The sequence below is a fragment of the Microcebus murinus genome, chromosome 2 (assembly GCF_040939455.1).
Source record: "Microcebus murinus isolate Inina chromosome 2, M.murinus_Inina_mat1.0, whole genome shotgun sequence".
Taxonomy (NCBI): domain Eukaryota; kingdom Metazoa; phylum Chordata; class Mammalia; order Primates; family Cheirogaleidae; genus Microcebus; species Microcebus murinus.
Window position 1 is genome coordinate 10,624,939 of NC_134105.1, and position 58,540 is coordinate 10,683,478.

Below are 58,540 nucleotides of genomic sequence, written 5' to 3' on the forward strand. Positions count from 1 at the left end.
CTCCAATTCCATGACATCCTCATCAACCCTTGTTCTTTTTCCTTTTTAATAGTAGCCACTCTGACAGGTGTTAGGTGATATCTCATTGTGGCCATGATTTGCATTTCTTTGGTGGTTAGTGATGTTGAGCATCTCTTCATGTGCTTGTTGGCTATTTGTATATCATCTTTGGAGAAATGTCTATTATCCTTGAGGGTTTTATTTCTGGGTTCTCTATTCTATCCCATGAGTCTGTCTTTATGCCAATACCACACCATTTTGATGACTGTATCTTGTAATACGTTTTGAAATTCAGAAGTGTTGGCCAGGCTTGGTGGCTTGCACCAGTAATCCCCTAGCACTTTGGGAGGCCAAGGTGGAAGGATGGCTTGAGGCCAAGAGCTCAAGATCAGCCTGAGAAAGAGTGAGACCCCGTCTCTACAAAAAATAGAAAAATTAGCTAGGTGTACTACATGCTTGTAGTCCCAGCTACTCTGAACACTGAGGCAGGAGAATTGCTTGAGCCCAGGAGTTCAAGGTTATAATGAGCTTATGAGGATGCCACTGCATTCCAGCCTGGGTTACAGGGAGAGACACTATCTCTAAAAAAATAAATAAATAAAAATAAAAATAAACGGATGAATAAACAAAATGTGGCATATACCTGCTGTGGAATATTATTTGGCTTTCAAAAGGGAGGAAATCCTGTTACCTGTCACAACACCAGTGAACCTTGTCCACATTACGCTAAGTGAAGTAAGCCAGTCACAAAAAGACAAATAGTGTATGGTTCCAATGACATGGGTTAGCAAAATAGAAAGTAGAATGGCCCTTACTCGGGGCTGGGCAGGGGGAGGAGGGGAGTCGATGAACGGGTACAGAATTTCAGATTTGCAAGATGAAAAAGTTCTGGAGATCTGTTTCACGACAATGTGAATATACTTAACACTACTGAACTGTGCCCTTAAAAATGGTTCAGTTGGTGCATTTTGTGTCATGTGCTTTTATCTTAATAATAAAAATAAATCCTGTGTTTTGGAAAAGCCCACTAAAGAGAAGGGGATTCATAAAACTTGGGTCAAAGCACGTTTCTCTGGAGAGCATCAGCCACCCTCCCCCCCCCCACCTGCACTTGCAGGTGAAGGATGTGAGTGTCCTTCCCAAAGCTGGTGTGAGGTCGCCCGACCTGACTGACAAGGCTGCCAGAGCGGAGAGCAGGGTCAGCAGACACAACTGCAGGTGTGCCGGATTCCCGGGGCTGCAGAGGGGTTCAGAGAGGAGCTGGTGCCCCAAAGGAAATGTGGTGAGCAGGAGCACCCCCAGCTGTTCAGGGGTGCATGGGTGTCTTGGGGGCGCCAGGGAAGCCCACAGCAGACACAGCACCGCCAGCCTGAGCACCATTGACAGGGAAAAAAAACCCAGCCCGGGACCCCATGGCTGAACTCACTGCTGATTGGATGTAAAGCTTGTTGCTGATTGGATAAGTAAAGCTTGTTGCTGATTGGATGCTTTTTGAATCCCACCGCTGATTGGATAACTCCTCATGCTCACAGTTGATTGGTTGTGTGTAACCCCAAGAAGTGTATAAAACTGGAGGAGAACAAGGGAGCAGTGCTGAGAACTTGGTGGCACGCCCCTCCGAGCCTACCCTCGGAATAAAGGCTGATTCTCCGACCCTCTGTGTGCCGCTGGGTTCTTTCCCCAGTCAGTCTCGGTTAGCACTTGCTGGAACACCATGAAGCAAAGCTTCCCCGCGCCCCCAGCCTGGCTCCCGCCTCCTCCTTCCCTAGCGACCACACGGCAGCTCCTGAGGCTGCTGTAACATGGCCACAACCCAGGTGGCATAAAAACGATACAAACTGATTCCCTCAAAGTTCTGGAAGCTGAAATCCAGGCATCTGCGGGCCTATGCTCCGTCAAAGGCTCTCAGGGAGGGTCCCTCCTTGCTGCTCCGGCTTCTGCCTGCACCCCCTCTGCTTGTGGCCGGCCATGTCACTCCAACCTCTGTGTCCCGGTGACACCTCCTTCTCCGCCTCTCCCTTACCAGGACGCTTGTGATGACATTTGGAACCCATCCAGATGGTCTAGGACAACATCCCCCTCTCAAGATGCTTAATTTAGTCACCTTTGCAAAGATTCTTTTCCCAGATGAGATAACACAGGGTGCATGGATTAGGGCCACTCTACTGCCTACTGTGGGTCGGAAATCACGCGCCAGCTTCAGCAGGCAGGACAGGGAAAGAAGGGGGCCGAGCAGCCCCTTTCCTCAGCTCTACACTTTGCTCCTGCATGAAGCCCTCACGGGCAAGGGGGAAGGTTTCACTTTATAAAACCGACTGGGCTTGCAAACTTGCGCATTAGCATTAGGGACTGTCTTCTGTCTGGTTCCTGGCACCAGACTCGAGGCAGAGACCCGCCTGCAGGAGGTTTTCGGGAGTCAGGGGTGGGGGTGGGGCTGGGGTGTTTTGGGGAAGTGCGCGCAAGGGGCGGGGCGTGCGGGGCACACGGGGAGCTGCTGATTGGGATGCAGCTGCCCCTGATGCCCGGGCGATCCAGTGGGGGGCTGGGGAAGGCATCAGAGTTGTCCTGAGTTCAGACGAGGCAACCTGACCTATGTCCCCCGACATGGGCTGTAGCTGCCCCTAGCAGGGACACGGCCGGGGGCCAGGCAGCTCCTTTCCAAAGACAATTCCAGAAGCAGGCCTGCCGTGCACTCCCGGCAGCTCGGGGAACGAGTGCTCCCTCAAAACGGGGCCTCAGTGGCATCACAGCGTCCACCACAATGACCTGAAGTGACCATAGGCCTTTTGACGACCTAAGAGTGCTGAGCAGACTTCACCTTGTTGCCAAGGAGAACTTCCTGCCCTGCCCAAGGACGGGAGGGGCTGCGGGAGTCAATAGAAAGCTGCTTTGTGACTGCAAACCGTTCAGCTCAGAGGGGACCCCCGTGGGAGCCCACTGGGCTATCTTCTGTGCGGAGGACAAGGGCAGGTCATTTATTCATTGGCTCCACAAGAACTTGTTGAGCACCTACTGTGTCCAGGGCTCTTCTGTGGTGCTGGGGATTCAGTGGTGAACAGGAAGCCCCTGGAAGGAAGAGGGCTGCTCTAAGGTCTCCATCCACCAGGCTGGGTGGGGAGCTTGGTCCTTCCATGCTCTGCTCAGACGGGGCCCTGGCACTAGGCAGGCTGCCCTCTGGACCCAGAGCCCAGCCTTCAGCGATTCCTCCCCCGGCAGACCGTCCCCTCCCCCCAGCCCACCTCTGGCTCCTTGCATGGGAGGACGGCTAAGTCCTCAGGCCAGTGCCTCCTGCCTGTTTAATTTTGTCACCTCCAATCCAATCAGAGGGGATTTTAGGGCCTTCCTGGCCAACCACCTGCCTCCAAGAGCAACTAAAACAGAGCCATCTGTGACAGGTACGCTGAGTGCTTAAAGCCTCCAAGGAGGGGATGTTTTAACTTCAATTCCTGGGAGAGCTCAGCGGACCAGTCTTCACTCAGTGCCCGGCCTATGTGCCCTGCGCTGGTTATGCACTGACGACAAATGCTCACGTGCATACAGTACAGCCCCGCACAAAGTACACAGCCATAAAAACGGACAGGGCTGCTTTTTGCATATTCATAGGGAGAATGAATGTCCCTCCGAGTTGCACTATGAAGAGGAAAAGGGCTATGAAATACTGTGTAGCTTATACCACCATGTATGTAAGAAAAGAACAAGGGGAGGACAGACAGACACACTTGCTTGGTCTTGCACAGCATTTATTGAGATAGAAACAAAAGAAACTGGTGACACTGGCTCTTTCCACCTGTGGGTGGGCAAGGGACAAGGCAGAAGGGAGAATTTTTGAACTTGGCACCATCCAAAAATAAGCATAACCCAAGCTTAAGACTCAGGATGAACGCTGTTGCAAAGGCAGCTGGGTAAGTTCCTTGTGCCGAGCAGAAGTTCCTGTTTCTGTGCTCTGCGGGTTCAGCCGAGAGGGACAGGGGCGGGCGCACCTGGCTCCGCAGGGGCCCTGGATTTGCTCATTCCACCAGCACTCGCTCTGCCCTGTGGAGCCACAGCTGTGAGCAACCAGCTCCCCTTGACCACCTGGGGATGGGAGGCAGGTTCCTGGACCACACCGCAGACCTTCTGGGCCCAGGAGCTGCAATGTTAACAAGCTTCCTTGATAAGTTTGGCAACCAGCAGAGCGTTGAGGATCATGAGTCCCGCACTTTGCTGGGCTCCCCTCGTCAATTTCCAGGACACACACACGCTAGAAGGGAGGTCCCAAAGCCTGGAGATGCTGCCCGTCACAATTGCCCCAACTGCCCCCAACTGTCCTCTGCAGATATTAGCCGTGACAGCTTCAGCCAAGTCGACCTCTCCCAGGCACCAGCTTCCCAAACCACTCTTCCTCCCAGCTGAAGGCCAGAGACCCCTAAGCAAGCAGCCTCCGACTCCTGGGTCTGCAGGCCTGCGGCCACGAGCTGCCGGTGCCTCTCCCTGCCCTCAGCCACCAGGAGGTCCCCGTGGAGAAAATCAGTGACACCTGGGCAGCTGCCGGCCTTAACAAGGGGGCGGGCTGGAGCGGCCCTGACCGCATAACAGGAGAGCGTGGGGAGCCCTGGGTCAGCGGAGGCCGCTGTGCTGAGGGTTGCAGGCAGGTCTGAGGGTGGCCAGCTCGGGGGCCGTGCCATGTCCTTCCAGAACATCATCCGCCTCTCCCTGGATGACCCTGCCCATGCCGTGTGTGTGCTGGGCTCGGAGATCTACGTGGATGTCAGTGGGTAAGGTGCTGGGGGGGCTGGTTCTGGACGGGGAGGCTGGCACCCAGTTCCCCTGCTCCTGGGAGTCGGGGTTACTGCTCTTCACTGCGTCCCACGGGCCTGCCCTGCCTCGGGAAGCCTGGGTTGGGTTTCTAGAGAATCTCCCTGTCCGGCACTGCAGGATTCTGACTTAACACCTGCTTCTGCCCCTTGTCGGCTGCGGGCAATTAGGCGAGCGGCTTGGCTTCCTTCCCCCTTACCTGGGAAAGGGGGGTGAGGCCCTCTAGGGGGCTGGGAGGAGCAGGCGAGGGGGGCTCCTGGGCGCGGGAGACTTGGCGTGGGGGTGACTGGCTCACAGCAGGCTGTGTCTTCTCCAGGGTCACAATGCGGACCTCCCAAGTCCCACGCCCTGTTTTGTTTTGGGTTTTTTTTTCTATAGGCTCCCTTGTGGCTCAAATGACTTTACCTCTTTGGGGGCTTACAAATAAGATGTCTCTTTGGTAACATCCAGAGCATCAGTGGGAGGGTGGGGTCTGGGCTGGAGCTTGGCACAGGGTGAACAGGGGGGTCCTTGGGCTCAGAGTGGTAGGAATCAGGCTGAGTGTGTAGGACCCCAAACCACCCTGCCCAGCAGGCCTCCGCCTGGGCCCGCTAAGGAGAGTGAGGATCTGGGGCCGTCCGCCACCGTACCAGCTACCTTCCAGGCCGAGGAGGTGAGCCTTTGGCCCTAAAGTCTGCCTCCTGGCCGGGCACACAGGTGCGCCCCGCAGATGTGCGAGTGCTTCACCATCCACGGCTCGGGGAGGGTCCTGATCGACATCGCGGACACGATGATCACCGACAAGGAGGACGCCACCATCTGGTGGCCCCTGACCGAGCCCACGTACGCCATCGTGAAGATGACATCACCGAGCTTCATGGTGGACGGGGACAAGGTCAGCCTGGGGCAGAGGGACGAGGGGTGTCTCGGGCTGGGACCTGGCACAGCCCCTGGGGTCCCCTCCTGACGGCTGACGTGCCCCTGGCCTGTGAGAAACGCGAGGCGGGCGTCCTGCGTGTCCCCTCACCCAGGGCTTACAGAGCCTGGGGGAGGCGCTCCACGGGCCCATGGCGCAGATGAACAGACTGAGGCACGGGCCCAAGCCGGTAGTCGGCAGAGCTGGGATTCGAGCTGAGAGTGTCTGTCTCTGGCACGTGCACGTCTGAGCGTGACGCCGGGCCGGCTTCCCGTCCAGCTGCTGTTAACGCCTGGCTTAAAAGTGACCAGCGTGACTCACATGGGCTTTTTGGCTGAGGCAGCTCTTCTGGTCGTGAAGACTTTAGTGACACTTAATTGCTAAGGTGTATTCAATGCAGGCTATACGCTAGATAGCTTGAATCAAGGGACTGGCCTCTGCCCTCATTTCACCTGAGGAAACTGAGGCCCAGATCAGCCTAAACAGCATAACCAGCGTGGGGTAGATCCAGGATCTGAGCCTGAGTCTGTGCTCTTGCTCCTGGGCGAGCTGATTCCTTGGTGGGACACCTGTGGGGGGGGGGGTGTTGCAGAACAGGCTGCCAGTCTTGGGGGGGGGGGCAGGGTAGTGGTTCTGCCATAGAAGCTTGATCAGAGCAGTGGTGCCCAACTCGGGCTGCAGATTGGCACCACCGGGGACTGGATAACACCCAGGCCCCACCCCCTACCAATTAAATCAGAACTCGAGTCCCCTGGCCGCTGCAGTTTGAAGCTCCCCAGGTGACTCCAATCCAGAGCTGGGGCGAGAACCGCCATGAAGCAGTTCCCACTGGAACGTGCAGGTGTTGCAGGCAGGGGCTGGAGCTCAGGTGGCTGACGTGTAGTACACACCCCCGCTTATGCTCCGTGCCCAGGTGGGCAATGCCCTGAGGGTGCACCTAGGTAGGAACTAGGACCATTCTCCGCCCAGGGCTCAGGCTCCACTACCGTCAAGAGAGGCCAGCAGAGTGAGATGCTTCACCTTGGACTACAGCTTCCACTTAGGGAACTGGTGGTAGATTACACGTGTAAATGTTTTGTAGCTAACGGTTGGGTCTGGTTCCTGACAAACCCCGTGATCAGGGCCCACGGCTGAAGGGCAGGTCTGTCTAAAGTACAGAGGCCCCTTTGGAAGCAGAGGCTGGTTTGCAAAACAGGAAGGACTAAGTTCCAGCTCAGCTCACCAGCCCAGGTGTCCCGCGTCTTCAGCAAGCAGCCAAAGCCATCAGAGGCCCCCTTTCCCACCGCCCACCTCCTAGAGCAGTGGGGGGCCCGGGGGGGCAGGTGTGGCAGGGGGGTGTATGATGAGGTTTATAGCTTAGGCTCTGAAACCCTGTTCTGTCCTCTTTTCCTGAATGGTATGGGGTGACCCCTCTGCCTTTGGGGGGGGTTGCTCCCACCTGGATGGGTTTAGCCTAGTGTAGAAGAGGTTGCAAGGGTGGTGGCAGCTTATAAATGCCCAGGACTGACTCTGTCTTAACTGGTGCCACACCCTGTACCAGCTCACAGCAAGACATGGGAAGCTCAGAAGCCATGACAGGAGACCAAGGTCACACGCCAAGATTCGGCAGGCTGTGTCCTGACCCTGCCCTCTAACATACCCGCGGGTCTGGACACTGTCTCCGCAGGTCTTGGTCACGTACTATGGCACCAACGAGGAGATGTCCCTGGGTACAGCCGTGCTGTACCTCACTGGCATCGGTGAGTGCTGTTCCCACCGGGGCCCAGCCCCCCCTGGTGGCATGGGGTGGGCATTACATGAACCAAGAAGGGTTTCTCTACAATGAGGGAGGTGCCTCCCATGGGCCCATGGAACTCTTGCACGAATTCCTGAGCAGGTTAATCCAAGATCCTCGCTCACGTGCTCCCTCTCTGGAGCTCAATCACCGCTCTCCCTCCACATGTACTGCCGACCCAACTTCCTCGGGACAGAAGCAGCCAGAAATTCCATGTGTTACTGTCACCTACCCACCTACTCATGTCACTTACCTTCTCCGTCACAACTGACTTGTCTGTGTTCGCCTTTCCTGTCTCGCTAGGTCCTCTCCCCCCCTTGTTCCAGTCATCCCTTTAGCGGTTCTTCTTACTGATGTAAGACGCCACCACCCCTCCCCCCTTCTGTGTCATTGCCACCCCCCAACACGAAGGAGCCACAGCATCTCCAACCTGATTCCATGTTGTCCTTAAGCTCCATCCTCCACCTCTCTGCTACATGGGGGCCACCTATATGTCCTCGATTTCTCCTCTCTCCCCCCAATCCACCCAGACACCGACCACCAACAGAGCTCTCACCAAAGACTCTAACTCTTCACCAGGTCTAGGTGTCCATTCCCTCTTGCCCTTAGCTGTCAGCAGCATCTAATACAACTGGTCACCCTGGCACCCTTCACTGGAACATTCCAGGGATGCTGCACTCACGTCTTCCCTGCCTGTTCCTTCTCGGAGCGCTTTGCTGGACTTTGTCTCCCAAGCTGGCCGGTGAAGTGTGTCAGGGCTCAGGAAGCTGGTCACGTGGCTCTAATGTCACCTATAGGCAGACTACTCCCAGAGCCATCTCCAGCTGGTCATCTCCCATGCACTTGCCTTGGGCATTGCCTACCCAACATACGCTCCTGGGTGACTAATCAACATCTCAAGCTCAATATGGTCCAACAAACTGACTCTTTCTACCCCCACAAAACCTCTTTCTAGTCGTGTCCCCATCGCGGTAGGGGGGTAGCTCCATCTTCCAGCTGGCACGTCTCTAAGACATCATGTAACATCTCGGTTCAAAGCCTTCCAGCTGCTTCCAAACTGCTCAGATCAGAGCCAGAGTCGCTGCTGCCCACAAAACCTACATCGGCAGCCCCTTGTGACCTACGACTCTTGCCCCCTTCCTTCTGCTCTGGGCACTACTGGCTACTGTGACCCTTGAACTTGCAACCTGTACTTCCCATTTCCTCTAGTAGCTTTTACTCCAGATACAAGCACAGACTATTTTCTTGCCTCCTTCAGGTCTTTTTAAATTTCAACTGAAACTTCTCTGATTTTTTTTTTTTTTTCTAAAGCTCAAACGCCCCCGCCCCATTCCCCGTCCCCATTTCCCATGTTCTCACTGCTGTGTCACCCCACCCCTGCCACACACTCACGTGCTAGCGTAAGTGCGAGAGGACAGGGCTCCTGTCTTGCCCGCTGCGTCTGAGAGACCTGGGACAGTCGGGCTCACGGCAGGCGTCTGTGTGCCAAGTACTGAGGACGTGGCAGCCAACCAGGTCTGTGCTCGTGGCTCTGACATTGCAGTTGGGAAACAGTGTGTCCACGGGAGCTGTGGACAAAGGCCCGTGACGAAGCCACACGGTCCACGTACATGATGGGTGGGGGTAGGGGGCATTAAGGGGCCTCCATGGGTGATATGTGGATGGAAGTCTAGATCCTTAGCTCTAAAGGGGCTTGGAATTTACATATAGAGCCCTCCTTCCTACATCTTAGAGTGCAAAGAGTTTTCCAGAAGGCTAGGGAGGTATGTTGTCCAAACTAGAACCACCTGGGTAGAAGGCGTTAAGGCCTGAGATGGCATCCCGATGACAATAGGCTGGCTCTGGGAGCTGGGAGGTTTGGGGTAGTCACGTGAGCACGCGGCCGCTCTGAGCACACCACCTGCTTCCAAACCCCCAGCGTGCGGAGGGGCTGGCGGCCGATACAGCCCCGGGCAGTCCCGGGGGGGGGCGGCAGGGGGGCACCTGCAGCTTCCAGGCTCTGTCTGGGTGGCTGAGACGCCCTTCGTTTGTTTCAGACGTCTCCCTGGAGGTGGACATCTACCGCACTGGGCAAGTCGGGTTGCCGAGTGACAAGAAGGCAAAGGTGAGGGTGGGGTGGGGCCGTGAGCCAGACCTGGCCCGGAGACAGGCCGAGTCTGGCCCTCTTGGTGTCTCTTCCATCAAATTGCTGCAACCTGAGTCAGAACTGACAGCGTCTAACTTATTCAGAAGGCTAGAATGTCTGACATTAAGGTCACGTCCTGGCGTGGTCATATAGTCACCTGGAACAGAGGGTTGGTTAGCTGCCACCTCCAGGTGGGACATCTCTTCCCATAAGCCTGTGTCCCTGCTTCCCCAGCACCGAAACGAAGTAGGTCACTAGTAACTCGGATCTACTGTGTTTCCCCGAAAATAAGACAGGGTCTTATATTTAGTCTTCCTCAAGAAGACACCCTAGGCTTATTTTCAGGGGATGTGTTATTTTTTTAAGTATGGTACAACAATCTACATTGATTCAGATATAGTTAAGTCGTCATCTTCCGGAGCATCATCATAACTCTCCAAGCCCCGAATTCCATCCTGAATTTCTTGCGACTCTATTTCCTTTAGAACCATCAGCCCCAATCTCATGTAGAGCAGTAGAGCTCTCATGGGGCAGATGAGAAGGGCTGCTCGTCATCTTTACCCCTCCGTGATGAAATGCATGGGTTGTGCAGATGCGCTGTGTAGCCACGTCCATCACTGGGTCTTATTTTCAGGGTGGGACTTCTATTGTGCAAATGCTTAGAGATCCTGCTAGGTCATATTTTATGGGTAGGTCTTATTTTCGGGGAAACACGGTAGCTTTTCCCCTTCCTCTTGGCCCACTTGCCCAGTGTTACCCTCCTGTTCCTACGGGGCCTCAAACCTTGTTCGCAAGGTCACCGTTGCCCTGGAGAAAGGCTTGGCTAGGCCCAATGACCTGAGGTGGCGTCTGAGAAGTGGGGGGGGGGTTACTTGGCTTTTTCCCAAGCCGACATTCCTGTCTCACTTGCAGAAAAAATGGACCTGGGGCCCCAACGGCTGGGGTGCCATCCTGCTCGTGAACTGCAGTCCTGACCCAGGCCAGCTCGAGGACCAGGTCAAGGAGACCAAGAAGGTGCTCCTCTCTGACGGTGAGACCCGGGACTGAGCCCACCTCTCGTTTGTGGGCGCTGCCTTCTCGGCCCTGCCCGTTGGCAGGCGATTCCATCCTGACCTCCCCTCCCGCCCCCTCGTGCCCAGGCTGGTCAAGCCACCTGTCCTGGCTCGGAGCTGTGTAACTAGGAAGGAAGACGCCACCTGGGCTGTTACAGACTGTTACTCCCTGGCTGTGAACTTGAGCACACCAGCTTCCCTGATCTTGTCCTCTATAAAATAGGGATGATACGGTTGGCCTCTCACGATGGTTGAAAAGACTAAATGAAGACAAGGGCATGTGAGCTGCTTGCTAAAAAGCCTCCCATGTCCCGGGCCAGGAACCCTGACTGTCTTAGGAAAAAGCAGTCTTGGAGCTGGTCCTGACTTGTGGCTGGGGGTCAGCGGGAGGAGGGGTTCCAAGGCTAGAGGTGTGAACCCTTGCTGAACTGACTGAGTCAGGCCCTGTTCTGTGTGTCCATGGGGACTGTGGGTTAATGCCACCCTCGCTCAAAAGTCAGCCTTCCAGTCTGGTCAATGTAATAAGACCCCCGTCTCCACACAAAAAAATACCTAGCAGGGTGTGGTGGTGCACACCTGTAGTCCCAGCTACTCAGGAGGCTGAGGCAGGAGGATCTCGGGAGCCCTGGAGTTGGAGGTTACAGTGAGCTGTGATCATGCCACTGCACTCCAGCCTGAGCAACAGAGTGAGACCCTGTCCCCAAACAAAACAAAGTGGGCCCTGAGATTGGTGACTTGCCTGTGGTCACTCGGAGAACAGGCAGCAGGGTGCAATGTGGCCTGGCCACGGCAGAGGGTCCTCGGGCAAGCCCCCTCCCTGCCCTCCCTTCCTGGGGTGCTGGCCTCCAGAAGCCCCTGAACCTTTGCCTGGTCTTTTGCCCAGAAATAAAGAACCTGTCCCAGATGATGTTGAACGTCCAAGGCCCCAGCTACACCTTAAAGAAATACCAGCTGGTCCTCCACACCTCCGAGGAAGAGTCGAAGAAGGCAAGAGTCTACTGGCCCCAAAGTGAGTACTCTGGTGCCAACCGCCGCTTCATCTGCCCTCAGGTGCTGGGGCATGCTGTGCTCATGCCTACGCTGCAGGGTCCCCTCTGAGACCTGTAGGTTGGGGCTGCTGTGGCCAGACCTGCGTCCCTGGGGTTCTCTGGCTGCCACCTTCACCAAAGACGAAGTCTATACACATGGGCAAGCTATTGTACCTCTAAGGCACTTTCTCCATTTGCAAAACTGGGGATGGTGCCTACCCAGCAGGATTCTCTCAGCTGGAACAGAAATGCATGTTAGCTGACATGGGAGCTATTGCCTTATGTAGATGAGAGAACATCTGATAATTCCTATCGGAAGAATCCAGCTTCATTTTTAACCAAGACCCCATGCCATTAAACTTCCAGAATTCAGAGGCCAAAGAGCCAGAGTAGCAGATACAGTAGCACGTACAGCCCAGCCCCCACGCCAACCACGGCCCCTCCTCAGCCCTCCTCTCCCTGGGAGGCCAGTGGTGTGCTCGGTTCGTGGGCTGCAGGGCTGCCGACTTGGAAGGTAAACGTGAACTCCAGCGAAATGTCCTTCACCAAGTCTTCACTTCCCTTAACTGGCTTAGTATTTAATGTCTCTAAGTTTCTCAAGTTGAGACCTAACTCTGTTTCTGGAGGCATGTACTGATAGGCCACCCTTTAAAAGCCACACTTGGCTTTAGCTGGGCAATTGGGAAGCCCTGTGGTCTACAATGTGCCTATTCTCAGGGGCCGTCTGTCACTAGGGGAGCTATGCCTCTACTTCCTCCCTGTGCTCAGGGGCCCTGCACGAAGTCCCTGCTCCATCTCTTCTGCAGCCCCGAAGTCACAGGTGGGCTTGGAAATGGCCTGGGATGAGCCAGAGGAGGCAGCCCAGGTTGGATGTAGCCTCTGCACGTGGGCTAGGAGTGGGCCTCAAACCCACGGGTGCAGGCCCCCCCACGAGTCCTCCCCAGCACGGACGATGCTGTGGTAGGCTAGGCCAGGACGGGTGGTCCCGGGCGTCCACACAGGAGGCCACCAGTTCAGCAGCCTGCTAAGGATGCCGTATTTCATTGTGTGGAGCGTAGTGAACTGCCTGCTTCTCTGTATTAAGCTTATTCAAGAATCCAGGGCAGGGGGTTTAGCAAGCCCCCTTCCGGGTCATTTTGAAGCACGCTGAAGCTGGAGAACCACTAGTCTAAAAGAGATAGCAAAGGGATCTGAAGACTGACACATAGACACATAGAAAGTCAGAGCATCGGCTCTAGAAAAAGCCCTTCGAGCAGGCAGTGACCAACCGTGGCAAATGCTGTTGATGGACTAAGGTACCAGAGCCTGTAAAGTCATGGTCTTCCAAGTGACGGTCATCGGTGACCCTGACAAGCACAGTGGGATGAAAACCAGGCTGCAATGGGCAGGCACGGTGAGCACGGCATGGAAGGAATTTGCCTTCTAGGGAGACGCGCGGTGGTAACGTGTCGGCCGGGCTGGCGTGGAGTCGGGGCACGTCTGAGGATGGTGGGACATGGGCACATCTGTGTGCCAGTGGGCCGGCCCAACAGGTGCGGCAGTGGCCCTGGAGAAAGGAATCTTGAGAACACACACAACTCAGGATACAAACTCGACACCGTGGCAGTGAAGGCTGGCTCTGAGCTTGGCCACTGCTGGAACTAGGCCGTTTCCGAACGGTGGCTTCTCTAGCTGTTGGGGTGATTGAGAGTGAGTTTTAAAGGGTTGGTTTAACCAGAATTGCAGTCTTTCCAGGCAAGCAAACTTAAAAAGGTCTGGGAGTGGCCATCGTGTCTGAGGGTGTAGACACAGTGACAGATCGTGGGATCTGAGAAGGGTGAAAAGGCAGCAAAGGGCAGGAGTTGCCTCGGGAAGATCTGGGGACAGGGGCGCAGATGAGCTATAAAAAGATGGGACAGTGTGGAGGGGCAGCTGGTCTGGCCCGTGCGTGACGCCAGAAATGGGCATCCAAGGTGGGACAGAACTCGAGTGCAGCGAGGTAGGGTTGAAGATGTCTAGGTGGTGTCAAATGCCAGAGGTGACAGTGGCGCAGGTGATCCTAGGGCGACCCACAGGATGGCAGTCAGCTGTAATGAAGGGGGCAGGTGGCACTACATGACAGCACCCCAAAGGGACTGGGATTCTTGAGGAATGCGGGAAAATGGCCTTGAAGTGCTGATGAAGAACAAAGAGGACGCCCGCCCCGCCCCTAGGCCTGGTGGCACATGGCGGGTGAGAACAAAGCTCAGCTCTATTTGTCGGCATCTACCGTGCCCTGAGGGATCCGGCCCTGGGAGCGTGAACAGCCACCTGTTCTCGGAGCCTGCCAGGCTAGGGGACAGCCAAGGGCCAGGCAGGGGCTGGGTGTAGCCCTTTGAGAGCCAGGTGGGCAGGAGTTGAAGGGTAGCTAAGACACGAGTGGTGGCAACGTAGACCCTGAGAGTGGGAAGGGCCTTCTAGGCGGAGGTGACTGTCACGCTGGTCGTGAGGCTTCTGGCCCTGCCTATCTGTCTAGTGGGGATAAACGAGCACCTTCCTCAAAGGGTCGAGGATGCAGGTGAGTCCCCGAGCCTGTAACACCTGGCACAGTCCCTGGCATGTAGTGAGTCTGCAGTGAAGTGCCGGCTGTGCTTTGAAACAAGTACCTGGCTAGGAGAAGGCCCCAGAGGGTCAACTGCAGAGGGACTGAGACAGCAGGCAGGGACCTGGGGCAAGTGGACTGTGCCCCTCACCCCCACTGCCCAGCGGTGACTCGCCTGTGCAGGGAGCCCGGGTCCCCAGGACAGAAGGCCCTGGGCCTGCAGCAGCGCTCGGGCCTGGTGGTCGGGAACTCCGCGGTGGGCCAGCTCACTGCAGCAGGCCGAGGACCCTGTCTGTGCTGGGGGTCGAGGGGGTCCTGGTAGAAGCCTGCCTCGTCCGGTCTCGCCCACTCGGGGCAGCGAGGAAGCCTCCCAGCAGACCGGAAGTGGAAACCAAGGAAGGAGCGTTCCCACTTGGCCCGGCCCCCTCTCGGCCAGCTCGGCAGGCAGAGCGAGGCCAGGCCTGTGGCGGGCACCCCGGTGCCTCGGAGGAGGTGTTGCTTCGGAACTCCAGAGCCCGTCTGGGGGCTGCTACAGCCACGACCCTGCGCAGGAGGCCCAAGAGCCTGACCTGGGGACAGCCATGGCCGCAGCAGCCGCCTGACGCGCTGGGCGAACCGGAGCCGGCAGCAGCTGGCACGTGCCACGCAGAGGTCAGAGGAAGACGCAGTGCCCAGATCTTCCGGTTCTGGTGGCCAAGGCAGACTGGTTTAGAGTTCCCCTAAGGTAAGGATCCACCGCGACCTCAAATAGCCGCGGCCGCCGGGACTACAGCTGCCACGCCAGGATGGAGGAGGACAGAGGCGAAGGCCAGGCGGGCAGGAGTTCCAGGGGCCCAGGTGGGAGGAGCGCAGTGGCTTTGGGTCAGGTGATCTCCGGCGTGCAAAATGGGCAGGTTTGGGGTCTAGTTAATGGGCGGCAATGACCGCGTGTGGTCAGCTTCCTCGTGTGGCTTCACTTTTAATTGACCTAAAACTAGAAGAAAACAGGCTTACCACGTACAATCACGAGAACACTTGGTTTCCTCAGAAACTTTCCGCTGAGGCATCATCCACGGACTAGTCGGTTCTCGCTGAGCTTCCTGGTGTAAGTGACTTTCTCAGATGAGGCTGCCAAGCCCAACTTGGTGCAGTCTCTCACCCTCGGGACTTTATCATCCCAAAAGTTCGATTCCTGGGTCAAGGCGTAGAACCACCCACCCTGAATCTTCACCCTGGACTGAAGGCCTCGAAGATGGCAACTGAGGGCTGAGTCCTAACTCGTAACAACCCTCACTGTGCTGTCGAGTGACCTGTCTCTGCCCGTGAACAGACATCTGGGTGTCCCCTAAGCCCTAGACACCAGAAACATGGGGACAGGATGGGTGTGGGGACTCATGCCTATAATCCTAGCACTTTGGGAGGCCAGGGCAAGAGGATCGCTTGAGGCCAGGAGTTCAAGACCAGCCTGGGCAGTGGAGCAAGACTTTTTTTTTAAACTAGCTGGGCATGGTGGCACGTGTGACTATAGTTTCAGCTACTTGGGAGGAGGTTAAGTGAGCTATGATGATGCCACTGCACTCCAGCCTGGGGGACAGAGCAAGATTGTTTTTTTGTTTTTGGTTTTGGTTTTTTTTTTGTGTTGTGTTTTTTTAAAGAAACAAGCCAGCTCTAGAACCCACAGCCCAGCGTCTGACGTGAGAAATGGGTGGTGCCTTGACCAGCACCAGGCTGTTTCGGTAGCCGGTCTGTCCCTTCCCTCCCCTAGAAGACAGCGCTCATACCTTCGAGCTGGTGCTGGGGCCCGGCCAGCACACCTACACCCTGCCCCTCCTGGGGAACCACTTGAAGGAGACCCTCTACGTGGAAGCCACGGAGTTCCCGTCCGCCAGCTTCTCGGGCCTGATCTCCTACTCTGCCTCCCTGGTGGAAGAGTCTCAAGACCCGGTGTGTCCCCAAGGAGACAAGCCTCGGACTAGGATGCTCCGGTCGGGGGAGCATGTCTCACAGTTGGGCAGAGGACGGAGGGAACAGGAGGCTTGGTGGGCAGAGCTAGGGGTCGGGGAGAAGCCGCAGAAGGCAGGTGAGGCGGCCCGGTGGCGAGCTAGGCCGAGGGGAGGGCATGGACGCGGAAGCCAGTCGCTGATGGGACCTTGTCTTATGTCGCAGTTGATCCCAGAGGTCCCGGTGTACAAAGACACAGTGGTGTTCCGCGTGGCTCCGTGCATCTTTCTTCCCAGCACCCAGATGCCACTGGAGGTTTACCTGTGCAGGTAAGAAGCCTCAGGCTGCCTGGGCCGGGCGGTCCTCATATCGAGTGCCTTCTGTCTGTAGCAGGGCAGGGCGGGTGAAGATGACTAGGACACCTCCCTAGGAGAGTAAAGTCCTTCCATCTGAGCTGGCCGGGCCTGCCCCAAGTCAGCCCCCTGATGTGTTTGAATACTCCCAAAGCTGGGGAGCGCAAGATGAATGAGGTGGTCCCCCTGTTCTTACAGGGGTCAAATAGCATGGTCTTAGGGAGTGCCAAGTGCCCCCAAACAGGGTAAAGGCTGACAGAGTCAGAACAGGCTGGAGCCAGAGGAAGTGGGGGGATAGGGCCAAAGCGAGCAGGGCCGTCTGGGCTCTGGGGCTGAGCTGCACCACAAATACAGCGGCGTGGTGTCTTCCTCACCCAGACCCTGCAGGCAGGGAGTGGTGCTGCTCCCCACCGTCACTTGGGGTTCCTTTTGGCCTGGTTAGGATACTTTCCCCTGGGCCGGGGCATCTCCATGTTTACCATGCAGGCCGGGCACATGCACTTCCAGGCCCAGGCCCCAGGAAGGGGTAAAAGCCAAAGTCCAGGTGGAGTTGCCCGTCTGCTGCTGGGGGTCTAGAAGCCTCCTGGACCACTTCTGTTCACGTACCAAAGCCTGAAGAGGCATAGGCCATGTTAGCCTCGGGAACGCCAGGAATGGTCTCTGGCTGCCTGGCCACGTGTCCGGGGAGGAGGAAGAAACAGGATGTGGACACAACCCGTGGGAAACCACCAAGGGTTCTGTCTATACTGTCACCCCGTCACATGGAAAACTAAATACATATAAAAGGTAAGAGACCAGCTCGGACACGGCAGTTAGACTCGGGACTGCTTTGAAGGTAGGACACCCCTGGCCCCACCAACTCCATACCGGCTGCCGCCAGTTACTACAGCCACGTGTCCCTTACGGCAGGCTCCTTACCTGAAGGCTGCCTTCTAAAGGAGGAAGCAAAGGACAATGGGAACGACCTAGCAGAGAAGAAGAGCCGACGGGAGGGAAGAGGCAGGTGCAGAAACCAGAAAGCGGCTGGCGCACGAGACAGCTCGCCGCCGTTCCAGGAGGAACTACTAGGAGAAGCGCTGGCAAGATGGCTGGGCGCCGCTGGCAGCCTGTCTAGCTTGGCCACCTAGAGAGAGACGCCACCATGGGCTTTTTTCCAGCTACTCAGTAACAAACTCTAGGGGAGAGCAGATGCAGACCCGGGTCCAGCCAGGGTTGGGCTTGCCCAGGGTCAAGATCATGCAATGATGACGCACCACAGAAGGGAGAAAGAGGAAAAGGGGCAGAGGTCCCAGTGAGGCAGAGCCACCAGCCTAGGGCTCGGGGAGACGGCGGTCGGGGCTGGATGTCTGCTCGAGATCGTGGAGCTGCTGAGGCCAGCAGCGCAGGAGGCGGACCCAGGGTGGAAGATGAGAAGTCGGGGATCGAAACGGGCCGTGGCACGGCACGATCGCGTATGTGGGCATGTTACTGCGGACGGTAGCAGAGATGCAAAGTCAGAGAAGGTAGACCAGCAGGGTGACCGGGTATCCTGGCAGGGCGGCACCTCCCGTGGCTGGAGGGCACGTACGAGACAGGGGCCGGGTGTTAAGGGAGGAGATGTCTGGGTGCGGCCACGCGTGGTAAGGACCCGCCCTCCTCCAGGCCCAGCGAGGCACAGACAGATCACCCGTGGGAGGGCTGCCGGGGAGTGAGGTCCAAGGGTCCTCGGAGGAACAGCGCGTTTCGGGATGGAAAGATCAGATCTCGGGGGAAGATCTGATGGGATTTTGCTGGGTGGCACATACGAAAGACAGATCTGGCGTCTGTATCTGAAGACAGAGGTTGCTCACCCACAGGCGGCCACTGTTCTTCAAAGAAACCCTGTCTCCCTAAGGGTGGTAGTCGGGCATGGCCTGACCCAGCTTGGCCACAGAAGACCTACAAGACTGGGGCTACACACCCTTCCCCAAGTAAACATCTGTAGGCTGTTCTAGACATTGGATGGATGGCTGGCTCCCCGTAGCCTCGTCTGTGTAGACCAGGCGTCCTCAAACTATGGCCCACAGGCCACATGCGGCCCGCCGAGGACATTTATCCGGCCTGCTGGGTGTCTTTGCCGCCGCTGCCTGTCCTGCTTAGCAGCCGACTCGTCCTGGGCTCACAGTGCGCATGTGTGGAATGTGCGCCGCACTCTCCAACGGCCCTCCCACGGTCTGAGGGTCAGTGGACTGGCCCCGTTTAAAAAGTTTGAGGATCCCTGGTGTGGACCCAAGAAATAGGTTCTCTGGAGCAGTAGCTATAGGACGCTGTGAACAGTACACTAGTGGTCACACTGTTACTAATAGGACAGCATAGCAACCTGATAGAACAGCAACGTGAGCTTTGGAGCTGGACTGAAATGCCAGGGCTGACACCTTCCCAATAATACAGCCCCATTGACGTTCAACTCCTGTGGCTCTATTTGTCTATAAAGTGGGTGATCTTAACATCAGCCTCAAACGTCACTCCATCTTCAAGGAAGGGATGTCTGCTGTAGATTCACAAGCCTGGTGCTGGACGTGATGGCACCAAGAGCCCAGGTTCAAGCCCCACCCCGTGCCACGTACAGGAATGTGACAATATTCTTGGCTGTCTCATGGGGGACCCAGTTTCTTGGGTTCTTGGGGAAAAACGGAGCCCCCTCAAAAGAAGAATCAGATGATATTTTTGGGTGGGCTGAGGGAAGAGGTCCCCAACTGCCTGGGACAGGGGTAGAACGTGCCTAAAGAGAACAGGCGGAGGCCACCAGGGCAGGGGCTGACACCGTCACTTCTTGACCTGGCTCTGCCATGGGCTGAGCCGTGACGCTGGGTGGGTGAGGCGGGCTCTGAGGGCGGGGAGGGGCAGTTGCTGTCCACCCCGCCGGCAGGGGCGTGATCTCTCCTGATCAGAAGGAGGCGTGATCCTTCCCGGGACGGGAGATCATGGCCAGCGTGGGGAGGCTCAGTGGCCTTCCTGGAGCTGTCTTATCTCCCGTGGCAGAGAGCTGCAGCTCCAGGGATTTGTGAACACGGTGACGGAGCTGAGCGAGGAGAACCACTTCCAGGTGGCTTCTGTCTATGAGGACCCCAACCGCCTGGGCAAGTGGCTCCAGGTAACGCCCCACCTGGGGGAACCCGCTGTGGGGGAGGGGAGGAGACTTGGCATGTGCCACCCAGGAGGGAGTTCACGGGCTTCTGGTTAAATTCACGGCAAACCTGAGCCTCGATAGAGGCATCTCCATGCTAAGGTTCTTTGAGAACAACTCGCCCAAGTTGTGGCCGCTAAGGGATAGAGCTTAGAGCCCAACCCTCTTCCCCTTTCAGAATGTATGGGTTCAAGACCACAGAACACCTGACCCCCAGGCACCTGGAGGTTCTGGTGCCTTCAGCTAAGTCTGCTGGGGCTGGGCCCCAGCCCCAGGGCTCCACCTGACCCTGGCACAGCGCGAGATCTAGAGCCCGGGTTAGCGTTCAGCTCTGGAGCTCTGCCCTACGCCACAGATACTTGAGACTGTGTGCTGGGTGTACCATCCTCAGTGCCAGAGATGACAGAATAGCACGGGAGCTGCCCCTGCTCCAGCAAGGGACAGAGCTAAGTGCTGTGAAAAGACACACAGAGGTGGCCACATGGAGGCTGGGGGGTGGGATTAGATATAGGGGCCCCATGGGCACAGACAGATGAAGACCAGAATGAGTCTGCTCGGAGGACATGAATGGAAGGGCTGGTGATTGTAGCGAACAAAAGTTGGAGGTAGGCGAGGGTGATATCTTATCTTGGGGACCTCTTAAGCCAGAAGGTAAAAGATACAAAGAACCCCAGGGCAGGGCTGGATGACCGGAAGGCACAAACTGGGAGGAATGCAAGGTTGGTTTAGGGTTTTCAAAAGCCACTTCTGGCTGAGATGTAGGGAATAGATCCTAGGACGGGGCAAGTACAGAAGAGGGAAACGGGGTGGACGGCATTGTGGGGGTACAGGGAAGAGATCGTGGTGGCTTCCCGGGTGGTACCAGAGACGAGTTGACTCGGAATATGTTTAAGTGAAGCCACCGAGGCTTGTTAAGGGACTTGGGTACAGAAGAAAATGGAGAATCTGGGTGACTTGAGTCCTAAACCTGAAGAATAGGAGAAAAAGGGTCAGAATGGCCTCAAGAGGTGACGGCTGGGCTGGGCTGAGCAGGAGTTGGCGGGAAGAAGGGGCTCTTATTGCACCTCTGGAGGTGGCCTGGGCCCAGGGAGCTGTGGCCCGAGACCAGACACAGAAGAGCAGTGGAGGGGGTGAGACGACTTCCCAACCCGTGTCCTGTCTCCTCCAGGATGAGATGGCCTTCTGCTACACCCAGGCGCCCCACAAGACGGTGTCCTTCGTCCTCGACACCCCTCGGGCCATCTTACTTGAAGAGATCTCCATGAAATACTCACTGGTGAGGAGCTCGGTTTGGCCGATCTGAGCCCGGTCCCACCTCTCGGGCCTGGCACCTGTCAGGACGTGATGGGACGCAAGGGAAGAGGAGAGGGTCCAGGTGGCCTCGGGGGAGGGGGATACGGAAGTCACCCTGAGGTTCTGGATTAGGGGTGAGAATGGGGCTTGCCGCCATTCCCTTCAACGGCCCACCCCGCCGAACTCTCCTTCCAGAGCCCTGGTGTCGGCTACATGATCCAGGAGACCAAGGACCACACGGTGGCCAGCATGGATTCCATCGGGAACCTGATGGTCTCCCCGCCTGTCAAGGTCCAGGGGAAGGAATACCCCCTGGGCAGGGTCCTCATCGGCAGCAGGTTCTACCCCAGGTGAGCCAGGAGAGCGCATGGTGGCCAGATGTCTCTAAAACTAAAGAAAGGGACCCTGGTAGCCAACCTGGCTCTACCTGCTTCTCAGAACCTCAGCAGCCCGTGCGCCGGGCCACTTCTTAAACTGAGAAGGGTCTTTGAGCCTCTGCTTCATGTAGGGAGATGAAAGGTAGAAAAAGCAAATGGTTTATTCTTTGATTCAAGGGTTTAAATTGAAGCAAGTGAGATTCAGCCGGCCTGTCGGCCCAAAGTGGTGCTATTTCCACGAAGGTGTGGTTGGACTTCCTAACCACAGATGGGAACGGCACTGTGTTCAGAGTTCCATCTACCTAGAGTCGCCTGGCTCTGTCCTGAGTTGGGTCAGAGTCGGGGATTCTTAACCACCCCGCCCTCCACGGGCTGGCCACTTCCACCCAGCAGTCGGAGGGGCCCGTCACCAGGAGGTGGCCGGACGCTTGCCGAGTGGCAGGCAGCTGACGGGGCCGCCCTGGCTCAAGGGCTGTTCTTTCCATCTTCCTTCTAGCGCAGAGGGCCGGGCCATGAGTGAGGCCCTCCGAGACTTCCTCTATGCCCAGCAGGTCCAGGCCCCAGTGGAGCTCTACGCAGACTGGCTGATGTCGGGCCACATGGATGAGTTCATGTGCTTCGTCCCCATAGATGACAAGAGTGACGGCAAAAAGGTCTGTGGTGGGGGCTGGGGTAGGCACCTCCGACCACGTCTCCCACGCCTTCTGTTGGGGACCCTTGGTGGCTCCTGGGGAAGACGGTAGCCTCTGACCCCAGGTCTCTTCCCAGAGCTTCCAGCTGCTCCTGGCCAGCCCCAGAGCCTGCTACACACTCTTGCAGGAGAAGCAGAGGCAAGGCTACGGCAACGCGCTCCTGTTTGACGAGGTCAGGGGGGACCAGCTCCTTTCCAACGGTAAGCGAGCCCCTCCCCCGCAAGACGGAGCTGGGTCCCTGCGTCCTCAGAGGTCCTTTCCAGATGGTCATTCTGTCACTCCTGGTAGAAAGGGTCTCGGGGGGATGTGAACGCTGTTGGAAGGCGGTGAGGCCATCTCCCCGCTCCTCCGGCGGTGCTGGGACAACACAGGCAGACCGGCAGCTCTGGCCAGGGGCCGCTAGGGCATGTCTGAAAGGGACGGACTGAGCACACGGCGGCCCCGAGTGGGGGAAGAACAAACGCGAGCGATGCTGGTGCCTGGCCTTACTGGGGGATGTCGGGCCAGAAACCTGGGCACCCTCACGGAGGCGCGTGAAAGACCAGAGAGGCTGTGTGGCTGCAGCCGTAGAACTTTTTATCTAAGCGCTGTAGTGACACAAAGGGACCGTTTCCTTTGAAAGGGGCGGGCGTGCCAGGAAGTTCTCTAGACCCTTGATACCCGAAGTGTGGTCCGAGGGCCAGCAGCCCCCGAGACCCCCAGGAGCACATGAGGGCACAGGCCTCCACCCCTCTCCAGACCACCCAATGCCAGTCTCGGGGGCCCAGGAGCCTCCTGGGTGACAGAAGCAGTGTGGAAGGTGACATTTACTGAGCATGAACCACATGCCAAAGACTGTCACCTCAGAGCTGATGCCTGATCTTTGGGATGGGGATGCCCAACGTAGCCAACTAAGGAACAAAGCGAATGTAACCTGGTCAGGGTCACAGGAGGTGGCCAGGCTGTACAGATCATGTCAGGCTGAGAGGTGAATGGGGGCCGCAGTTGCCCTGCTGATGTGTTCTAGGCTGCCTCTCTGAGCCCGGCATAGGCCACGCCCCTCACGCCAGGGACAGAGTGGCGGTGGCAATAAAGAATCCTGCCTGGGCGCTTCAGTGCAGACCCTGGTAGGTCCCCAGGTGTGAGACGTTGTGCTGGGTTGGCGGAGGTGGTCTCTGGAGACCAGTGAGGCCACTCGCCACAGTCGCTGACCCACGGATGCATCCAGCTGACTGTGCCCGGCCCGAGTCTGCCCAGCTGACCCACAGGCCTGCCCACCCTTCTTCCCACAGGAAGGGAAGCCAAGACCATCGATCAGTTTCTCGCTGATGAAAACCTGAGAAAGCAGAACGAATTTGCAGAGGTAGGGCCAGGCCGCGGGGGGCCCTCCCCAAGAAAGGGCTGGCACTGCGGGTCCTGAAGGTTCCTGCCATCCCCAGCAGGGGCCTGGGCGGGGGCAGCTGCCTTCTGTTCCTGGTCCTGCCACGGGCCCAGCTCCAGGGCCAGAGCTGGCTGTTACCAGCTTGGGGAGACTGAGGCACTGTGAGGAGCTTGAGTCTCGGAAGCCAATAGTACAGCAAGGCGTGCCTTGTACTTGGAAGAGACCAAAAAGCACGTGGAGACACAGCTTCCCCAGGTGTCAGCCACAGGTGGCCGAGGGTGGGGACCTAGACCCCGGGGTGGACGGGGGCTGGAGGGAGGGAGGGGGCTGGCGGAGACTCTGCTTGCTCAGCAGCGTCAGGTACTGTCAGAATGAGTTCCAGTCATGACCACCCACCTGGCTCTGTCCCTGAGCTGGAAAGGCCCTGGCAGTCTAGACAGCTTCCTAACCAAGCACCTATCACCGCCCGAGCATCGAGTGAGGCACCTGGAACCACCCAGAACGTGAAGCTCGGCTCGTCCATGGGGGCAGTGGGCTTGGGACACAGCCGTTAGCCTGAGCCAGTCGGCTGGGACTGGGTCTGGACCCAGCGTGACTCCCAAGTTCATGGTTTTCTCGCTGCTTGTGCTACTCAGCTGCCTGCTGTCTCCTTCCTGGGGGGCAGTGACACAGCTCAGCAGCCCCTCGAGCAGGACCGTCCCCGCTCTGATGAGCTGAGTATCAGAGTCGCACCAGGGCCTTCTCCGCGCTCCCCGGGGGAAGTGGCCCATCACAGCAGCCACGAGCATAGTGTTCAGGGTCACTGGGTCTTCAGAGACCCCTTAGGAATGTGGATCATTGGCTGTGAGAAGCAGAGTCCCCAGAACTGAGGTTACCCGACTTCTAGAAGGGGAAACTGAAGCCTAAAGAAGCAACTTCTTGCCGAGGTCATGTGGTCAGAGTGAAGTTCCTTTGCTCTCTGGGTCCCTTATTCCCAGAGTGTCCCGTGCCGCGCAGCATGCCGTACCCTGACCTCCGCAAAAACAGGGAGGGACTCCTGGCCCGGCAGGGTGGGCAGCGGCCAGACGTGGGGCCGAGACGGCCTCTGAGCCCCTGGGGATGGACAGCCTAGGCGTGGTGGGTGAGTCTGGTCCTATCAAGGTGCCGGGCTCAGCTGGTCCCAGCAGGGAGGTGGCCCTGGCTGGCTGTGGGATCCCAGCCTCCAGCCCAGGCCTCTGTGGCCCCGCTGCCCCTGGGAACGCTGCCTGCCGTGTCGGGGGTGGGGTGGGGGCGCCGCCTGACCTGGGGCTCCTGGCACACAGAGGAACGGTGGCAGCTGCTCGGCCGCGTCCCGTTGGTGGGGAAGGAAGCAGCCTCTCTGTTCCTGACGTCTCCCTCTCTCCCGGCCCCTCAGAAGTGCATTCTTCTGAACCGTGACATCCTGAAGACGGAGCTGGGCCTGGTGGAGAAGGACATCATCGACATACCCCAGCTCTTCTGCTTGGCGAGGCTGACCAACGTCCCCTCCGAACAGCAGCCCCAGAGGCCCTTGGCCAGGCCGTACTTCCCTGACCTGGTGAGGGCGCGGCGTCCCCAGGGCTTCCCTGGGTGGGGGTGGGGGGGGTCCGCCCGCCTGTGGCACGTCCAGCTGGCATGTCCCCCACAGTGCTGGACTGCAGGGGTGGGTGCAGCAGACAGCAGTGGCTCCGAGGCCCCTCTCCCCCCACTTAGTTCGGGGAGACCCCACCCAGGAAGCAGGTGTGCTGGCCCTAAAGGCTGGGAGTTACTGTGGTCCAGGACTTGGGCCCTGTGCTTCGGGGCCTCAGCAAGCTGACCCCCAGCCTGGAGGGACAGATGAGCCCTATTTCCCAGACAGGGGTGCTGTGCCAGCTGCTGGCAGTGAGACCCTGGGCAAGTCCCCTGAAGGCAGGGTCTTCCGTCCACTGCCCCAGGGTTCAGATCAGCATCTGAGTACGCAGGTGCTTGACTGTGTAAAGCAACATCATACTCCTACTAAACAGGCAGTCAAGGTCAGGAGTAGGGGGTGTGAGGACAAGGGGTCCTGGCTCTGCCTGGCCTGTGCCAGCAGGCTCATGTCTGAACTCTGTGAGACAACCATGAACTGTCATGTAGGTTCTCAAAATGAAAGCCGCCTCTCCCTGGGCCCTAGAGACACAGACCTCAAACTTACCCATGCTCCATTGCTATCTTGTTTTATGAGATCAGTGTGGCCCAGTGGGCGTGAGGTGAGAAGTTTCTTTGAAGAGGTAAAGATGGCGAAAAGGCACCTGCCAAGGCTGGGGGTGGAGAGCGCACCCCCGGGGAGGGAGCAGGAATGTGGCACAAGCAGGACGAGAAGGCTAGAGTAACAGAAATGCAGGGGGGAAGCTGCCCCGGCCAGGCAGGACTGGGGTTCTGCGTTGGGTGCAGGTGGAGGGGCCGGCGCAGCCACGCTGGGTAGGAGCAGGGCGTCAGGCAGAAGTGAGCTGGATCTCGCCTGTCAGCGGTGTCTGTGAGGATGGTGCCAAGTGCCGGTGGTCCCTGGTCTGGCCTAGCCACACAGCTGAGGCAGTGGGACTTCCCTGCACCTACCCTAGTTTCTCCTTAGGGGAGAGGGAGGAGGGGGCTTTCTCCCACGGCTGACCCCCATCCAGGCCTCGCGCACAACTGTCTTCCCGACAGCTGCAGATGATCGTGATGGGCAAGACCCTGGGGATCCCCAAGCCTTTTGGGCCCCAAATCAAGGGAACCTGCTGCCTGGAAGAAAAGGTCTGCCAGTTGCTGGAGCCCCTGGGCTTCAAGTGCACCTTCATCGACGACTTTGACTGCTACCTGACCGACGTCGGAGACCTCTGCGCCTGCGCCAACATCCGCCGGGTGCCCTTCGCCTTCAAGTGGTGGAAGACGGTGCCTTAGCCCAGGCCCTGGGCCGCCGGCTCCGCCCTGGCGTGAGTGGCCCACTGCCACCAGGCAACAGCGCGACTCCTTGCCCGGAACGCGAGGCTGCAGAGTCGAGGCAGTACAGCCCTTCCCCGTCTGCCCGTCCCTCAAACCCTGCAGGGCGGGCAAACGTCACCAGCTTGAGCCCCTGTAGGGGGAAAGGTGGAAAACTATCTTCAGCCAAGATGTTTACTGAATGGCCAATAAAGCTCTAGCTGTTCTGAATGCATTTTGGCAGTGGCCCCCTTGTTTGAGACAGCTGGGGACAAAGCTGAGCTGCTGACACACCTGTGGGTGGTCCTGCCATCCCACGTGGGTCGGGGCAGGGACTCGGCTAGATGATGCTGCTGCCCTTCCCACTCGAGCCCCAACAATCTGGGTCTTGGCTCTAAGCCCTGCGTGCCGAGCTCCAGGCTGCAGGGAGAGGCCTGCTAGGAGCTGGAGGCAGGCCCCAGGGGGCAGCGCCATACCCCAAGGGCAGCTGGCCTCGCAGGTAGAAGCTCTGGGCTCCTTGGGGTCTGCAGGGTGTGGCCTGAGGGACGTGGTGCAGCAGGGGCGGGCCTGGGCTGACTTTTAAGGCCGAAGTTCCTGCTCCAGGTCAAGGCCACCTATTTGCATATGCCAGCCACCCCCGTGATGATGGCACAGATGCTATTAAAGTGAGCCAGGGTTCGCTGAGGTTTAACAATCGCTGGCTCCCCATGGGTACTTCTCCAGAGCACCTTCCAGTCCCCGGGGCTAGGCCCTGAGAGGGGAGCCAGACGCAGAACTGGGCTAGAACCAACCAGTCCTGGCCTGCCGGGGCCGTGGGCGCAGGGGCGCCTCCTGGCTGGGCCCCATGTCCCCTGGCTACAGAGCAGCGGCTGTGCAGGAGCTCCCCGGTCCCATCAGCCCAAGGAGGGCTGGTCCTGTGCTGCCTGTTACCCAGCATGTAGGATGGGATCACATCTCACAGGGCAGATGGCATGCATGTGGCCCTCGTTGAGGTTCAAAGCAGCCCCTTTAGTCATCTCGACCTAAGGTGGGTGCTACTGTTCTCATTTTCCAAGGGGAAGAACTGGGTGACGTGCCCAAGGTCACAAGGCCAGGACAAAGCAGAGCTGGGATCCCAAGCCTGAGCACCCCCAACGCACCTTACTTGGGCTCCCCCAGGGAAGTAGGAACTGAGTGGCAGAAGCACGGGAGGGTGTGGCTGGGTGCATGGACATGGTCTCGGGGCCAGGTGCAGGTTCTGATCCGGCAGCCACTCTGGCTGAGCGGTGGGACCGCTCTCGGTCCAACCTGTGGACTGAATCTCGTCAAGCTGCCCATGGCGCTCAGTCTGTGAGCCACACTGCAGAGACCTTTGGATTTATGGCCGACCCTGTCCCAGCCCAGGGCTGTGCCATAGAACAGGCCTTCCGGTGAACTGCGGAGGTGTGAGGGATGGATTAGCTAATTATGGGGCAAGGCTGCTGCCTGACAATGCGCATTTCCAGGTGGTCTGGAGAAGCCAAAGTAGGGGACTTTGTGTCCTGAGGGCTGGCACTACTCCCCTAAGCAGGGAGAGGGGTGCCCTGGGGCCAGAAGTGGGTGAAGAGTGTCCACTCTTATCTGCCACCTTGCAGGGACTTTTCCTGGGGAACTCGGGTACCTCTGAGGGCTGCCTGAGGGTGGGGCATTCGTTCCTCTTCTGCTCAACCCCAAGCAAGGGCTTTTCCAGTCAGCCCTGGGCCCTTCCCTCCCCAGCTGAGTAAAGGTCCCACAGGAGACCCTGGCAGGCCTAACACCTCTCCAGCTACCCCCAGGGTCCCAGCAGCGGTATTTTGTTTCTCTAAATCTGGCACCAGCAACCCGACATCTGGATCTCCAGCTCCCGCTGCCAAGTGCTTACACCCGAGGGGCTCGCTGCTGCAGCCTTGCTGGCCATGCCCTCCAGACAGATGTGCTCCCCAGGCCCTGCCCCTCCCGTCCTGGGCCAAGGGCAGTGGCCACTTGGCACTATTCTTGTGCTACTGTCTTCACACAGGAGAGGAGGAAGTGTCCCCTGTACCTGTCAAAGTGATAAAGACAAGCTCACTAAATGGGCTCTGTGCCTCAGTTTCCTCACCAGTTCAAGTAGGGCAAGAGCAGTGCCTAAGTAAGCATTGGTGTAAGGACTCAAGTCATTCACGTAACGCCCTAGGATGATGCCCAGCACTGGGCAGTCAGCTGTTCTTCTCCCTGAAAGTTGGAGACCCCTGTCCCTGCAGCAGTCCCTACTGCCCCCTGTCCCCGCAGCCAACTCCCTGGGGTCCACCTGGCTGTGGATGGAGGGGCCGGGTGCAGGGGAGGCAGCTGAGGGCTTTGGAGACCCCAAACCTCCCCAACAGGCCCTCTCCCAGGGTCGCCTCGGTACCCAGAATGCCCTTGGCTCTCCACGCCCCTTTTACCTTCCAAAATGTTTAATGGGACTTGTACTTCCCCCTCACGTCCCCACACCCCTGCCCTCTTCCTGGAGGAGTGCCCGGGCTCCTGCGCCCCCCTCTGCCACCTGTCAGGATCAGGTGGCAGAGCCCACAGTGCAGTGCACCGTCATCCCCCAGGTCCCGTGTGGCTTTTCATATACTCCAGCCTCGTGGCAGGACTGGGCAGCCACTGGCAAGCCCCCTCCCACTTTCCTGCTTCTCCCCCTCCTCTCCGGGAGCCTGAGAGTTGCGGAGGGCAGAGCACATCAGCCAACGAGGCTGCTGGCTTGGCAGGATAGCAGGACTGCGCAGCGCGCAGGTGAAGAGGCCCCAGACTGCACTTAGGGAGCTGCCCCCAGCCCCAAGACTGGTAGAAGGTTGTGGAGAAGGACATCAATTTGGTAACGACACCAACCAATACAGCCTGAGGGGGAGGCCTGCGGGCTGTCTCCGCAGCTCTGATGGCAGCCCCGGGGAAGAGTGGCCACAGGCTGCAGGGGTTCTGTTCCCCGCCAGGGGTTCAGGTCATGGAGGGTGGGGTAGGACTGTGATATTGCCTTTTAGCAGAGTGGCTCCAGGCACAGGTCTTCCCACCTGCCCCACTGCAGCGTGGCCTGAGCCCACCTGTCTGCGTACCTCTCCCCTACGAAAGGGGAATAAATGGCCCTTCCCCTCAAGGCGGCTGCTGGGGATTACGGGGCCTGGGGGAGGAGGGCGCATTATACAACATGGCAGCCAGAACGTGTCAACTGTTTACCTGTTCCACAGACGCTGCCCACCAGGGTGGCCACTTCCCCTGCAGACCATGGGGGTCCTCGGCAGGCAGGGTCCCCCAGGGCAGGGCCAAGGGATGGGAAGCTGCAAGCAGCCAAAGCATGTGACGGGGAATCTCACGTTTCACACGTGGACAGCCCTGTGACCTGCTGCTTCTGCTGCTAATGGGCTGCAGGAGGGTCTCCTCTCTAGCCCGGGGAGATGTCTGCTGGGGGGCTGGTCTGACCACTACTGCTCCCCAGCATAAAGCAGCCAGCACCCAGAGGCTGCTGTGACTGGTGCTGGCATACCTTGGCTACAGGCAGCTGGTGGCCTGTGCAGATGGTCCAGTCTAGAACTCAGGTCGGCCAAGAGCAGCAGTAGCCTGGAAACTAATAAAGCCCATCCGCCCAAGTTGCCCATGGCAGGAACACAGGACTGGCCTCTTGGCGCCCCCTGCTGGGCATTAGGCCACACTGCACTTGACCGTGGGTGCCTGACAGCAGGCTCCCTCCTATTAGAGTCTGGGGGCATGAACACCACATTCAGGGCGCCCGGCAGGTGCCAGCCCATGTTCTGGACGCTTCCATGGCTATTCTCATCTTACCCTTTTCAAAGCCCCAGTGAGGATAGGAAAACTCCATGTCTGAATTGGACTGAGGCACTGACACCCCCCCACCCCGTTTCAAGGGGCAGAGTCGGGACTCTACTCACCTCACCCCTGTGTGGTTTAGGCCTAGACGCTCCCCGGGAGCCACCCTTTTCCTGACACCCTTTTCTGGGGGTGCCAGGGCTGGGGGAGCCCACATACAAGGAGTGGAGGAAATGGAGATACCTGCTAAACTGAAAAAGAAACATCAAAGCCAAGACAGAGTAAACAATGATGTTGTTTATTTAAAATGTTTACTCCAAGAAATATATATATAAAAAAAAATAAGACAATTACAGCACTAAACCAGGCACCTCTGACCAAATCGCAACCTGCTCTTCAACTTCCCTGCACCCTCAAAGCCTCTTCTTTCACATCCTCCTTCCTGAGGTGAAGACTGGTCAGACACCCTCGGGGCCAGTGCCAAGCATGTCCCCGGCCAGGCCAGGCCAGGCCGCCGTGTACCTTTAGGAGTGCAGCGCCCCCCTCCCCCCACAACCAACTCCTTGTTCAAAAGGATGTTCCCCCTTAGGAAGTTCATTTAAAATCTACGCCAAAAGGAGTTGGGGGAGGCGGTCGGGGGGACAGGGCAGTCTTCACTTGGAAGGTCCCCTTCCTTCTCCAGTCCCTGGCAAGGGTTCCAGAAGAGGCTGCGGCTGGTTTTAGGTAAGTCCGTGGAGGACCTAAGCCCAGCGCTGCCCAGGGCACCTCCTGCGAAGCCAGGACCCAGGGGGCTGCTTCCTCAACCCTCCTGGCGACCACACCACCCAAGGGTACAAAGAGCACAGATGCCTGAGCTTCGTGCAAGGAAAGAGGCCAAAGCAGGGAAACTGAATAGGTTGTCACATGGAAGCTTGAGTCAGAGATGTGGTTTTGGAGTGATTTGGACAAATTAGGTTAGTTTAGCCGAAGCTTTGAAGTTGCAGAAGCTTCTCCCCTGGACTACTGATTGAACACAGGACAGAGAGATGAGCATGAAGTCAGACTAACTCTTAGCAAGATGCAGGCCTGTCTCCTCCCGCAAGGCCTTGTAACTGGCCAGGACAGATACTGTTACAGATACTGCGCTCCGTGAGGGCAGAAGTCATCATAAGGAGAGACGGGGGTGGAAGATAGAGAAAAAAGCAACAACGACTAGATCATTTTTGGCATTTTAACATCGATACAATGACAAATAGTAACAACAGCAAAAGCAAAGAAAATTGAAGAGACCAATATTTAACTTTCCCATCCACCCAAGTCTCACACTTAAGTTCTATCCCCACCTCCCCCATAAGCACCACTGAACTAAAAATCTATTTTAAAGCACCCAAACCAGTCCAGACCCTCTGGAAACCAAGAGCCCCAGCCAGAGCTGTCACCTCTCTTGGGTCCAAGTGAGCGGAGGGTTCCGGGAAAGGCACCTCGTAACTCACGCAGCGCAGCGCACATCGGTGGCGAGCTCGGGCAGAGGGCACTTGACGGGAAGCGGGTGGCAGTCATAGCATCGGCGCTGACACGCAGGGAAGGGGGACTTCAGTAATCCCAACTATTTGGTACCAGAGCCAAGCAGATGCGACTAGAGAGCTGGGTTAGCAGAACGGTACCCCAAGTCTCAGAAACGGGACTGCCCGTTGCAGGCAGGACCCGGGGTCAGGGGCGTGGGGGGAGAGACAGACAGACCGAAGCACAAAGGCGATAAAGGCTGGTAGGACAAAGGGCTGACCCTTCTTTGCAGGGACTGGAGAAAGCACTGTCACTGCTGGCTGATCAATCTCTAATTGGCGAGTGCTAGTGACTGCCCGGGCTCCACAGGGAGCCATAAAGCTGGACCTTTCAACAGATACAAATGTTCCCCGCCTCTGCCCCACCCCCAAGTCCCCATGGTTCCACGATCACCTGATTTTCATTTGGGCTTCTTTTACAGCTAAAGTAGATAAAAATGGCTAAACACAGACCCCAAACCCCCACCAGGGGGGAAACGGCAGATTCTATTCATGGTGCAGCCAGAAGGCCTCGGGCCTCACAAGCAGCCAAGGGGAAGAAACAGAACGAGCCTGTCTGCAAGAAAAAGCGGGGAACGAGTGACCCGGGTGCTCCAAAGATGCAAGCGTGGTTTTGGATGGAGATGACCCCACGGACGTCTTTGCCGGGGTGCTGCTGGTTCCTGTAAGGACATCTTTTCTGAGCAAATGGCGAGTCCACTTCCACGCAGCACCCACTCGGGTCACAATGCTAACCACGACTGGGAAGGGATGTTTTGGGAAGTGTATTCAGGAAAAGCAAAAAAAAAAAACCTAGATTGCTCAAAGTTTCTGCCTTTTTTGTAGGAATGGTAAGTCAACTATGAGCAAATATTTTAATTAAACATTAAGAGAAAAAAACATACTTTGGAAAGCATACAGAAAAAGGTAGTTAACGTTGGATCACTTATAAAACGGAACCTCGGGGAGTCTAACAAAAATGCACCTTCGGTCGACTTTTGCTTTTTTAAATTCCTCGTTTGACGTCACGTCCCAGTGCACATGGAAATGACAGCTGCCGCGAGAGGTGGAATTGGAGGGGTCTCCAGGAGCATCAGAGGGTTCGGGGGTTGTATTCTGGCAGTTTCTTGATCTTCTCTTTCTCGGTCTCACTTTCGTCTCTCGCTATCACCAAGGAGTGTGAGTAGCCCATGGCGACCTGCGAGACACATCGGCACTGGCTGTGCGTGGGGCGCGCCAGCACATCAAGGCCAGCTAACAACAGACACCGGGAGCTGGGCTGGCCACGAGGTCAGCATGGAGAGAACCGGGGACCCTCGAGATGCGTATGAAAACCCTCTGCTAAGGACAGCAAGTCTCCACGCGATCCCGTCACCAATGCCTGCCAGCCACAGCCTTTCGGGCTGCCACGGAGACCTGGCTGGAAGGAAGCCAACGAGCTGTCTCTGCCAACAGGGACAGGTAGAGACATGAGCTCCAGCTCTGCATTCTACGCGCCTTTCTGGAGCACCTCTGGGTAGGTGTGTGCCCCATCTGTGTCTCAGCAGACGGGGCTGGCAGCCTGGCGACTTGGCAGCAGGGGCCCTGCCCTGCCATCTGCCTCGCGCAGTTCTACTCGGCGGATCTGCCCCCAGCCTAGCAGCGGGATCCAAGTCTCGGGTGAAGGTTTAATGGAGCCACGATGCGCTCGCCTGGGGACCAGTCTGCTGTGGCCATACTGCGGGTGTGCCATCAAGAGCGAGGATGGCCACCAAGCCCGGCCAGCATTACCTTGCACACTGTCACTTTCTCCTGCTGCTGGCTGTACCTGTTAGAAAACTCTAGTGCACGGTGGCAGGGAAGCTGGTCGAGATGTAGGCAAGACGTGCCCTTTCCCTGCCAGGCGCCTGCTGGCACTCACTGGCACAGCCGCCCACACTCACCTGCTCTGAGAAGATGCCATCCAGAGTCTTCACCTCTTGGGCTGCAGTGGAAGACTTGGGCTTGTGGTCCCCGTAGCCCTGGCAGAGCAAACGAAACACTCAACCAAACAGGGATCGACATGGCCCAGTCCGAAGCGGGGACTCACGGCACCACGTCCCAGCAAGACGCTACCCAGAGCCAGAGAGGACGCCCTCTGTCCGCTCAGCGACTGAGCCCAGCCACGCGCAGGTACGGGGCCAGGCCGCCAACAGTGCCCACAAAAGCCACTATCAACAGATGACGCGCTCTTAACTTGAGGAAGACCAAGGCGCTCGGCTCTAACCTGTGAGGGTTTATGTGATAATGAAGCCCTTTTGGGGAGTACAGAAAAGTGACAGGAGATGACGCCGTGAATATAGGAAGAAACTGCAACTGCAGCCTTTCAGGAAGACAAGGTCACTGAGGACGCTGGTCAACAACGTGCCCGACGCTCTGCGGTTTAGAGGCCAAATAACCACCATCCAAACCACGAGATGGGGGGAGTGAAAGGGAGCACTGCCGATCAGCAGTGACTGCAGGGCACCCCACGCCACAGACAGGAGGACTCGGTCAACACTGCTAAGGGCGGGGGCGGGGGGGGGTGTCATGCAAAGGTCTCAGACCTCTCGGCTCAGCTGAAACAGACGGTCCTGAAGGGCGGGAAGGACAGGACACCCCCAGCCCGGGGCCTGCCCACACCCGAGAGGCTTCCCCAAAAGTCCCCCTTATTCCCCTCTAGTTTCAAAATTCATATTTAGAAAGTCAAACTCTATTTCTGATAGGCCCCCCCAAAACCATCTGTTCTTCCTCTAAGAGCAGTCCATAGAAACTGGACCAGGTTCTGGTCATGTCCTTTCAATGTTTCAAACTGGGCAGCCTCTGAAGCACCCCCCGGCCCCCGGCAAGACCGCGAGGGTGTGCAGAGCCCCAAGGAAAGGAGTTCCGCCTAGCATCCGCTTATCCACCCCAGCGACCGCGCACGGGACCCAGAAAAGCCCTTCCTTCCCCTCGTCTCCGTCAACTGGGTTGGCTTCCACCCACAGAGACTAGGGGAGAGATACGGACCATGTTTCTAGCAAGAAATAAGGCAAGACAAACTACCAAGAGTCAAGCAGACGATGAAACCATGACTAGAGCAGGAGGACCGTCAGGATGAGCCAAGCTATTCTTAACAAAAGTTAAAGATTAGCCTAGGACCAGGACCTAAAAATCAAAGACATTTGGTCGGGGAGGGCCAAAAGTGTAAAATTGAGGGCTGCTGGCTCCAACCTCATCAGTCACTGAGATTAAATACTGGAACACAGATTTAAACCCCATTCAGGAAAAATATGGGGAAATGTCCCCAAATCACCTATGAGGCTGGCCCGACGACCTACTGCTACGCGGAGTGCAAACCATGGGCCAGTGCTGCTCCTTGAGTTGAAAGGCTTCAAGGACGCGAGAAGATCAGGAAGACTAGACGCTCGCGCATTGGTTTAAAACGACAGTCTCCACTGACTGGGCGTGGTGGCTCACCTGTAATTCTAGCAATTTGGGAAGCTGGGGTGGGAGGATCACTTGAGGCCAAGAATTAAAACGACAGTTTCCTATTGACTTAAACCTTCTGGGCAGAGGGAACAAACAGGCCCCTTTCCCATCACCCAAGCACCACAATCACGTCCCAGGCATGGCTTACAAAATGCAAGAGGAAACTGGATCTGAAACTTCCCAATTTCTGTATTTTACAATGTGGACAGAGATCACTTTCATAATTGTTTGATCAGCACCGACTCATCCTTAAAAAGCTCATGGGATCCAAAGATTACAGAATGTTGCAGACCATAATGTACCAAAGAAAAAAAAAGCCCACACATTTTCTGGTAGAACCCGGGAGAGAACAGCCTGGACGGGGCCCCACCTGGCTCTGCCAGCACCTTACCAGTTCTCCGAAGGTTGGCGACGGGCCCCAGCTGATGGTGCTCTCGTCTGCAGCCACGATGATGCTGCTCTTCCTGCAAACAGGCAGGGTGTCACCACCACGCCCAGGAGCCCCAGCCTACGCAACTAACTGCTCAAGAGCATGGATGTGAGCTACTGATTTTAAAAACCAAGGACATCCCATTAAAACCTCTACAATGTACTCATGTCCAAGTAATAAACACAACTAAGAGGCCAACAGAAAGTCTGGCTAGGATCCAAGGGCAGGAGACCTGGCTGCCCCACCCCCACCCCAGGTTCTAGGGCTCTTGGTGGGAGGTCAGTCTGGAAGACACACACACTAGGAAACGATCAGACCAAATCAGGATGAAGCGAAAGCCCACTCCCAAGGTGGCAGGCCTTCCTGCACAGTAACTCAGGTTAATCAACTGATTAAAGCCACAATGACTCCCCTAAACTATCCCCCCAAACACCTGTCAGTTGATTAACCAACTTCTCATCAGTTAAGTGCTAGAGAACGCAACAGGTGTCCTGAAATGAACTGAGAACCACTGACAAAAAGAGAGTTTCTTCTTCCCAGTGTGTCAGAGTAGCTAAGATCCAACTATGTTTCCAATTACAAATAATTTCCAACCTGCAACGTAAGCAGAATACAGCAATCTCTGCTTGTGTATCTTTCTTTGGAAAACAAATATCTTCAAAATGCACCCCCACCCCCACCCCCACAGACAGGGAACAAGCCATCTGTTCCAGTGCCTCCCAAGCCCTCCCCCCTCCTGCCCCTCCGGATTCAGTGCACGCGATGCCCTAGCAGGACAGCCTGGCAGCAGACGTGGAGCCCTCCCAGGATCCAACACCCCCAGGGAAGGAAGAGCCGTCTCTGTCACCAGGAGATGCTGCCACCTACCCACAAGCCAGGCTCCGGATTCTCCAGCCACAGAGGTCCTGCACTGCTTTCGGGTACATGGTAGACTCACGGGAGGTGTTGGTGGCCCCCCAGAAAAACAGACCACCTGGGGGAAGACAAAACCCATTCCAACTATGACCAGACATCACAAGAGCTGAAGTCTCACCTTCAGCACTGTCAAGGTACAAGGCAAAAGGACTGGATGACAAGTGAGCATTCTGTTTAAAAGAACACTGGGGAGAGGCTTGAGGTTCATGGTCTGGGGATAGAGCAAGGGCCATGTGGCTCCCCAGCGGAACACTGATCTGCACCGGAGGGAAGAAATGACTAACCTACTTCGCTGACGGCAAAGGAGCAGGTGTAACCGGCATAGATCTGGCACGCCCCACGCCCAGGGAAGTCAAACAGTTTCACCAGGCGAGGGACCATCTCGTCCTTCTGCTCGGCGTGGCCCAGCCGGCCATAGCCACCGAAGCCCCAGGAGAAGACTCGCTTCTGAGAGTCCAGGACCAGCTGCAGGGAGAGAGGAAACAGTGTTGGAACAAGCAGGCTTCCCAGGTGACAAAAGGGGTCCCTATGTCCAGAGAACCTGATGTAGCAGCTAGCGGCACGGGAGCAGCAGCGACATTAAGGATAAGCTCTACCTGCCTCCAGCAGGGGCGGAGCCACCAGGAGCACAGCTGGCCGAACCCTGGTTCAGTAGGAGGCCACTCTGCTACTTTCTCTGCTGGGAACTCTATTTTCTAGTCTTAAGTCACAAATTTTTCCCTTTCCCTGGTCAGAAGCAAGAGGGCTATGTCTCCACACAGTAAGACAGTGCATTCAATTTCCTATTAAAATACTGATTAAACTACAGAAAAAACAAAGAGGAGAAAAGGCCTCCCTGTCCTGGATTTTTCTTTAGACCTTCCTTGCCTACAGGTACACAGGCAACCTGCACCTGCTCCCCAGTGAGGTGAGCAGACACTTCAACCACTTAGCACAGTAACTGCCACGTGAGTTGTATTTAACTCATGCTAGTGTTGAGCCTGGGACTTCATGAAGCATATGTAACTCACACATCTCTATCTTGGGAGCCACGTGAACTATTTTTCAAGTCACATTATAACTCACGCACAGAAAATGATAAAAAATAACAAATTTCTCGTTAAATTAGAAAGGATTATTTTTTGTTTTCAAAATTTTTATTCTATTTTCACAATAAAACACCGTGGCTCCAAGGAAAAAAAGTTTTTTGGTAGTGTGGCAGTTGATGTATTAAAAGTCTATCTTCCTTTTTAAAGTGGCATTCCTCCATCAACCTCTGACAGGCAAATTCGGTACCTCTGTACAACTTACTAGAAAATTTCATCTAAGAAACCCTAAATAAGATCCAACTTTGTTTGCCCTATTTAACACATTAGACAAAACAGAATCACAGTTTTCACCCTTGCAGGCTGAAATCCTAGCCAATGCAGGGTGCAAAGAATCCCAGGAAGGTGGGCCCGGAGCACCCAGCCAGGAGCACCGACTTGGTCTCTGGACTCCTAGCCCAAGGCTCTTTCAACAGCAGAGAACCCAACTTTACTCACAGGCATTCACAGGCAAAACAACTACAAGAAGGCAAGTAAGATACAAAGACACATAAAAAAAATTGTATTGCAATTTATATAAACTGACCTTTAAGGAAACAACCTTAATGATCAAAACCTATTCAATTCCCCAGTATAGGATATTGTCTATTGACCTGGGAAGATGTCCATGATATTCTGTTAAGACAAAAACCAAACACCAAACAGTGCTTACTGTATAATGGGGGGATGGGGGGCGGCAAAATGTCTGCATGTTTAGCTATGTCTGTAGAAGTCACAGGAAAAGTTAACAAAGGAGGCAGTGACAAGGAACTATGTCCCAGGGCCAACTGAATGGGACAAAGAACTCTGAAGAGCGCAGAATGGCCACCTGGGATCAGTTCCTGGCCAAAGCCAAGTGTTGGGACGCGTGAGCACAAATATACCTTCTACCCTGGCATGACTCCCGGGAATCAAAAAGAAAAACTCAAGCCTTACTGTGTGGTTAGCGCCACAGGCCACATCTCGCACAACCACATTTGGTACCGGCAGAATCTGTCCATCTTTCGTCTTCTCGATGAAGATGGCCACTCGCCGGGGGACCAGCTCGCAGTCGTACTCTATCCGCTGCGCCCGGGCGATGAACTTCCCATCGGAGTTGTGTCCTGTAGTGATGATCACAGGGCCAGCATCAGCGACCACAGACAGGGCACAAGGGATGCGGCAGTGTGCTCACTGACCGCGCAGGCAAGATCCCAGACTCCGGCAGGCCGCAGCAGGCCCAGGGCACCTCCCCAAGTCTGGCCAGTCTGGGCTGTACCCACACTTTGGTCAACAAAGGCAGCATTCTCCCATCTAAGACACAGCCCAATTAGCAGGTCAGGAAATCAATTTTGTGAGTTGAGACCAGTTATTTTTTAAAAATTAATAGAATAGCATAAAAAAACACCAAGGGATACTCTACATAATAAGGACATGTTGTGAAATTCTTTGTATGTCAGTATTCTACATTCAGATTGGGTTATAACGTAGAACTTACTCCGCACTGTGGGTTACAGTCAAAAAAGTTGGGAAGCTGCTGATCCTGGTCTACAGCAAGCACCATCTGTGCCACACTCGGGACCTCAAGGAGCCCCAGATGGACCAAGAATGGACAGAAAATGTCAACATACAATTCCATTCTTCTACTTTTATGAATTATCAGTAATCTAAACGTATGGTTGTGGGTCGCTAAAGCCTGCAATTCATATGCTCTAACTGACGCAAGGCAAAGGTTCCCAAAGACCCAGCTCAGCACAGCACATACTGGCAGCCAAGCTGCGGCACAGGCCTGAGAACACACCAGAACACTCTGCTCCTGCAGCTACACTGGCAGTGCTGCTATTTGTAGTTATCAACTACTTCTAGCCCCACATTGCAATCATCAGTTTGTCAGCTGCAAAACTGTCATATCATGGTTTGTATATTGGTTAGCGCCCAGCTTGTGGCTAATCCCACCCCCTCCCCCCATGGCATGCTTGTTTGCACATTGACACTTTATTGGTGTGTGAGAGAGAATACTATGTTATTTAAATAGTCAGCCTTCTGTGTCCACAGGTCCACATTTACAGATTTAACCCACTGCAGACCAAAAATATTGGGGAAGGGGGGTCACAAAAAAATTAATAAGATATGAGTAAGACAACATACTATAATAACTATTTATATAACACACTGTGTTAGGTGTTCTAAATAAAGTAAAGATGATTTAAACCATTAATATATGGGAGGGCCAGGTGTGGCGGCTCAGGGCTATAATTCTAACACTTTCGGAGGCCAAGGCAGGAGGAACACTTGAGGCCAGGAGTTCAAGACTACCCCAAGCAACATCACAAGACCCTGTGTCTCTAGAAAAAATGGAAAATGTAGCTGGGAGTGGTGGCACACACCTGTAGTCCCAGCTACTGGGGAGGCTGAGGTGGGAGGACTGCTTGAGCCCAGGAGTCTGAAGATGGTGAGCTATGATGACGTCACCATGCTACAGCACGGGCAACAGAGCAAGGCCCTGTCTCAAAAAAAACAAAAGAAGTATACAGAAAGCTGTGCATACATTTTATATAAGGGACTCAAGCATCCTTTGGTGTGGTACCTACAGGGGGTCTTGGAATGAATCCTCCAATGGTTACCAAGGAGCAAACCATATCTTGGAATCACAACTAAAATAAGCAAGATGAAATTATTGGGTTTACAGGGCACTGTCTTATAACATTCTTCTCATAAGCAGTTCATATCATGACACCAATTCTCCCCTGTTGATATATACTCTTTTCCACTGGAATATACCTGTCAATTTCAAAGTCTGAGGTTGCCACTATGAGACTCCCCAAACTTCAAAACTATGATGTATTTAAGGACATCATAGTAAACAGAGTGCATCATAAGACATGGGAGCTACTCCTCACACAAAAATGGTATTTTTCAGACACCTGCACTCTTCTGGACAAGGTTTCAATAAAACAGTCAACAAATAACTTCTGGAGTCCCTTTTATGCGGTATCAAAGTGATGGATACTAAACCAGACAGACAGTCCCCAGAAGCAGAGGGAGCACATGTCGGGACTGTTTTCCCCTTCCACCTCCTTTAAAGGAGCCGCACACAATCCTGGTTTCTCCCGAAGTAAATCACAGGCCAGCAAGTGCGCGGGAAAACGCGGAACAACGGCGCTTCCCCACTCTTCCAGAGCGGCGACAGCTCGTTAAAACAGTCAGTGGCATCATCTTTGCCTTACCTGACCCAGTACACGCCATGCAAAAAAGAGCGCGCGCGTGGGGGAGTGCGTGCTGGTGACACACCTCCAAGGTCACGTTTATGCTCTAATTCTAAAAGGGACCTGCCCGGATCTAGACAATGAGATCGAAAACGCGTTTTAAAACAAGCTGGCACGTCAAGAACGACCAAGTCTACAGCCTCTAAACGAGTGCGCGCAGGCAAGCGAGCACGCGGACGAGCGCCACACGGCAGCGCGGCCACAGCGGCTGCTCGCGACGTCGGCCGCCACCGCGAGCACCCGCGCGTTTGCCCGGCTCGCCAGGACGGCCAAGCCCGCGGTCGGGGAGGCCCAGGCTGCAGGGCCCGCACGTGGCCGGAAGCACAGCCCTGCACTTCCGGTGTCTAGCCCGGAGCGGCCGTGGCCATGGAAACGAAAGCCGGCGACTCCCCGGCAACCGACAGGAATGCGCGCACAGGGCCGCTCTTATTCACTTCTGACTCGGGTATATTTAGTTTCACAAAGTCACCGTTCCCTGAAGTCCAAGGCCACGGCGTCTCCGCGTTCTATTTATACGCTTTCCATCTGCCCGCCCGCGTCTGCTGACGCGAGGCCGGCAACCCAGATCCCGCCGCGCGGGGCCGGCCGGCAGGGGGCGCCCGCGCCGCGCCCACCGCACCGCACCGGCCTGCTCTGCTCGCTCAGCTCTGGCAGGACCGGCGCGGGGGAGGAGGGAAAACCTTCCCTCGGAGAAAGTACTGCTTTCTGAGCACACACAGGCACTGTTTTGGACGGGGCATTCCGATCCGATCTGGAGGGTCGCTCCCTGGGCACAGGACGCAGCTCCTCCTTTGCGAGCCGCGACAACGCCCAGGCCGGGTTTTCGGAACCACCTTCACCTTGCGCAGTTTTCGCATTTTCAATAAAGGCGAGCCTTTTAATGTGAAACTGAATGAAGGTGGTTTTTTTTTTAACTTTTAAATCCTTTTATATAAATGAATTCCCAAATCAGAGGAAAGGCTCTTTTGTCAGACTCCAGCCCCGACTTTCTCACTGAGGCAGTCGGCGGAACACTCTAACCCTGTGAATTACGACACACTGTTCCATTAGACGTGAGATCCACTTAATGGATAAAGGCTATTATCTGAGATCAATTACCCCCGTTTCTAACACATGTGTGCAACCACACACTGATTTCTGCTTCTGATATCCAGATAGATTACAGAGCTTTTAAAAAATATATTTCCATACCCAGCTGACCATATTCAGGGCACCCAAAGGAATAGAGGTTCCCTTTGCAGTCCATTATCATACTGAATTCAGCCCCACAGGCCATTTTGGTAATTGGCTGGCCGTTGTACATTATCTGAAAAGAAAAGACAGTAGACTTTCAATCATCTTTTTAAAGGACTGATAAAAAGTCTCTACGTCCCTGCATGGTGGTGTGAAACAATTAGGTTACAAAGGTATTTAATAAACTCAACAATTCTGAAGGCAAAAGCTGAGGGCATGTCTATAATATAAAGCTCAGAATGTATGTAAAGAAACACCCTCATGACCCCTGCCCCCTCCCAGTACAGAGTAGAGTTCAAAGCCACTGTCTCTTTTTAAGATCAAGAAATCCAAGCCCCTCCCTTCAACACCTAAACCACTAATCAGGCACTTAGCATTCTGTCTTATATTAGTAGCTCATTTTTAAAGCACAAACCTCACTCCTCCAACTTAATCCTAAATTTCTTAGGAATAAGAGGTATCTACCTCTTATTTGTGTTCTAAGCACCTGGCAGGTGAGTTCATACAAAGCATTTGCAGATAAATGCAATTACATCCATATAGCATTTCTCACTTTCTTTGGAATAGAATAGGCTTTAATCCAGGCCTAACAAATTTCTCCCATTTAGAAAGAAAAACAGTTTTCAACCTGATCACCAACTAAACCTGTTTTAAAGACCATAATGTGACTTCCACTTAAGGCATCTGGACCCTCTTTTCACAAGGGGTCAATTAACTCACAACAACAGGGAGAAGTACACAGCCCCACCTCAAAAAACCAAACACAAAGTCGAGAGAGCGAGGGAGGAGGGACGCACTCACCTGGGCCGGGCTGGGGACGGCATCCGTCTGGTTGCCGAGGCCCAGCTGCCCCATCTTGTTCTCCCCAAAAGCGAACACCGAGCCCGTGTCTGGAAGGAGGGAAAAATAATGCTGAATGTTTTGAACTAGATTTGGAATTGTAGGCATCACAATGATAAAAACAGCCCATTTTCCAGGCAGAATGCAAGTGAGAGTCCAAAATATGTTGAATCGGATACTTTGGGGCAAAACCAATTCACGCCAGAAACAGGGTGTGCAGAAAACCACAATGAGACGTCTCAGACTCCCAGATGGGCTTCCTATGACCATGGGGGAGGCTCCCTATGCCCACAAGAAGCCACCCACCACCCGGGGTCCCAGGGCATCTTTCCAGTCTTGGCCAAGAGTGACTCCATCCCACCCCCAAAGTGGACCATTTGGCCTCTTGCCTAATTTAGAAGGAACCAGCCACTTCCTTACCTGTCAAAGCCAGGGTGTGGTTCCGCCCACATGCTGCCGACACGATCACTTCGTGGCTGAGACCCTCAATAAGTCTAGGGGCTTCCACTCTCTTGGTGTCGCCATGTCCCAGTTGCCCCTTCTCATTTCGACCTGCAGATCACAGTGAGATAAAGTGGGAAGGAGAAAGAGTGGCTGGAGGAGCCACAGGGCAAGTGCACACTCTCTAATGAGGCCAATCTGTGTCTCCTAGACAGCCGAGATCCAGGGAAAAGAACATTCTGGCTTCTCTGCCCACTGGAGTGGGCTTGGGTGGCCTGCGTAAGATCTGGTGCAGCCAACAGCAAGCGCCTGCTGCTCCTTCTCCGACCCCCTTCCCTGGGGCAGCAGTGGGACGCACCTGTGCACACCTCAGGCACCTCCCCGATCTCTGCTACCAAGGGAAATGGGAGAAAGGCTGTTTGGCCTGGATGCCGCCCACAGGCAGGCATGCTCGTGGAAACACACAGTTCCCACTTTCCATAGTGCCTGCGAGACAACCACCCCGAGATGCATTTTAAGACAGTACCCACTCTAACACCTGGCTGACAAATTTTAAGTATCCCAGTGCCCTGGGCATCTACTGTAGACAGTTTCTGCCCTGCAAATGGTGCTCACAGGACAGTGCTGACCCCACCCGCTATGACTGCCCCTCACAGGACCCCTGCTACATGCACCCTGGCATCAAAGTACAGGGCTGTCCCGAACACACACACACCCTGCCAGGGACCAGCTCCCCCCTCGGGAGCTGCTTTAGATGTGGCCAGAGCTCCGCATCTATGGGTCTGTGAATTCCTGCAGAAGGCAGGCCCAAGGGGGGCACTCCCTGCCACCAAGTCCTCTGCAACACACAGGCACCCCCCCCCCAAAACAGCTCCAAAACACACGTGGCACGTTGGCTGGGCCAAAAGGAGGGCTGGAAGCCCCTAAACATTACCTAGTGTCCAACACAGACTACACAAGTTCCAAAACAAAAAAACTCAACAGGCCACTCCCAATGATGAATTTCACCTTTACAGGTCATGAGAAAGCAGAGCCAAGCAGGTGGGCACTAACAGTCCCACAGGAGGCCCGCAGAGTCAGTGAACGGCCTTCAAGTGCGTGAGGCGTTGCACTACCAGGAGGAAACCATCCCCGACTGGCCCTTACTGAAAATCTGGCTTAGGGCCAGCACCAGCACTCTGGCAGGAGAGGCAGATGCCAGCTTCCAATGGGAGCTGCCCAGGTTCACGGTGAAAGGCATGTGACATGCAGAACAAGCGCTGGGCACCGTTTCCACCTGGGCTTGGCATGCCGAGGCACGTGTGGGGAAGGCTGAGAGCAACACATCACCCACTCTCCCGTGGCATTAATGCTATGGATGCTGGACAACGCCCCTCTGCGACACCCCCTGTAGCATTAGTCTGCTCAGGGACCACACTCTTAGACAGCAAGATGCACATTGCTCCCTGCCCACAGGTGAGCACAGAGGATGCTTTTAGAATCACTCGTTAAGAAAAGCTCAGCAAAGAGAGCAGAAATAAGATAGCTGAAGTTTGGAATGCTGACATAAAGGCTGTGTGCAGTGTTGAGACAAGAATATGAGGGGTGCTTTGGGAGCAGGGACACACCTTGATGTCAACCAGGAGAAAATAAAAATCGTGGCAATGTCAGCATGTCATCAAGAGACTACAAAGTATAAATTTGGGCCAGACACACTTGTTAGTTTTTTTTCAACAGAATTACAAAATTAGCAGAGTGCAGGGAAGACAACAGATGTTAATATATTTGGACTTTGGTACAGCAGCTCATGAAATCACAAAAAAATGGTTCAAACAGACCGAAATAAAAATGCAGTCATATGGACTAAAAGCTAGCCAAAGGACCAGAAACAAAGGGTGGGGACAAATGCCAACATACCCAGCTGGAAGAAGAGTCCGGGAGCTACCAGAAGGGCTTGGGAATAAAATGAGCCTTAGTCAATACCTTATTAATGATCTGGAAGAGGAAATAGGAAAGCCATCTGCAGAGGACACTGACACTAAAGAGGAGATGCTACCAGGCAAGGACAGGGAAGCCATCCCAAGCACCCAGGTGAGCAAAGCAGCAGAAGGGAAAGCAAATCTACTCTGACAAAGGAAACTACAAGATCTGGGGAAACGTACGAAACAAACCGGGCGGTGAGATACAAACGACCCCGCGTGAAGCCCAGGAACGATGGCTGGGGCTGCAGAGACGCGGTGCCTTCCCTGCCTCCGACAGGACGTGCAAGGTATGAAAGCCAGTGCATTTAGAGTGGCAAGAACAGTGACCTTTTGTCACACCGTCCTGCAACACAAGAAGGGGCCATCCGCTGGAGGACAGCCCTTCTCAAATAAAACAGGCTTTGAGTTTTAGGCCCCTCAGTATCAGAAAGATCAAGCCTGAATATTCAGCCAGAATATTCAGGAAGAAAGAGGCTGCTTCAAGACAAGGAATCATAGAATTAGGGGGCTATGGATGCACAAAACACATCAAAAGGGGGGATGAAGGGGGCTTACTTGCAGGGCATAGACCAGACTAGTCTGAAATTAGGACGAGAACACGGGGGCTGCTACCGACAGAGCCTGGCCTCAGAGCAGGTCCTGGTCTCTCCTCTGGGCAAGCAGCAGCTCTGCACGGGGCCAGCTCGAGAGAGGTACTCACCCCAGCTCCATAGCTTCCCTTCCGTGGTGATGAGGAGGCTGTGCGCGGCACATGAGCCAGAGACCACCGTCCGCACCCGGACCCCCGCCAGGCACCCGTACCTGTGGGGTCCCCACAGATTCTGCCCGAGATTGCGGTAAGCAGCTGCAAAGAGAAGAACTCGAATCAACACCCAGGGGTGGTAGGGGAAGAATAACCCCCTCAAAGTGCCACTAGCCACTTCCCAATGGCACAAACCTGGCAGTCTATGTACCTGGCAGACGGGAGCCACACAAGGATCAAGTTTGCATCTTGAATATCTGCAATGCCTCCAATGCCCAAGGGACAAACCGCCCCAGGAGCTGGCCAGTCCTGGCATGGCCAGCCACCACCTCCATCTCTGGCCCTGACCTCACACCTGCCGCAGCCCTGCGTGCACTGCTGAGCACGCCCGCCCGCAAGTGTCAAGTATTGGGGCAGGCTGCGCGCCAGGCCCCGAAACTCCCTTGCCTTATGGCCCTAACCTGCACCACCTCCTCACTCCCTGCCACCCTGCCCACACTTTCCTCAGGTCTCCCCCTTTAGCCAGAGGCTCTTTCCAAGCTGTAACCCTGAGTGTCCCCAGTCTCCTGGGAACCACCTGCCCTCCTAGCAGGTCTATCAGGCCCTTCGAGGAGGAGCCCTGCTGAGCCAGCTCCACCTGCGGCCCCTTTCCGAAGTCTCCCTTTTCAGGCCTCCCAGTGTGGTTGCCCACATATGCACTCCCCCCATGTCCCTCCTGCCTCCTACTGTTCCTCAGAGCTCAGGTCACACACCCTCCTCTGTAAGGCGGCCCAGAAATCACCCCACCCCAGCTGGGCCCAGCCTACTGTAGCACTCCCCCGCCATGTGCTCAGTGACGACCCCTTCCATGATAAGCCACCCGAGGGCCTCAGAATGAATGTCTCTGAATGCCTGGCACACAGTACGGGCCCAATAATGTCACAATCTCCTCTTTACTTAGTGGACAGGAGTATGGCCAATTTTAGCTTAATTGTTTCACTCTGGGGCTCCCATGAGTGTTTCCAGGACTGTGGCGACTCTTTTGAAACGCCAGCCAGTGCCAAGTCAAGCATGTCAGATTGCTCAGGCTGTCGGGACTGATTAAAAGATTATGATTTCTCCGTCAATCCCAGCTCCCTGGAAAACTATCTTGGAAGTGCTTGTCCATCCCCACCTTCGGCCCCCAGCAGGGGGCGCCACAGGCTCCCCTCACTCAGTTACAGGTGCTCAGAGGGCTAGCTACTGAGCAGGCACCTGAGCAGACACCGCCTCAGGGCACGGCTCTACTTAAAGGTGAAAAGAAAATCAATTTCCAGGGGAGGGAGCAGACAAAAAAAAAACGATGGCCTCACAGTCTACATTAAAACTTCTCACAATAAACCGAAGGAGGCACCTAAATGACACGAGGTTTAGGTAACTATTAAAGAAAGATCAGCTTGGCATGGTGGTCCCAGCTACCTGGGAGGCTGAGACAGAAGGATCACTCCCTCTAGCCTAGGCAACAGTGACCCTGTCAAAAACAAAAACAAAAACAGAAACAGAAAAACACAAGAGGAGAAAAAAAAAGAGAAACCTAAGGTATTTATCATGAAGGCAAAACAGTGGCACGACTGACAAGGAGCAATGACTACGTTACAACAGCTCGTGGAGTCGGGGGTAGGGTCAGGGAGGCCCAGCCTGGCACCTGGAGCAACATGGCACAGGTAGTTAGATGCTCGCAGATTTGCCAAAGCATCTTTCCCTGCAGCGGCTCCGGGAATAGCGATGCCCAGGATGCCTCAAGAGAAGCAAGGCCGGGTTCCTCCTGGCCTCCCTTGGAATGGTTTAGGGGAGTCCAAGTCAAACTGAATCCTCGTAGCAGTCTCGGGCCCCACAGCCAGGCTGATGGCTGTTAATTCCCATGGCCTCCAGATCCCTGGGGCTGGGGCCCAATCACAGGCCGTGGATCGCTGTGCTCCCACCCTACCAGATCCGGGCAGCGTGCATGCGGGCCCACTGGCCCTGAGGATGGAGGAGATGGGGGGAGGACAAAATTCCTCCCTTCGCTTTTGGCACCAGTGGGGAAACAAACCTTCCCTCTCTTCCCTCTAAGGCCTACAGGTATTTAAAAATACTTTAAAATGACACAAGCCTTCATTGGGACGGAGAAAAACCAGGAAGGTGGAAATGGGGGCAGATAGAGAGGCATTCTTGAAATAAGCCTCATTAGGGCAAAAGAGAGCACAGCAGGGTCTGCTTCTGACCCAGGCGCTCTCCGGCCTCTGAGAACCCCCAGGAGGTGGGGAGGCCGTGCTGGGGGGGTGGCGCTCGCTCCTCTGCCGCCATGAGCGCTGCTCGCCACATCTGCAGCACGCAGCGGAGCAAACCTGGCTCCGGCCCAGGCCCTGCCACTTGCTTCCTTCTGGAATTTACTTCCCCTCCCTGGGTTTGCGTGTCTCTGACTGCCAGTGGGCCACTCATCTCAGAAGCAGCTTTGAGAAATGAGGCAACACGGGCACAGAGCTGGTAGGGAGGCACCTCAGCACGTGGGGCTCAGGTCGTCAGAGACCAGGAGGCACTTCCTGGGACACCAGCCACCCTGGGGACGTGGCCCCACGGGCTGGTCCTGAAGGCTGGGCATTTTCCACAAGAGGCGGCGCCGCCACCTGTGGCTGACACCCAGTGCTCGCCCAGCTGGACCACGCGCAGCTGAGACGCCTGCGGTTTTCACGGAACAAGATGATCTCCAACGCCCCTGTTTTAAGGCGCTAGGGCGTGCCAGTGTGCAAATATTTGTTCATGGGGCAAAGCAGTGTTGGAAGTACTTTAGGAATCTTTCCAAATAAAATCAAGAAGCCATAAAATGTGGCTATGCGCCAGCCTTCCTTCTCTTGGATGGGCCCATTTCCCGAGTATAGATACCAGTTTTCTAAAGACTGGGGACAAACAGTTACGTCTTAGGACCTCACTGCTCCCCTCTCTCCACAGACTATTCTCTCAAGCCAGTTCCTGTGACAATGTGGCAGCCTGTGAAGAAATGTGGCCTCTTCTGAAAGGTCTACATCTGACAAATCCCAGGACATTCTGACACCATCTCACAGGACCAGCCTCTTCATTTTAATGAAAGTGGCGCGAGGAAGATGGAAAAGGTGTCAATGCTCCTATGAGGGTACTATTTCTATTTTCCTGTTTGATCTTAATGGAATTGGTTTTTTAAAAGCAGGATTGTGAAGTGAGAGTGTCGAGACCAGAGTTCAAATCCAGTTCCATCACTATAGTGGCTGTGTGACATCGAGCAAGTCACCTGGCCTCTTTGTGAGTGAAGGGAATACCTGCCTGGCAGGTGGTCACCAGAATCGCACTGACACCTAGCACGTAGGCAGCGCTCAATGGATTTTTAGAAACTGTTCTCGTACCTTGCTGTTTAGGCACTTCTTTTCGACCAATCAAGTCCCAGTTGGTTGCCCCAAAAATCAAAAGCTGCCCTTTGCACTTCGACCCTTCAAGTTTCTGCAGAGACAGAGAAAGAGAAAAGTGTTAGCTTTTAAGGCTGTTTCTGGTTTTCCGAGACTGTCCAATGACAGCAGTAAAAAAAATAAAATAATTCATCGTTAATGCTTGTGCCACCCGGGGGGCTGTGCACATGGACAGAGCCCGCAATCACCCCTCACACACCGCAATGTGGGTGACCTCAAACCCGCCCGCAGCAGCTCATTTGGTATGCCTAGGCTCATCTTTATTCTTTGATTTTTCTTTAAAATAGCTTTTGCAAAACACTAAAAATTAAGCCGAATGGTATTCCTCCCCTCCACTCCGCAAAGTTACGTGTAGAGATTTATGCACAAAGCCAGCCACGTCACTTGGCAGGCACTAAAACCAGCTTACCCTGAGGGCCCAGTCTACACTCTCCCATGGCGAGCACTGCGCTCCACCCGTGGACCTCAAGCCCTGAGAGCCCCAGGGCACTGCTATATACGTGGCCATCACCCACAGGCGCGGCACCCTTCCTGTCGTCTCTCCATTTGCTGCCCACTGTGCCAAGATCCTGTCCGTGGGGAATCAGGAAGGAAAACAGTAGAGGATGGTGTTCAGATTCTCCACTGGAGGAAGACAAGGGTGGGAGGATCTGACGCAAGCGGCCTTCGATGGCTCACTCGCCCAGCTGTCCACGAGCCAGGGGACCAAGCAAGGGAAACGGGGACCTCCCCAGGGCCTGGCGTCCTGAGGGACAGGCTGTCACACCAGCCAGTGCACTTCAGTTCTCATTCCCAGTCTCTCAACATAGAAAGCCATTAAGGCCACCAACTCTCAAGACTATCACTGAAAATCTGTGCCATTTAAAAATGCCATTGTCCAATTCTGGGTGGCACTCATAATACTCTCAGCACTCTGCTTCCTTAAATGTCAAAACACGCTTTTAAAGTGGATTGTCAGTCAAAGACTCAATCCTGAACGACCCACTCAGCGCTTTCTGGCGAGGGGCCATCTGCTCTCCTCTCCACCACCGCAGGACCCAGGAGGAAAGCTTCCTTCTGTGTGCGTACGGAGCTGTTCTTGGAAGGCTTGAAGAAAAAAGGCCAGCTCCAGGTCCGATCACCCTAACCTCCACATGGCGACTGCCCTGCTGCATGTTCTGACGACATGGCTCACCCGTGTTTAAGATTACACGTGTTCACCATCAACGAATTCCGTTTCTTAGGGAACTTTACCTGACGTTACAGGGATCCGCCCCCCCAGTGGAGGTCCCCTTCCCCTCGCTTGTTCGGCCACACATACACAGCAGGAAGAAGATGGTCAATCTATAGGAACACATCCTGCAGGCGGCACGAAAGGGGAAACGAAACAGCACGGGAACGGAGAACAACTTGGCCACATTTAAATTATTTAGAGAACGCCCTTAGTCAGGGGTAGTCCACCCCTGCAGCACCCAGACTCGAATTACTTGAATCCGAGCCGAGTTTCCCCTGGTTATCTCCCTTCTTTGTTTAACTGGCAGGCCTGGCCAGAATATTCTACAGGTCTACAGCCAGTGGGTTCTGCCAAAGTCCCCATGGAGAGAGGTCCCTGGGTTCTCTGTCCAAGTCACTGACTTGTGCTCTACTGTCCCTCAAGTCCTGTGGAGGGGGCAGCAGAAAGGGGAAGGGAGCTAAGGCCCTGGGGGAGGGGAGCTGCTGGGAAAAGGCCCCCAGGATGCCAGCAACTCCGGGCCAGGCAGCCTCCCCAGGCAGGCAGAGGTTCAAGGGCACCGGTGTTGGGCATTCACTGCTGAAGTCAAACCACCCAACACCGCAAGGCACTCACTATAGCAAAACTCGCCAGAGCTGCGGCCACCCCAGCACCCCTTTGCTCCCAGGCCAGAGAGCATGGGCCAAGTTGAGACCACCAGAACCCTGGCGGTAGTGGGGTTTCCCAGGTGACCTGCATGTCTGGTCACAGGTGCGTGGCTGTTGGCCCATCAAGCCAGCTAAACCCATATACAAAAACCCAACCTTTCTGGTAAGAGTGTGGGGGAAGCCTTGGTGTACTGAGCCCACTCCAGCGACAGTGGTCTGATTCCTAGAAGGGCATTAACTGTTTCAAGCTTTTTGTCATGGACCGTATTTCCCCCACATTAGATGGAGATGAATGCATTTTCTAACACTTATTTACTAGAAGCCACTTACCTTTATCTCTATAACTTAACTCTTCCTTCTACCTTATATGGAGTAAATAATTAAAGAACCCAACTCTATCGTCCCATAAGTTGCAGCCCACATCCCCCTTTGTCACAGACCTAAGACAGCCCGTCCCAAGGGAGAGAGACCCCGATGGCTGCTGGCTCCATTCAGAGGCCCCAGTGGGCGCAGGTGTCGGGAGGCCATGCAGCCCTCTGAGACGGCATCAGCCCTCACCGATGGGCCAGGAGATTGTGTTCTGGAAGAACTCAGGGTCTGCAACACTGCTGTGTGGAGGAGGGGATTTTGCCTTGCTGCCTCCCAGCAACCTAGACACGGAACCAGGGCCAAGATGGACGGCCATGGCGGCAAAAGGCACTGAGCTACTTCAATCAACAAAATGGGATTTCTGCTCCAAAGTGACTTTTGAATTACAGCCCAAGTGCAAGGAGCATGCTTATGAGGCTGAGAGTCAACCTTTTAACATATCCCCATTTAGAAGACCACTGCTCCTGAAGGCAGAAAGACTGCTGGAGAAAAATGCCGGCAGCAACAAATTCCCTAGTGGGCTATCAACTGAAAACGGCTCCATGCTCAGTATTCAGTTGTATTTATTTGTTCCTTCCAGATTGGACAGATCTGTATCGGGGTCCACACAACCTTAGCAACCCAAGAGTGAGAAAACTACAAAGACCTGGGCAGCCTGAGTGACACTCGCCTGTTTTCTAGGATTTGGCCAAGGCTGCTGGCTTTACCTGCTTTACAAGGTTATAAGGTTCTCAAGGAATTAGGGCTGAATCTACCCTGGACAATGACAAGACGCTCATCTGACATAACTATACCCAGGTCCTCAGAGTGAGCATTTTCCAAGACTGAACATAAGAACACACATCTTATACTCAAGGCAACTTGCCCCTCAGCAACGCCACCTTCCACCATCCCAGCATCCACAGCTTTGAGGAGACTGAAGGCAACATTGTGGCTTTTTAGAAGACTCCAAGGCAGCTCCTCTCACAGAAACCTCCTCCTGCAAGCAACCCTGAACAGTAGGGCAAGGCGAGCAAAATGCTCAGTAAAAAGGCTCTTTCTGAAACAAGCTAGAGACTGCTGGTGGCCTGTGGCAGCAGATGGGGGCGGGGGGGTCCCCAGGCCTGCTCAGAAGAGGAAGACCTTGGGCTTCCCTGGGACACCAGGAACCTGGAGCCAGGGATACTGGGCAGGAAGCCAATCTAGGACAAGGGCCAGAGTGCCAGCCTAGGCCCATGGAAAAGCAATGGGGCTACATGGGCCCAGCCCTAACTCTGGGCCAAACTCAACAGACGCTAATGAAAACTTAAACGTGGGTGTGCACTTTCCAAGAGGCATAAAACAGCACCTTCTATTGAACCCTCAGTCTCCTGGATGCTCTTATCCCAGGACAGCACGCTGACTAGCCCAGTGGAATCTGCCTAACAGGCCCTCTTGGTTTTTCTAAGGGGACTGAGGAAGGAACATGTAGCTTTTAAATTCCTGCTTATGCACATACAAATTCCTTTCCATATGTATGTATGTGTATTAACAGGAATTTAAAAGCTATGTTAGATGTAAATATAAAACAAGTATAAACCGCAAGGAGCTGCTGTTGTCTACTCAGAAAGCAACAGAACCTCCCAGTAAGATTAACAAATGTGCCATTTCCCCGAGACAAACTGGCTCCACGCACGCTGGGGGAGGTGGAAGCAGAGGCAGACACAGAGGTGGGTTGGGTGAAGAGCCAGTGCCTACCTTCGTGGGGAATGGGGGGGGGGGCAAGACTCTTACTTCTTGACAACAAAATGCATTGGCAGCTGGAGCCATGCAGCTGACAACTACAGAAGCGGATAGATATTCAAACACAATCTTGCTTTTTGAAAATTCACTCAAAATAGAATACAGGAGAGGCAGAAGCCTCTTTTTAGTTTTGTCCTAACACAGTGTGATTGGAAGGCAAATGTCCAGAGTCTAGCACAGTGGATGTGATCTGTCAAAGGAAAACAGTTCCTGTGTTCCAGTTCCTGGCTACTCTGGCCACTGTCCTAGCACTGGCCTGATCCAAGACCCTAGGTAAGACCTTTCAGCAGTAAAACATGTCAGTGTCTTCTACCACCTAATGTGTTAACCCTTTCCTGGGAAGGCAGTTATGTAAAGCATTTTCCCATGTACCACTGGCCACAGCACTATGGGTGACATCATTTGGAAATCTAGTTCCATCCATGATTTTGGACAAGGCCCTCACACTGTGCCCCAGTTTCCTTATCTATAAAGTGGATGCAGAAAAGGTATTATTTCTAACCATTTAAACATTGCCTAAGCTCCTCTAGGGGAAAGCACTCTGGTAGTGTTAACCCTTAAACACCCCAAAGAACACGGACAGAAGGGGAGAAACGATCCTCTCAGTGTGAGACTCCAAGCCCTAACAGGAAGCTCTTACTCTTTCTTGGGGTTATCTGAGAATCTGGTGAAAGCTCTGACCCTCTTCTCAAAGTCCCACACCACCAAACTCGCACAAAGTTCTGGTGGGATGATGTGGACCGCAGGCTCCTATCGCAGGCCCGCAGGGATTTGCAGGCACGCAGGTTGAGCCAGCCACGACCTTAACTAAGATTTGAGCAAAGCGAAGCCCAAGCAGCCCCTGGGAGATGCTTCTTCACCGGGGGCCACGACAGAGCCCACACGGAGCATCCCGCAGCCTCGGACCACAAGCTGCAAACAAAGCCCAAGCACCGCTCAGCCGGGGGGCTTCCCCGACCTCGGGGGAGGGCTCTCCGGAGCATGCGCCCTCGCACCCCGCCCCGGCGCCGGCAGCCCCCGCCTCCTCGGCGGCGCAGGGCCGCATGGGGCATGCGCGGCGGCCGGCAGGCCCCGCCCCCCCGGAGCGCCGGAGCCGAGGCGGCGGGAACCTCAAAGCCCCGGCGCAAACCACCACTCCCCGCAGAGCGCCGGCCGCCCCCTCCCCGCGGCGCACGGGCGCACCGGCGGGCGCGGGGGGCCGGGGCCGAACGCGGGCGTGCCGTGCCGCCCGCCGCCCGCTCCTCCGGCCCGAGCGAACTTAGCCAAGTCCCCTTCCCCGGGCGGGGAGGGGGAGGGGCGGGAGGCAGTCGGCTCGGAGCGGCGCCGGGGGCGGGGCCATGACCCCCTCGCGCGGGCGGGCTCCGGCCGCCCCTCCCCCGCCGGGGCCCGGGGCGCGCGCCCCAACCGCCAACGGCCCGCGCGGCGGCGGCGGGGTCTGCTAGGCCGCGGCCCGCGCGCCCCGACCCGCGCCCTTTTGTTGTGCGGAGGCGGCGGCGGCGGCGATGATTCAGCCCGCGGCCTGCGCCGGCCCGGCCGCCCGGAGGGAGCGCCGCGCGAGGCCGCCCCCGGCCGGAACGCGCGCCGTGACGCGCCGCTGCCCGCGCCCCGGCCCCCCGCCGCCCCCGGCCCGCACTCACGACGCGCTCCTTGGTGTGCTCGGGCTCGGTGATGACTACGGCCGCGCCGCCAGCCTTGCCCGCCGCCGCCGGCCGCGCCGGGCGCTTGCCCCCGCCGGGGGCCCCGTCGAGCTCCAGGCCGTCCTCGTCGCCGCTGCTGCCGCCGCCGCTGCTGCTGCTGCAGCGCTCGGGCCGCTCGCGCTTCCTGCCCGCCGGGCCGCCGCGCTTCCTGGGCCCGGCGCGGGCCGTGCCGTTGCCCGAGCTCGGCTCCTCCCAGGCCGCCGCCGCCGCCTTCTTCCTGGGCATGGTCGCGCTGGAGGGAGACACGGGGCAGCGGCGCACAATGGACGGGTTATAAACTGCGCGGGGGGAGGGGAGCGGAGACGAGCCACCCGGCCTCCACTTCCTCCCCTGCCCTCCCCAAAGTGGCGGCCGCGGGGTGGGCGGAGAGGGGGCGAGTTGGGAGAGGAAATCGCGCCCCTCCCTGGCCCCGGCGCTGCTCCTCCGGGGAATCCCGCACGGGCGCCGAGAGCCCCGACTGCAATCCGCCTGGGGGCGGGAGGGACGGAGACCCCGGCCCATCCTCAAGTTAGGTTTGCCCACAAAGCATCACAATTGCAGCCGGGTCCCCCCAAAAGTAAAGGCAAAGGAAAGGAGCCTCCGATCCCCCAGACCTCAATTAAAGCAGGCTTTGGGACGCTTTAAGGATCCCCCTTTGGCACCTCGGGTGGTAAAGGAGCTGCCCGCTCCCCGGCCACCCCACCTGCTGCTTTTGTCTCCGCGCCCCCTCCCCAAGTCCACCCAATTTAATGCAAAGCTGTCCCCTGCCCCCCGCCAGCCTGAGACCCCAATTCGGCCCCAGCCCCGGGGTCCGACCTCGGGCTCTAATTAGCCGAGTCCCTCGGGATGGACTGCCCCCGCGAGGGGGGAGCCCTCGTAAAGACAGCCCCCAGCCCCAGACACCTGCTCGCGCAGACACGAGAAATAAAAACTTTAATGGTGCCCCACCGTCTCCCGGCCCCCTCCCGGGCCTTGCGCCCGCCGGCCTGTCCGCCCGCTGCAAAGTGCCCGGCTCCGCCGGCGGCTCCCCCGGCGCCCCTGCGCCTTCCCCTGTCTGCTTTTTTTTTTTTTTTTTTTTTATTGATTTTGAACAATGGGATCTCTGTCTGTCTCCGATTAAACCACGTGGATCCGCCTCCCTTCCCCTTTTTATTCATTCAATCCCCCAACCCCCCCTTCCCCAGGTTCCCCCCCACACCTTTTCTTTTAAAAAAAGGAAAAGAAAAATGAAAAAAAAAAACTTTCCCAGACCCCACAAACTGCTGCTCGGTCTCGAGCCCTACCTGGCTGGAGTGCCGAGGACCCGGAGAGAAAGGGCGAGGCAGCTGGAAGACGGATCGGAGGGCTTCCTTTCTCCTCCCGGCCCAGACGAGGGCTCCAGCCCACTCACCAGATACACTTAAAATGTAAATACGAGCTTCCAGAACAAATGCTACAACACAAAACAGAAACACATGTGCGGCCGCGCGACAAGCGAGCGCGCGGCGGGGCGGGCGGCGCGGGGCCCGGGGCGCTCGCGCCCCCTGCCGGCCGGCGGACCCCGGCGCCCGCCCGCCCGCCCGCGGCCCGGCCCACCCGAGCCTGCGCCCCGCGCCGGGCGCCACGCAGCCGGGCTCGGCCCCCGGCCCCTGCGCGCCCCGCGGCCGCCGAGCACGCCGGGGCCTTCCGCACGGCGCGTCCTGCGCGGCGCAGACTTCTCCGGGGCTTGGGAGGATGTTAGATTGTTTTTCCTGGGCACGTCTAGACAGGTCACCTGAGGACACTCGCTGGAAAATGGTTACTTCGCTCACGCAGCAGCCAAGGGACGTGCCCTAATTGAGCGACTGGAATGAAAGATGCATACAATTTGAATAATTCTCTCCTGTGCAGGGAGAAGGTGGATTTTATTCGCCCATGGAAGTGTCCCAAGTATGTAGCAAGGTGCTGTGAACACGGGAGCATTACTTAAAGGTTTCCTAGATTAATGAATTGATTAGTAATTAATTTGAGAGCCATGAATGCACTGGGAGCTAGCTTGGATGGAAATTTTTCATCTTTTGACAAATACTGAGCCCCCAGGACAAGCAAGACCCACAGTGCTTGGGATACAGAGCCGGGGAACAAGATTTCTGCCCCAGTGGCATGCACAGTCTAACGGGGAAGACAGACAATTAGACGAGTGGCTGCAAGTGCGGGAAGGTCTATACAGTGATCCCTGTGCAGGGACACCGTGGCCAGGGAATTTATCCTGCTCCAGGGCCAGGGAAGGCATTGCTATAGTTAAGCTGAACAATTTGAAGGATAAAACTCACCAGATGAAAATGAGCAGGAAGAATATTCCAGGCCAGGTGGGGGAACATACGGACACTCTCCAGGGATTTTGAGAGAATGCCTCCCGGGGCAGGAAAAGGGTCTGGTGGGGCAGGCTGAGAAGAGCCGCCCGGCCGGGCTCAGCGGAGGTGGGCGGGGGCTGACTGCGCCCGCCCGGGGAGCCACGCCGAGGATTGGTTACTGTTAGCTGCTGTTGGCTCGTCCAGGGAGGGGGAAAAGGCTTGCTTTCTTCCTGCCTGTCTCCCCGCCACACGCATACACCCCACCACCGTATGATCTCTGATCTCGGTATTACTTGCTCTCCTAGCAAAAATTTTCACCTGCTGCTGCTTTCCCTAGGCATACTGCACAAGGAGGTTCCTTCTTTAGGAAACTTCCTGAAGGTGGATTAGAGTTCTAGGATTTTTGCAGTTAGTTCATTTGTTAATCGCTGCAGCAAGAAACAGGATCGGGAGGCAGCCAGTGTCTAAAGAATGACAGAGAAACCAAGAGGTCCAAATCCAAGATACTTGATGAAAGTCAAAAAAGCCTGTGTCCGGAGGGAGCTGAAAGCACTTAGGCAAAAGAACTTTGGAAATGAAAAATCAACTGGTACATTTTAGAGATTTTCAGAAAGGTCAAGAGGGAATAGAGGCACCCTTTGAAAGCCTCTCCTTAATAGACCTGCATTTAAAAAGATTTAAGAGATTAAACCTTGATGCTTTGATGTAAAGCGTAAGTAAGTAGAACCAACCAGAAAAGAATTTCGCCTAAATATGCCATCAAGTCCCCTTCAGGAAATGGCATGCAGATGCTTGCCGAGCAGAGGTGGTTGGCTGGGTGTTTATCCTCTCTCAACACCCTGTGTGGCCAATTAGGAGCAGTACTGACAGTACCTTAGAGTTCAGCCAGCTAGTCTTTTTCTTTTTTTTCTCCTGCCCCATTATAATGCTTTTTGCCAGCTTAAAAGACACATGCGTCAGAAACACTGATGCAATGAGACGCTAATATCATATTGCATCATCTGATCCTAGGTGTGGTGCTCCTGAAACTGGTTTTTCTTGAGGTCATGCTGCAGTAGAAAAGCAGTTTTAGGTACAGTACCCGGGAACTGGCCCTACTCGTCAGATGACAAAAGTAATTTTTGTGACTACATGCCTGAATTCCACGCCACTATTCTCCCAGAGAAAGCCCGTGTGACTCTCCCAGCCGAAATGGGTGTGCTGCAGACACTCAT

General features: G+C 55.7%; 2 protein-coding genes across 2 annotated transcripts; one reads left to right on the forward strand and one right to left on the reverse strand.

The window, feature by feature from the left end:
• The first annotated feature begins 3,876 nt into the window (after positions 1-3,876).
• Positions 3,877-26,263, forward strand: PADI6 (peptidyl arginine deiminase 6). Its single transcript, XM_076010053.1, has 18 exons — positions 3,877-3,902; positions 4,481-4,581; positions 4,628-4,754; positions 5,491-5,668; positions 7,356-7,428; positions 9,500-9,567; positions 10,501-10,618; positions 11,524-11,649; positions 15,973-16,151; positions 16,374-16,477; positions 19,502-19,613; positions 20,815-20,922; positions 21,135-21,289; positions 21,813-21,969; positions 22,085-22,208; positions 23,280-23,350; positions 24,762-24,923; positions 26,030-26,263. Exons 1-18 carry the CDS (start codon positions 3,877-3,879, stop codon positions 26,261-26,263), a joined length of 2,223 nt encoding a protein of 740 aa, XP_075866168.1.
• Positions 26,264-30,335: 4,072 nt separating this feature from the next.
• On the reverse strand, positions 30,336-56,488 carry RCC2 (regulator of chromosome condensation 2). Its single transcript, XM_012782095.3, has 13 exons — positions 56,298-56,488; positions 54,976-55,267; positions 49,292-49,385; positions 45,876-46,019; positions 43,194-43,325; positions 42,735-42,823; positions 41,892-42,006; positions 38,392-38,558; positions 36,676-36,856; positions 36,344-36,449; positions 35,438-35,510; positions 33,501-33,578; positions 30,336-32,776 (listed from the first exon to the last, which is right to left on the reverse strand). The coding sequence occupies exons 2-13, from the start codon at positions 55,258-55,260 to the stop codon at positions 32,672-32,674; spliced, it is 1,569 nt and encodes a 522-aa protein (XP_012637549.1). The 5' UTR covers positions 55,261-55,267; positions 56,298-56,488; the 3' UTR covers positions 30,336-32,671.
• Positions 56,489-58,540: the final 2,052 nt, after the last annotated feature.

Coding starts and splice junctions, on each gene's coding strand:
- RCC2 (XM_012782095.3), bottom strand. CDS start 55,260: ATGCCCAGGAAGAAGGCGGCGGCGGCGGCCTGGGAGGAGCCGAGCTCG. Junction 42,007..42,734: donor CCGTCCCCAGCCCGGCCCAG/GTGAGTGCGTCC, acceptor TTTTCTTTTCAG/ATAATGTACAACGGCCAGCC. Junction 36,857..38,391: donor CCTGTGGCGCTAACCACACA/GTAAGGCTTGAG, acceptor CTCTCCCTGCAG/CTGGTCCTGGACTCTCAGAA.
- PADI6 (XM_076010053.1), top strand. CDS start 3,877: ATGAACGCTGTTGCAAAGGCAGCTGG. Junction 4,582..4,627: donor TGACCGCATAACAGGAGAGC/GTGGGGAGCCCT, acceptor TGAGGGTTGCAG/GCAGGTCTGAGGGTGGCCAG. Junction 16,478..19,501: donor CTGGAGGTTTACCTGTGCAG/GTAAGAAGCCTC, acceptor CTCCCGTGGCAG/AGAGCTGCAGCTCCAGGGAT.